The 72,089-nt window shown below is 38.0% G+C and overlaps 1 long non-coding RNA gene across 2 annotated transcripts; it reads right to left on the bottom strand.

Moving 5' to 3' along the window:
- Positions 1-26,620: 26,620 nt before the first annotated feature.
- LOC116574385 lies at positions 26,621-71,298 on the bottom strand. 2 transcript variants are annotated; one of them, XR_004279255.1, is made up of 4 exons: positions 71,113-71,298; positions 50,706-50,806; positions 49,868-49,940; positions 26,621-27,528 (listed from the first exon to the last, which is right to left on the bottom strand). It is a non-coding gene; the product is annotated as an uncharacterized LOC116574385 (long non-coding RNA). The 2 variants fall into 2 exon arrangements; XR_004279256.1 differs by lacking the exon at positions 71,113-71,298 and adding an exon at positions 59,150-59,306.
- Between the last annotated feature and the right edge of the window lie 791 nt (positions 71,299-72,089).

Raw genomic sequence — 72,089 nt, 5'->3', positions numbered from 1 at the left:
GTCCAGATTAAAGTACTTTCTTCATCACTCGGATGAATTTCTAGAGTCAGCTGGTGTGAAATGATTAAAGTTGTAACCAGAAGCAGACTCCAGGCCATTTCTTACTTGCCTGGGAAACCGTTTTAATGTAACAACTACAGATCACTCTGTCCCTTGAGGCATCTCTCCTGCACCTATTAACCTATAAAGAACACCTTCAATAGGAATATCTACCTAAAAGACACCTGGAAAATAGAGGAAATTTTATAAAAAGCCAGCCTCTGTCATGTGGGTCAAATAATCTAGTGTCTATCTTTAAAAAAAAAAAAAAAAAAGTCAAGCCTCTCCCTTCTTAATATATATTATTTATTCATCTATATTCATTTTTTGTTTTACAGTCAAATAGTGAGAACCTACCATGTGCCTACCACATTCTAGCAGTGGGGATGGATCACATCAACTAGACAGGAGGCCCACTCTTGAGGAGCAGACCTTTTCATGGCTATTTGATTTGACTAGTTCTTTTATTCTTTATCTTCTTTTATGACCACATTAGGAGAAGCTATGAAACCAATTTGTACTTGTAGCTGCTCATCCCTTTATTCATTTATTTATCATATCATATTTATGATATCTCAACATATCAAAACTCCTAGGCTCAACTTTCTTGTTTTTACTTTTAATATGCTTTTCCAAAACAAATTGCTCACTTCGAGGCAGTTTTAGCATCATAAAAGATACTTCAGTAACCCTCCTTAAAGCTGTCCTTAAGTGCCCAGCTAGCCAAAGATAGCGTGTTGATATTGAACCACATCTACAAGTCTGATGTAAACCGGCGATATAATGCAGTTTCAAATAGGTGGTAAGGTCCTCTTCCATTGGAGGGCTTTAGCTTGCCTTTACGCCAAATCAAACCAAACCAAACTAAATACCACCACAACAAAAACATTTTATGAACAGAAAATATAGTAACGCTTGTGCCATTCTTCAGATTATCTGATCAAATCTCTCATATAAACAACCTTCCTCAGCATTTGAGCCTGCTTAACTTTCCCTACTCTTACCTTCTCCCAACCTCAGTCAGTGTGAGCTACAGACATACTCTCATTTTAGTACAGGCCTGGACAGTCTAACAAAGGTAAGGATTCTGAAAAATGCAGACAATGAATTTTCAAATCAAATATGAGATTTTTTTTAAATTGCTTGCTCTAAGGATTCTCTGTGATGCATTTCTGTCTCCAACACAAAATATTTTACAAAAATTAAAATTTAAAAAAGAGAAGATGGGATTCGTGTTTATTGAGAGCTTTATAGGTTCCCTGCAGTATGTACTTCCAAGTTTACCATGGTTGTCTTATTTATTTTCATGTAACCCTAGTAAGTAGGTATTATTAACCTCTTCATGTAGATGAGGAGACTGAGAGTTTAAAAAAATCAGAGTAGAATAAAATTAGTCTTACAATGGACCTTAATTAGTAACATTTTCTTCTCCTCTTTCCCTTCTCTATAGTCACTATGCCCCCCTTCACATATGTACACAAACACATATGCCACAACATACCATGTTAGTTCAAAGAGCTTATGATATCCACATGCCTACTAAAAAATTAAATTACTATATAAGGAAATCACTTTGTTGTGTCAAAACTGGCTGAACCAAAGACAAACTTGGAAAGCTTAGAAATCATTATATTCTGAACTAACTTGAAAATCTTTCTCTAGACTCCAAATCAGATTTCAGGCTGATTTTTAGCGAGGAACTTCACATATGCACTGCTTGGGTGAATTACAGGGAATAAAATACCAATACATAGTTCTCCTCTGTTTCAAATAGGTCAAAGCAAAGCTTACCCTGCCTCATAATTCCCATGAAATTGGAATTCACCCCTCTCAGACTTAATATCTTTCTTTTTTCCACAGTGAAGACATGCTACCAGTCAGAAGACCCATGCAGAGGCTCAAGGCCTTGGTACTTTGTGCCTCAGGCTTTCCACTAAGAAAACTGAGCATAAGAACTTTATCTCCAATAGTTTCTGCCTATTGTGACATCTCTCCTGGGTCTCTTCACCCCCAAATTCTTCATTTCTTTACAGAATTTAACAGAAAAGCACTTTTCCCTGCCTGTTTATCTCAATGTCTGTCTCTCACTGCTAGTATTTATTGCCTATCACCATAATTCTTTATTGAATGTAATCTGTTTGGGGATATAGTTGGCATGAAAGATGCTCTAGCAAATGAAGTTGTAAAGTATTATACATAAATACTTAATTCCTAGATTTATTTATTATCATCATTACTTATTTACCACTATAGGCACACAGGACACCTTTGAAAGAAATAAATCTGGTCAGTTGCTCTCCCAAATTTTATCAGTTTATTCCTTTATCAGAGTATCTCCACTTTGTATCAAAATATCTTATAGGTTATAAATTAATGTCAGTATATATTAGTTAATATTCTTCACATGATTAACATATATAATAGTTTAAAAAACTTGTACATCTATAATATCTCATTTACTCTTTTTAATTATTTAATCTTCCCAGCTATCCAAGGCTAAAACAGTTTTGATTGCTACATGACAGTCCAGGAAAGTGAGACTCTGAAAGTTTGGGAGATAAAGCAAAAGTCACATAAATATGAGTTTCAGAGCTGCACTCAAACCTAGGTCTCCCATTCCAAGTATTAAGCATTTCTCTCTCCCATGGCTGCCTATAGGATCAGCAGGATGAAAGGAAATCAAGCAAGGTGGGGGGAGAAACAAAACGGGCCTATCCCTTCCTTTGTGAGGCTTTCATAAGAGTATATGGTTTGCTGTAGATTTATGTTTCATATTCAGCTACATTAACTCAAATTTGTATTTAATTCAGGGTCATTGGATTCTAAGTGTAAATTTGGGTATCTCTGCACTGACTTTTTATTTGCCACACTAGGCATGCTAGGAAGAGTGCAATTAGCCTTAATGAGTAAACTAATTACTGTAACTAGTGAGTTCGTTTCTCTGTGTGCCCAAGAAATGCTGGAGATACGTGGGATACAATTATGTCATTAAGTAAAATGAGCTGATATCATTAAGTGGAAATAGGACTGGGGACGTTTATCAAAGAGGGGTGTGCCAAGCAAAGGGGGATATAAGTCCATGTGGAATACAGAAATGATGGTACTGGTTTGTATAAGTAAATATATATACTTGGAAGTTTAAGGGACTTCGGACTTACAGTCAATTCCATTCATTTTATCCCATATGTCCTCACTCCATGGTAGATACAGAGAAATAGAGGCAAAAATTCTATGCAGTCATATCCATTTTAGAGGATTCATGGAAGCATCCTGTTGGAATGGTAAACCCATAGCCTCCTGCAACTTCTTATGTTTGTCTGTTTGTGTATATCTCTTCTTATACAGGAGAGTCTTTAACATGGCAAACTACTGTTCCATTCCTCTCCAGGAATTCCTACACTAAATCCAGGGTCCCATCCTCATTCATTGTCTAAAGAGAATAGGAGCATGACTTCTAAATTTCCATAGTAAGTCTACTGAACAAACCAGAAGAGAGAATTCAGAATAATCCTTGCTTTTGTCACGGTGAGCTATGCAGACAATCTTTGTTTACATAATACTTTTCAATGCAATGATTTACAATGAAACTCCTGCTCTAGAAACTATCTTACCTCAAAAAGTCATCCCATATTGGGGCACCTGGGTGGCTCAGTCAGCTGAGCGGCTGCCTTTTGGATTTGGCTCAGGTCACAATCTCATGGGTCATGAGATGGAGCCCACTGTTGGGCTCCACACTCAACAGGGAGTCTGCTTGAAGATTCTCTTCCTCTGCCCCTCCCTCCCAACACTCTCTCTCTCTCTCTATCTCTATCTCAAATAAATACATAAATCTTAAAAAGAAAATCATCCCATATTACCTCCTCCTAAAGGAGTGTTTCTGTGCAAACCCCAAAGGCTATGAACATGCTACTTCACTAAAGAAATAAATTAACTATTGAATCTTACACTGGCAGTCAATGGAGCACATTAAATCCCTGAAAAAATACATTTCCTGGGAAATATGATTCAGTTCATAATAAAATAAATTAAATTGTCAACTTGAACTGAAAAATAATTATACTTGAACTAAGTATAACAGACCAGATACATCCATTTGGGACAAAAAAAAACAAAATAAAAGTGGCAAGTAGAAAGCGTAATTTCTCAGTTCACATAGAAGCTATCAGAAAGAAAAATAAAGGGAAAATATGAATATAATAAATCATTTATATGGACAAACAATGTAAATGTTTTTCATGTTTTCTATTCATGTCAATGGTTTTAGTTCTGCAATCAAAAAGAACTTAGAAAATATCCAGGTTCAAATTTGGGTACCAAAATAATTAACTGATTCTTTATGGATAAAAATTAAGCTATTATGTGAGACCATGTGATATATCAATCTACAAGTCATTAATAGAATTAGTAGTTTACCAAATTTACCTATATCCCCAAAACAATAACTCTAGATATTATTTCTTTACATTTGTAAGTGTTTGATAGTTGAAAAATTAGTTAGAAATTATTTCCTTCTATTTCAAGATTCTAGATCAATAGCTTTTTAAAGAAAAATATTTTATAAAATATAATTTTCAAAATCAAAAGGAATCCTCATTTAGCTATGATATCTCTCTGCAGTTTTTGCCTTGAGATTTTTTTATTGTCAATAACAGATACATTTTTCAAAATTTGATTCTACATAGCCAGAATGGTTTGACCATTATAACCCTATAAATTGTCTAACATCTAATGTCTACAGCTAGTGTTCATTAAATTAATGTGGCCTAATAACTGATCTGATTTTTGCTTATTATAAACTGAACTGAAAAATAACTGTATGAATTCAACTAATTTGGATATATTTTAGGTTTAATCAAATAGTCAGCATAATCAATAGTCAAATCTAGCTTAAAGTATACCCTGAAAGAAAGGCCAATAGATAGCTGTGGTGGAATCAGTTTTGGTGCCCTACCTAGATCCTCTTTACTGAGGCAATACATCTATCTCTCTCAAGATACCAACCAGCAACTTAATGGCAAATTGCTTTAAACTTCTCCAACTTGGAAAGGGGAGAGTTAAAGGATTAATACACACAATAGAGATTTGCCTTTCTTGCCACAGGTTCTTATCCCGTACTACTATCCAAGAGTTCACAGAGTGTCTGATCTAGAGTCATAGAATTCTGCATATGATCATGCATATTATCATTCCTGATTGAGAGACCCACTTTATGGCCAAAAAGGTAAGACATGAGCATGTCTGTATGGGATACACAGTCCTACCACTTTCTATACTATCAAGAAGCTACTGTCCAAATAGAGTGATAAAACCACCTCTTAAAGATGCAACTGAGACATCAAGTCAAAGATGATACTGTGAGGATAGATGCTATCTTGCAAGATATAGTAAATTCCTTATTCAGGGCATCACATAGTGTTGTGGCCCAGTAAATAAAATATGTAGGTTCACATATTAAATAGCAGAAATATAGGAGTAGCCTCACTCACCATCACTTCTAGTGACTCCTTGCAAGAATTTATGCTTCCCAGCCCTATATGTTATGGTCTCTGAGTCTAGAGGTCCATGGTGCAGGATTAAGAGCACTCCTATCCATAGCAGGAAGAACCAAGAACACAAGAACACAGTAAATCTTCAACTGAACTCAAAGCTGCCACTAATCACACTGGGCTCCTTATGTCAGTAGTCTAGCAGGTACAATAAGGAGCTAACAGGAAAATCAACCCTGATCATCATGAGAAGAAATACTACCTAATCATGAGGATATGTAATAATTATGTCTGACACATCTGCTGGGGTATCTCTTGGCACATCCATGCCCATTTGTGACTGCAAATGAGCAAGGAGAGCAACCCTAGCTTCAAAAAGGCATGGTAACCAGAGACCTAGGCTCCTCAGAGATGAAATCTACATCAACCCAGAAGTCAAGTCACTCAGACCAGCCCGAAAGTGCTAGCTAAGGGTGAGGGGAATCAGAAATGTGTGGCAGAGGAAGGAGATGATGAGTATCAAATGGGACACTGATACAACTACGGTAGTCAGGGCTGTCATTTATCTCATCAACCCTTCTCTTTTGTTTCTTCAGGGTTAGTGACCACAGGATCTGTAGGGTTGGAGTAAATTTAATGTGAGAAGCAAGTGGATCTAAGCAGTGCAAGAGGTAGGTTATGGTGAATGCTGTTTTGATGCCCTACCCAGATCCTCTTAACCAGAGCAGGGCACTCATCTCCCAGCTCCTGTGAGTGTTGGCTGCCAAGGGTTTCGTTCAGTGCTATGCATCCTCTTCTCCAAAAAGTACCCTCTTCTAACAAGAATTGCTTCATCGGGGAAGGTCTGAACTCTACCTATCTTCCACCTACATACATTCAACAACCTATGACAGGATGAAGGCAGGGTACTAAATAATGCCACCCTTGCCTCAGAGGGAGAGAGCTCACTAGCCCACCCCCTGTGGATCAAACTAAGTTGAGGTTTTGACTTGAGACCACACCACGGCTGGTCTTTCTTCTTCCCCCATCTTGCTTTACTCTTAGCCACGTGGATTTTTTTGTAAAACACTTTCTCAATAAATCATGTGCCCTGACTATCAAAGCCTCTGCTCCTAAGGAATCAGAACTAACAAAAAAACTCAAACTTCATCACTTATAAGAGTCAATAGGAGAGTTTGTTTTAAATGCACATTCTTCAGCCCTACTTCTAAAAACGTAAATTAAATAGGTGTATGGTGAGCCCACTGACCACACTGAGATGCACCGGACTAGACCATCAGCATATACTATCCACCAAGAAATGCCAGAACCACCAGTGACACCACAATATTCTCAAACAATGCACCTGAGAACAAGTTTCTCTATAGTTACTCTCAAGGCTTTGATTTTCCAACATAACAAACCTCTAACCTCAACTTTGTGATACGGCTTTTACTCCACTCATGTTTACAACTTCAAAATGTTAATAAAACATGATAAGAGCAAAAGTCAAAGTAAAGTAGAAGAGGTGGCATGTAAGTAATGGACTGCACATTCTTAATTTAAATCATATATATTTATTCTCTCACTTGGTAACTGAATACTAACCAAATGAATTTGTAATATATTCCAGTCTAGTTTTATTAGGATTTGTGCTGTATGTGTAATGTAAAAACAAAGAAAATATATTGCTACATCAACTTATATTATTCATGCATATAAAGTTCTGTGTATCTGCCCATATGGTTGAGAAGATGCATTAGGAAGTCGATTACAATAACAAGAAAAGGTTATTTGAGTCAAATCAAAACAATAAATGGGGCAGAGAAAAATTGTAAAATATTTGTTTTACTCTTTCCTCCAGTGACACATAAAACATTATCTCCTTCTCTAAGCGATTATGAACACTTCTATTCTGTCATATGGCATAAAGTGGAGATTTGTTTAAAATCATTTATGTTGCGGAAGTTACACAAGCCTCCTTGTACTTCAGAGAAAGTATATTTTTGATCACCTCAATTGTTAAAAACTCACAGTCCTTATTTATAGGAAGAGTCAGATGGTAATAATAAAAACTGCTTCAACCAACTTCTAATTAACTAATTTGTCACATATCCACAATTTCCATTTTCTCTGTAAAATACACAGCAGTTACCAACAGGATGCAGAACACTCTTGAATGTTAGGTTACTGTCTACTGTGCCCACTTGTTTTCTCTCCTCCAAGTGGACAGTAGAATCCATCAAGAGTCAGTTGTGTTTATTCATAAACTTGCCCATGATCCCACTTATTATAGTATTTAATTGTGCTAAAGATTTCATAAATCTATGAAATATAAGTTCTAAAACAAGTAAACATTTCTTTAAAAACCAAGATGAATACTTTGTAGAGACTCGATAATGTAGTCATACTTTATAAATTGCTCTCAGAACACCTGGGTGGCTCCGTTGGTTAAGGGTCTGCCTTCAGCTCAGGTCATGATCCCGAGGTTCTGGGATCAAGCCCCGCATCAGGCTCCCTACTCAATAGGGAGTCTGGTTCTCCCTTTTCCTCTGCCACTCCCCTTTCTTCTGCACTCTCTCTCTCTGTCAAACAAAAAAATAAAATCTTTTTTAAAAATTGCTCTCAAATTATAGAGAACTATAAAATAAAGAGAAAAGTAGTAAAATTAAGAGAATATTGTATTCTCTCAAATTATTTTACAGGAATCTTGATCTTTTTTGCTCCACGTTAAAGAGTCCTGAGAGATGCATGGGTGGCACAGTTGGTTAAGCATCTGCCTTTGGCTCAGGTCATGATCCTAGGGTCCTGAGATAGAGTTCCAGTTGGGCTCCTTGTTCAGCGGGGAGCCTGCTTCTCTCTCTGCCTCCCATTCCCCCTGCTTGTGCACGCTCTCTCGCTTTCTCTCTCTCTCTGACAAATAAATAAAACCTTTTTTTAAAAAAGTTTTTAAAAATAAAGAATAAAGGGAAATACAAATCAAAACCACAATGAGATATCATCTCACACCAGTCAGAATGGCTAAAATCAACAAGTCAGGAAATGACAGATGCTGGCGAGGATGCGGAGAAAGGGGAACCCTCCTATACTGTTGGTGGGAATGCAAGCTGGTGCAGCCACTCTGGAAAACAGCATGGAGGTTCCTCAAAATGTTGAAAATAGAACTGCCCTATGACCCAGCAATTGCACTATTGGGCATTTACCCTAAAGATACAAATGTAGTGATCCAAAGGGGCATGTGCACCCAAATGTTTATAGCAGCAATGTCCACAATAGCCAAACTATGGAAAGAACCTAGATGTCCATCAACAGATGAATGGATCAAGAAGATGTGGTATATATACACAATGGAGTACTATGCAGCCATCAAAAGAAATGAAATCTTGCCATTTGCGACAACATGGATGGAATTAGAGCGTATCATGCTTAGCGAAATAAATCAAGCAGAGAAAGACAACTATCATATGATCTCCCTGATATGAGGAAGTGGTGATGCAACATGGGGGCTTAAGTGGGTAGGAGAAGAATAAATGAAACAAAATGGGATTGGGAGGGAGACAAACCATAAGTGACTCTTAATCTCACAAAACAAACTGAGGGTTGCTGGGGGGAGGGGGTTTGGGACAAGGGGGTGGGATTATGGACATTGGGGAGGGTATGTGCTTTGGTGAGTGCTGTGAAGTGTGTAAACCTGGTGATTCACAGACCTGTACCCCTGGGGATAAAAATATATGTTTATAAAAAATAAAAAATTTAAAAAAAAATAAAATAAAGAATAATATAAAAAAAGGAAATAAAGAGTCCCTAACTGGAAATCATCAAAGATCTAAAATGAGTATGGTGTACACAAGAAATGCCAGGACTTCCGATCAGATCCATACACCAAACATGGCCTTTGGCCTTTGTTGCAATGGCTAAAAAAGTCACATGTATACAATTCTATGGATGGAGACTTCGTCAATTTTTAATAATGTTTACTTTAAGTGATTTTAATTAATTGACAAATGACCAGTGCCATCCCCATCAAAAATTTCTACCATATCAGGTGATAGGAACAGATGAAATGAGAAGTCACAGAATTTTTTAAATCTTTCTATTAAAAAAGAAAAGAGTCAAAATAAAGAAATATATTCATGGTATATATATAGATATATATATATTTTTTTTTTTGGAGATTTTATTTAGTTGAGAAAGAGCAGGCATGTGCAGAAGCAGGCTCCATTCTGAGCAAGGAGCCCAACACGGAACTCGATCCCAAGACACCAAGATTATAACCAAAGCAAAAAGCAGACACTTAACCCACTGAGCCACCCAGGTGCCCCATGGCATTTCCTTTAAGGTAAGCTATTGAACTACATAGAGGACAAAGGAAAAACTGAACCTTGGTAGAAATTAATCCGGTCAAAAAGTTAACCTTGCTTGTAAGATGTATTAAGGCACACGATTAAAAGATCATTTCCTTTTAAAACACAAGCAACCTGTTTAGGAGCCAAAGTTTGCGAGGAAAAGCAAACACACCTCCTCAGAACAAAGGCAAGTACATCATTCAGACCCATAGTCTAGGTCTATAGGTCCAAACCAAGTCTGTAATTTTCTTGTATTTGCCTCAGATCCTTTTAATTCTCTACAAATAAACATTACAGAGTTGAAACCCCCTTCTCTCTAGAGGTAACTACTTTCTTAAAGTTGAAATATATCACCTCCATTATTTTATATTATATATAGAATGTTATTTTATATTATCTAACAGCATTATAGATAGTACTATTGTGTGTTTTAAACTGCACACATGATATCATGACGTACTTATCACTTTGTGATTTTTTTATTCAATTTGATATTCTCAAGATTTATCCATGTTAATATATAGATGTATTAATACATATTACTTATTTCAAAAGCACTCTATTACATCATATTTATCCATATATCTGTTAGTAGATATTTAAGTAATTTTCAATTTAGCTGTTAAAAACAATGCTGAAACAAACAGCCTTGCACACACATTCAAACATTTATTTAAAGCAGAATCCCAAGCTTCATCTTAGCCTTTCTCAATCACAATCTCCAGGGAGAAGATTGGGAAGATGTATGTTTAATAAGTTCCCTCACCCACCCACTCTGAGTGATACTTATCCTCAGGGAAGTTTGGGGGAAAACACTCTAGACTAATAGCATACATGTAGAAGTAAAAATACTGAGGTATAGTAATGCTCATCTTCCATTTTACACAATATTGTAAAATTACACTCCAAAGTAAAAGTTGTAATTTACAAGTCCACAAACAGGATATGATTCTAATTTCCTCACAACCTTGACAATATTTGACATTGTCACAGTTTAGGTCTTTACTACTCTGGTGGATGTAAAATAGGATTCTGCTGTTGTTTTAATTTGCAGCTTGCTTTCCGGTTACCTGTAAAATTGAGAAGACTTTTACCTATAAATAACTTCCTCCTTGTGGATTGTTTGCCCGTTGTAGTGAGTTGTTTTTCTTTATCTGTAAGAATATATACATTCTGGATACAAAAGTTGAATATTACAAAGTTTAATGAAACAAAATTTAAAATCTTCTGCCCACCCATCCAACTCATGAATTTTTCTCCTGAGAATCAATCATCTTATATCCTTTTAGTAGTTTTTCCAAATATACCCATTTTTTCTAAATAATATGATCATATATTTTTTGATTTATTAGTTCTAGATACTATTTTTATTGACTTCCTACATGGAAGGTGAAGGTTAAGCTTTCTAACATCATTTCTCCATCCTCCCAATAAGTTGCAACTCAGTTTTTTATTAAAATATTATAACTTAGAATGTTATGACTATATAAATATTGGTCATTGATGAGATAATCACTATTGTTATATTTCCTTTCTTGCTTACTTTTGTTTTTCCTGGAGTAAGTTATTACCTTACTTCTTTATATGCTTCCCTTTCATTAATTCTCTCCAACCTCTCTCAATCTTATTTTCTACATAAATATGTCATGTTATCTTCCTTTTCTTCTAAAACCTTCTGTCCACCTGCTCCAATTTGGACTGGATATTCTCTGAACTGGATGTTTAGCTCTTGGCCTGGGACCTTTTATTTTTATCCTGGGAAATTGCCTTCACCTCTTCCCTGTGTGAGATCCCATTTCTTAGATTTCATCTTCTTCTTTCTTGGTTTATTCCTTTATTTTGCAGAATACATCCTCCCATAACTTCTTGAGACATTTTTTGACAGCTTATAGTCTTAAAATGTGCTTATTCTATCTCTATGCTTTAGTTTTATTTCTTGGGATTTTTAAAAAATATTATTTTACAAATATTTAAATATATATTATATATATTTCCAACTTTCTGGGAAGATGGCATAATGGGAGGATCCTAAACTCAACACACCCCATGGATATACCTAGATCATGCCCACATCAGTGAAAATAACACAGAAAATGACCCAAAGACTCATAACAGACTCTCCACGGCTATTTAAAGAAGAGGTCAAACGGAAGAGGGTAGAAAAAGCAGAGACATGGTTAGCAGCCAAAGGGACATGTGGACTGTCCATTGGAGGGAGGGATGGACACTATGGGTGTGGAGAGGGGAAATAAACAGATCCTTATACCAGGCAACCCAGGCAGGGGAACCACATGAGGAAGACAAATCCCCATAACATGTGGCTTTGAAAACTGGAGAGGCCTAACAATCAGTGATGCTTAATACCCAGAACTTAAAAAGAAGCAGGGGGCTGGCTCAGGGAAAGCCAAGAGGGTGCAGTCACTGTCCTTAAAAAAGATAGCACAACCAACAGACCCACTGAGATATAACATAGAAGAATCAGTTTGAAAAATGCCAGGGGTATATGGGAAGGAGATTTATTTGCTAATCTCAAAGCATGTGCTAGAGGGGCAAAGAACATTGGGAGACTTCTCCAAAAACAAAAGAGTTGTCAGGTGCCATTTCCTTTTCCTGCCCCCCATCATGGATACATGGACATCTGTGAGAACCAGTGTAGTATAAACACTCTCCACGTAGTTTTCTAGAAGCCATACCCCAGATTCTCCTGTGGACATACCTCCTCCACCTGACCAGCTATGGGTCACTTCCCACAGGGGGACCAGTGCAGACCTTGCAGAAAGCTTGCAACCTGTCCTTGCATTCTTCTGTGGACCTGCCCCTCCAACATGCCCTTGGTGAAGACCACCTAAAGCCCAACCACAAACTTCACAGGGACAAATATCATGAGAGGGGCCAGAACCTCTCCAAAGTGACTCCAGCCTCAGAGAGAGGGAAAGATGACCACACACTTCTGCCCAACTGTGGCCCCAGCAGTGGGCTGAGGTCAGACATCTCCTCTGACCACAGACCCAGCCCCCAAGGAAAGGGGATATTCCAGAGGATAACACAGGAAAAGCACCCTACAGTTCAGTGCTACTGCAGCTATGCCAAACACTTGGTTCGACTCAACTCAAACTAAAGGTAGCCTCAGACTAGCCCACTAACAACACAGCCCCACCCACAACAGGAAAAGAGAAGAGAGCCATTGCAGATGACTGGACTGAAAGCAAGCATGGCTCATCCATGACAGTAGGAAGCACACAACACACACAGAAAACATCCCTCAACAGTCAGGTTCTGGTGAATAGAGGACATTGCACATCAGGGCACTTCAGGACCTCTTCTTCATGAGTCCACTACTTTCAAAAACAGGAGGTGTAGCTGACTTTCCTAATACATAGGAAAGACACAGAGAGTTAGAAAAAATGAGGAGACTGAGGAATATGACCCAAAGTAAAGAAGAGGACAAAATTGCAGCAACAGAATTAAAAGAGACGGAGATGAGAAATATACCTGAGAGAGAATTTAAAGTAATGGTTATAATGATACTCACTGGATTTGAGAAAAGAATGAACCTTCAATAAAGAGATAGAAAACATAAAAAAAAAAAAGAACCAATCAAAGATGAAGAACTCAGTAACTGAAATTAAAAACACACTAGATGGAATAAATAGTAGACTAGAGGAAGCAGAAGACCAGATCAGGGACCTGGAGGACAGATTAATGGAAAGCAATCACAGTGAATGGGAGTAAAAAAAATTAGAAAATATGAAAAATGACTGAGGGAACATAGCAACACCATCGAGTGCAACAATATTTGCATTATAGGGATCCCAGAAGAAGAAGAAGAAGAAGAAGAAGAAGAAGAAGAAGAAGAAGAAGAAGAAGAAGAGAGAAAAGGGGCAGAAGATTCATTTGAAGAAACAAAAGCTGAAAACTTCCCAAATTTGGGAAAGAAAACAGAAATGCAGATCAAGAAGGCATAGAGAGCCCTCAACAAAATCAACCCAAGGAAGTTCCCACCAAGACACAATAATTAAAATGACAAAAGATAGTGATACAGAGAGATTTTTAAAGCAGCAAGAGAAAAAAAAGTTACATACAAAGAAAACCCCATAAGACTATAAACTGATTTTTGATAGCAAAGCAGCAAAATTAAGTATATCTCTAAAAATCAGTCAAGGGATTCACAAAATAGAAGAATGTAAAATATGACACCATATACATAAAATGTGTGGGGTAGAGGAATGAAGGATGGGCTCAAATTTGGCGACCATCAACTTGCCATAGACTGCTATATGTACAAGATGTTATATACAAAACTAATGGTGACCACAAATCAAGAACCAGCAATAGATACATAAAAACTTAGGAGAACAGAATCCAAGTATGACTAAGGAAAGGCAGCAAACCATGAAAGAAGACAGCAAAAGAAAAAAGGAACAGAGAACTATAAAAACAACCATAAAACAAGCAACAATCTCAGTAAGTACAGATCTATCAATAATTTACTCTGGGAGTGCCTGGATGCTTAACCAACTTGATCTCAGCTCAGGTCTTGATCACAGGCTTATGAGTTTGGGCCTCACATCCTGTGTGGAACCTACATTGACAATAATATAGTAATAATAATAATTAATTTGAATGCAAATGGACTAAATACTCCAATCAAAAGACATATATGGTGATGGAATGGATAAAAAAGCAAGACCTACTCATATGCCTAAAAGAGACCTATTTCAGACCTAAAGACATAGCAGATTGAAAGTCAAGGGGTGGAAAATTATTTATCTTGCAAATGGAAATGAAAACTCAGGTAGTGATATTTGTAACAGAAAAAAATAGATTTTAAAACAAAGACTTTAACAAGAGAAAAAGGACACTATATAATCATAAAGAGAACAATAAAACAAGAAGATACAACAATTGTAAATATATCCAATGTGTGAGCACCCAAATACATAAGGGAATAAATAAGAACAAACATAAAGGAAGTAACTGCTAGTAATATTACAATAGTAGGAAACTTTAACATCCCACATACATCAATGGATAGATCAACCAAACAGAAAATCAATAAAGAAAGAGTGACTTTGAATAATACATTAGACCAAATGGATTTAACGGATGTATTCAGGACACTTGCTCCTACAACTACAGAATACAAATTCTTTTCAAGTACACATTTTCCAGAAGATATCACATATTAGGTCACAAAACAAGTCTCAACAAATTCAAAAAAATTTAAGTCATACCATGCACCTTTATGACCCCAATGCCATGAAACAGGAAAGCGATAACAAAACAAAATAAAACAAAAAATCTGGAAAGAACACAAATATGTGCAGGTTCAATAACATGCTCCTAAACAATGAATGGGTCAACCAAGAAATCAAAAGAAATTAAAAAATACATGGAAACAAATGAAAATGAAAACACAACCCAAAATCTTCAGGATGCAGCAAAAGCTGTTTTAAAAGGGAAGTTTGTAGCCAGCCCGGTCTACTTAGAAGCAAGAAAAATCTAAAATAAACAACCTAACCTATATTTAAAGGAGCTAGAAAAAGAAGAACAAAGCCCAAAACTATCAGAAGAAAAGAAATAATAAAGATTAGAGTAGAAATAAATGATATAGAAACTAAAACAAACAATAGAACAAAACAATGAAACCAGGAGCTGGTTCTTTGAAAATATCAACAAAATTGATAAACCTTTAACCAGACTCATTTAAACACACACACACACACACACACACACACACGAATCAGAGATATTCAAAGGATTATAAAAGAATATTATGAAAACTTATATTCCAATAAATTTGACAACTTAGAAGAAATGGATAAATTCCTAGAAACAGACAACCTCCAAAACTAAACCATGAAAAAATAGAAAATATGAACAAGATGATTACCACCAATGAAACTGAATCAGACAAAAACAAAAAACCTCCCTACAAACAAAAGTCCAGGACCAGACAGCTTCACAGATGAATTCTACCAAATATTTAAACAAGAGTTAATACCTATTCTTCTCAAACAATTCCAAAAAAGAGAAGAGGAAGGAAAACTTCCAAATTCATTTTATGAGGCCAGCATTACTCTGATAGCAAAACCAGATAAAGGCACTACAAAAAACAAACAAACAAATAAACAAACAAAAAAACCCTAAAGGTCAATATCTGTGATGAACATAGAAGCAAAAAATCCTCAACAAAATATTAACAAAACAAATCAAATAATACACATTTTTAAAAACGCAAGCATGGTTTAATATTTTCAAATCAATCAATTTGATAGAACACATCAACAAGAAAAAGGATAAAAACCATATGATCATTTCAATAGATGCAGAAAAAGCATTTGACAAAGTACAACATCCATTCATGACAAAAACCCTCAAGAAAGTAAGTTTAGGGCGCCTGGGTGGCTCAGTGGGTTAAGCCGCTGCCTTCGGCTCAGGTCATGATCTCGGGGTCCTGGGATCGAGTCCCACATCGGTCTCTCTGCTCGGCAGGGAGCCTGCCTCCTCCTCTCTCTCTCTCTCTCTCTGCCTGCCTCTCTGCCTACTTGTGATTTCTCTCTGTCAAATAAATAAATAAAAAATCTTAAAAAAAAAAAAAAAAAGATTTAAAAAAAAAAAAAAAAAGAAAGTAAGTTTAAGGGAAAACACCACAACATAATAAAAACTATATATAGAAACCCCACAGCTAACATCATACTCAATGGTGAAAAACTGAGAGCCTTTCTCCTAAGGTCAGGAATAAGACAAGAAAGTCCATTCTCACCACTTTTATTCAACATAGCATTAGAAGTCCTAGCTACAGCAATCAGAAAAGAAAAAAAATAAATAAAAGGCATTAAAATTGGTAAGGAAGAAGTAAAATTTTACTACTTGCAGATGACATGATACTATGTATAGAAAACCCTAAAGACCCCACCAAAAAACTACTAGAACTGATAAATGAATTCAGTAAGGTTGGAGAATACAAAATCAATATATAGAAATCTAGTGCATTTCTATACGCTAATGATGAAGTAGCAGAAAGAGAAATTAAGAAGACAATCCCATTTACAATTACACCAAAAGTAATAAAATACCTAGTAATAAACCGAAGAGGTAAAAGATCTGTACTCCGAAAACTCTAAAACATTGATCAACGAAATTGAAAATGACACAAACAAATGGAAAGATATTCCATGCTCATGGATTGGGAAAACAAATACTGTTAAAATATCCATACTACCCAAAGCAATCTACAGATTTAAGGCAATCCCGATGAAAACACTAACCGCCTTTTTCACAGAACCAGAACAAACCATCCTAAAATTTGTATGGATCCACAAAAGACTTCAGATAGCCAAAGCAATCTTGAAAAAAGAGGAACAAAGTTGGAGGTATCATAATCCCAGATTTGAAGTTATACTACAAAGCTGTGGTAATCAGAACATTATGGTATTGGCAGATCAACAGAATAGAATAGAGAGCTGAGAAACCTATGATTATATGGTCAATTAATCCTTAGTTATTTGACAAAGGAGGCAAGAAACACAATGGGAAAAAAATTCTCTTCAACAAACGGTGTTGGAAAACTGGACTGCTACATGCAAAAGAATGAAACTGGACCACTTTTTTACACCAAACACAAAAATAAACTCAAAATGGATAAAAGACTTAAATGTGAGACCTGAAACCATAAAAATCCTGGAAGAGCACACAGGCAATAATTTCTCTGATATTGGCCAAAGGAATATTTTTCTAGCTATATCTCCTGAGGGAAGGGAAACAAAAGCAAAAATAAACTACTGGGACTATACCAAAATAAAAAGCTTCTGCATAGCAAAGGAAACAATCAACAAACTAAAAGACAACCTAATGAATGGAAGAAGATATTTGCAAACAATATATCCAATAAAGGGTTAGTAACCAGAACACATAAAGAACTTCCATAACTCAACCCCAAACAAACAAATAATCCAATTTAAAAATGGGTAGAATCTTCTACCCATTTCTCCAAGAAACATACAGATGCATGAAAAGATGATAAATATCACTAATCATCAGGGAAACGCAAATCAGAACTACAATTAGATATCACCTCACCCCTGTAAAAATGGCTGAAATCAAAAACATATGAAACAAGTGTTGGCAAGGATATAAGAAAAAGGAACCTTGTATATTGTTGATGGGAATGCAAACCAGTACAGCCACTGCGGAAGAGTATGGAGGTTCATCAATAAATTAAATATGAACCAGTAATTCCACTACTGGATATTTACCCAAAAATATGAAGTATGGATATTTACCCAAAGACTATGAAAATATTAATTTGAAAAGACATATGCGCCCCTACATTTATTGTAGCATTATTTGCAACAGCCAAATTATGGAAGCAACCCAAGCGTTGCTGATGAATAGATAAAAAAGAACAGGTGTGTGTGTGTGTGTGTGTGTGTGTGTGTGTGTGTGCATATATATTTGTATATATAGTATACATATTTCATATACACATACATATATGTATACATCAGCATTGCTGATGAATGGATAAAAAAGAACAGGGGTGTGTATGTGTGCACGTGTGCATATATATTTGTATATTATGTATACATATTTCTCAGTAGATATATTACTCAGCTATAAAAAAAAAATGAAACCTTGCCATTTTGAACAACATGGATGAGGGACCTACAGGGTATAATGCTAAGTGAAATAAGTCAGTCAGAGAAAGGCAAATACCATACAATTTCACTCATACGTGGAATTTAAGAAAGGAAACAAAGGAACAAAGAAATGAGACAAACAAAACAAAAACAAAATAAAACAGACTCTTAACTATAGAGAACAAACTAAAGTTTACCAGAGGAGAAGAGGTGGGGAGATGCATAAACAGGTGAAGGGGATTAAAAGTACACGTATTATGATGAGCACTGAGTAATATATAGAACTGTTGAATCACTATATTGTTCACCTGAAACAAATATAACATTATATATTAACTATAATGGAATTAAAATAAAAAATACAGTAAAATAAAATTTCCAAGAGCTCTTTCTTGTTCCTTTTCCTTTTGTAGCCTTCTCTTCATGTTTCAAGATGAAACATCTTTCTGAGGAGTGAATGCTTTCTTACGCATCCTGCATTACATCTCTAAGTTACTGTGTTTTCATTATGTTTCATTGTTTATGTCTATCTCCTGAATGTTAGAAGCTTTCCTCAAGTGTGTGATGCGGATTGATTGTATATTCATATTTAAGAGTGAATTACTTTCTAATAATTGAGTAACTTTGAAATTAATTTTTAGCTCATTGGAAGCTTTGTGTATATGGACAAGAGTCATTGATTATAAGTTTACATTATAGAATAATTTTATTTAGGAGAACAACATACATTAATGTCTGTAAATGTTTTCTTTGTTATTGTTTAGTTTGTCCAGAGGTATAAAAGACTGGCTTCCAATGGGGTGGATACAGACCAGGAAGGTTGGGTTGGAATATCTCTCAATTTAGCTAGTAGAATTTAATTTAACTGCCCAGCTTTCAAGAAGAAGCCTCAACATGACCCTTTGTTGTATCAGAGACTGAATCCAGCCTGGAACAATTTCTCTGGAGAATAAATCTTATATCTCTTCCAGGTCTCAGGAGTGGATGTCAGGCAATGTGCAATGAGACTGGGAACCAGGGTATATAGACTCCATGTATAGACTCCGAACCAAGTCTTGAGTTCTCAGCACCATTCCCTCTCAGCCCCAAGTGCTCTCTTTCCTGAGTCCTTCTGCGGTTCTGTGAAGGGAATCATCCTCTTTCTCTGTGTCAGCCTCCTCTCCAGGCCCTTGGCACTCAGTTTTCTTCACTTTCCTAAATCATCTACCTCTCATTCACTGGTTTTCCATTTGCTAAAAAGACGAAATTATCTCTTGTCCTCAACCACTACCTTGCCTTGTCCCTATGAATCTTGGAAGTACAGACAAACACTTCAAGTTACATTTGTCACCTTTAAGTGGAGATCCATGGCAAATACCTTCTCCCTGTCTGTAACTTGTTTTTAATCCTAATCTTCTTCTCCTACAAAGTAACCATAATACTAACAATAACAACAACAACAACAAGAAAAATACCCATTCTTTAGAGTGTTCTTGGGAGCCTTCAAAAGTAGTAATGTATGAAATAGCACTTTATAAATTGTAATATGCCATATGAATTCTAGTTAATTAAAAATGCTAATGTTTTTATCCCTCACAGCAAGAAACAGACCACATGAACATTTGCAGAAATGTTTTAGGCTTACATATAACAACGAGAGAACACCTTTTTTTTTTTTTTTAAGATTTTATTTATTTATTTGAGAGAGAGAAAAAGAGAGTGAGAGAGAGCATGAGAGGGGAGAAGGTCAAAGGGAGAAGCAGACTCCCCGCGGAGCTGGGAGCCCAAGGCGGTACTTGATTCTGGGACTCTGGGATCGTGATGGAGCAGAAGGCAGTGGCTTAACCAACTGAGCCACCCAGGTGCCAGAGAACACCTTCTTTTGGTGAAAATATTCTACAGAATGGTTCTTAAACTTTTACAGTCATCATTGACCTTAATGATCAGAGAGTAATATCAAATACTACATTAGAGGTAGAACGTTAGTAATTATACATCCACAAAAATAATTTCAAGGTTTTAGTGCTAAATGTTATAGTTCTGACTTTTAAATAGAGGCAATCTACCCGTGTTTTAGGTTACATCAATTCAAATTTGTCCTTGAATCTAAATATACTAATTTAATACAAGTTCTTATTAAATATAAAAAATAGAAAACAGGAGGGGCACCTGGGTGGCTCAGTCAGTTAAGCGGCTGCCTTCAGCTCAGGTCAGGAACCCAGGGTCCTGGGACCAAGCCCTGAATTGGGCTCCATGCTCAGTGAGGAGCCTGTTTCTCGCTCTCCCTCTGCCCCTCCCACCTGCTTATGCTCTCTCTCTCTATAATAAATAAATTATGTAAAAAAAATTTTTTAAGAAAAATTTTAATATTCTTGTAGTGCTCACTATATTTGGGATCATTCTCTCTTCCTTTTACATATCAAACATTTATTTATACATGGCTCACATATTATGTACAGTTTTGTAGTCCAAAAGATTAAAACATTCAAATTAATTTCAAGTGAAAAGTGCCAAAGAAAATCACTAAGCCATTCCAGTCTCTAAATTATCTGTCTACTCAGCCAGCTCACAAAGGTGTATGCCTCAAGGGATTTAGGTTGGTGAATACATTTATGTAACATAAAGAATAAGCTAATTAATAAAAAGAAAAAGACTGGTCGTCCAGATAAACATTAAATTGATAATATGGGATTCGATCTTCCCTACAAAGAGTTGGGATAATTGCCTTTCCTTCAGAAAATCTTTTTTTCTTTTTCTTATTTTTTTTCAAGATTTTATTTATTTATTTGACAGACAGAGATCACAAGTAGGCAAAGAAGTAGGCACAGAGAGAGGGGGAGGCAGGCACCCTGCCGAGCAGAGAGCCCAATGCAGGGCTTGATTCCAGTACCCTGAGATCATGACCTGAGCCGAAGGCAGAGGCTTTAACCCACTGAGCCACCCAGGCGCCCCACTTCAGAAAATCTTCTCCTTTTTTCCCAGCATTTTCATATAGAGAACTTTACTTAATCTTTACCCTAGTTCTTTAAAGTACCCAGATTCAAACCCATTCTGCAAATAAGGAACAGAGAGGTCAAAAATCTAAGCTATTTATCAAGGTTAGAGTCAGCATTTGAACCCAAGTCTCCGAATTCCAAGGAAAATATCTCATGGGCCACTCCACTCCAGCAACAATTTACCCACTCTCTTTCACGACCTGCTAAAAATGCACTGAGCCCCCACAGGATGAAGGATAAAAGTGTGGACCATTCATAGCCTACAGGATTGTCAGCAGATGTCCCATGGCATATGCCGGCACATTCTGTCAGCCCCTTGGGGGCACGGGAGCATCCGACGCCCAAAATGACAGGTTGTAGAAAGATCCAGACTCATTACAAATGGCCCTCCTTTTCCTTTTGTTTCGTTTGTTCTGAGCAGCTGGCATCGTTCAGCAAATTGTCGGTATTATATTTAAGACATAGTACATCATTAAAATAAAGCTCGGGGCTAATAATTATGTCTTGTTCAGGTGTTTTATGACTAAAGATTCTGACTTTCCCCCAAGGTTTCCAACTCACTCTTTTCCAAATTGCTTCTCTAAGGGCATTTGTTACATTGTGGACGTGTCCCCAACAATTAAATAGCAGTTTAATCCTCCCTCTCCAGATCTTTCTTTTTGAGGTAGTGTCCTGGAGCCTAAGCTACTTCCACTTTCAAGATGGTATTTATGGAGTCCTCAATACTGTGTGAGTGTGACTGCACACAGAGGTTAATCAAAGTGGAAAGCCCAGTTCCCAGGCTTCACGCTGTTCACACGAAGTAATACTCCTACCCCTCCCTGCTCTGCCTCCATCCCTGTCTTTGTTCAATAGTTGCTAAGACTCAAATCACCAAATTCAACTATCAGGTGAGGAAAAGAGCACAGAACCTGGATTAGACAAGTATTTAAATTCTAAGCCTTATTTTATCTGTAAAATGGGACTGATGGTAGTCCACACCATTGAGAATTATTGTGAAGACCAAAGAGTTCAAGTACATGAAATCCCTTTGTTTCTTGTAAAGAAGCTAATACTTTAGAATTGGCAAAAAGCATTCTCATGGAAGTTGCCTCTTCAGGGCCTGGTAAATCCAGGTACTTTGTGGGGCTGTGGAGGTTGCAGAGGAAGGCAGGGAGGTAGCTCTTTGCTAGTTTACATTTAAAGCGGAAAAGCCTCTTGGACCATTTCTTTCCTTAGGTTGGTGTCTAATTTCATTGTGGCAGGTGGCAAAGCAAATATAACAAGGGGACATCTCCTCTATGCAAGGCAGCAAGAGCACTAGATTTACTTTAATGATCCTCAGGCTCCCCACCCCCCCATTTCTTACATCCTTGAAAAAGAGGAACTCAGTTTTGACCATTCACAAATTATTAATTTACATGTTAAAGCATGTTAAAGCTAATGCTTCTTCGTTTTCTTACTGCATGGGATTCAAAGAAAGCATTTTGACCCAAACATTTAAGTTATACACTTAACCAAGATTCTGTTAGGTTATTTCTACTTAGCTCAGTCAAGTTGGCTATCCAGTTGCAAACAGCTGAACTATTTAGATTTTAGAATTTTTAATCAGAGATATCCTTAGATATGGATACCCAAATCTTAGACATACACATAATTTTTCTCTCTAATATAAGTGATATATTTGATAAATGTTTAATATAATTTAGAACTATCAAAGAACTTTAACCCTTGGTTATTCATTAATTCTTTTAATAAATATTTTTGGCCTCTTTTCAGGACAGGTGCTTTTCTATGGACAGAGGATTCAGAAATGAATAAAAACTGAGTTAACCCAGCTCTCCGAGGATTTATAGTCTAGTAGAATTACATATCTTTTCTGCCCAAAGCCATTCCTCTCCACTAACTTGACTTGCTTGAGCTTCAGGTTATACTCAGGTGGGTAAGTTCAACTATCTATAAACTAATTGTTATAAAATATTTCAATGTAAGCAGAATAGATTGAAGAACCCATTTATTCATGTAACTTCACTTTGACAGTTTGATTCTGTTCAAATAGACAAAATAAACAAATTTCCAAACTTCCGCAAACATTTTGACCTCATTCTCAAACTTGAAAAACAGCAACAATTATTAGATTTGCATAAATCATATTACCTAACATTTATTAATCACTAACAAGGTGGCATGTTCTTAACATGGATTATTTTTCCTAAGCCCCATAATAACTATTAACATGATGAAAGATTACCTCCAATTTCCAGGTGGCAAATGTAGTGGGAATTAGAACCAAGAATCTCTTGCCAAGTCTAGCCCTTGACACAGTAGTAAAATAAATGAAATAGTTTCTCACTTTTATATATGTTTTATTTATTTTATTTTATTTTTTAAAGATTTTATTTATTCATGAGAGAGAGAGCATGTGCACAAGAGGAGGAGGCAGCGGGAGAGGGATGAGCAGACTCCACACTGAGCACCGAACCCAATGCAGGACTCAAACCCAGGACCCTGAGACTATGACCTAAACTGAAACCAGGAGTCAGAGGCTCAACTGACTGAGCCACCCAGATGCCCCTTATATACATTTTAATTTAACATTTTTGAGAACTTACTATGTGTAAATTATAGTGCTAAATTCTGGAGAAGGGGTTCCTACCCTCAAAAGCGATTTATAATTGAATAGAGCACACAGACATACGCAGAAATAATATAAGGTATGAAATTAAGTTGGCAGAGGTAGTGGTAGGAGTCCTGGATATGGACCAAGAAAGCAAGTTCCACATGAGAACATCACTACTGTGGTAAAGTGGATGCTTGGGCACTGTTCCTCCCTTCCCAGTAACAGGATTAACAATGTATAGCTCACCACACAGAGACTTGGACAAACAAACAAACAAACAAAAAACCAGAGCCTGTCTTGAATCTCTCCCAGCAAGATGGCTAATAGAGGAGCATCCTTCCTCTGCAGATATCCTGGGTCAGCCTTCAGCTCCCTCCCCTTCATCCCTCATCTGCCAGGTTCTTCCTATCGTGGCCCCATTTATTCAGACCACCTACACTGAGCTTCTCTCCCACTAACCACCCACAGGAACAGACTCTTTCCTGTGGAACCTGTGGAATGCCCCCACGTAACCTCTTTAGTCTGTTTAGGCTGCTCTAGCAGAATATCATGGTCCGGATGGCTCATGAGCAAAGGACATTTATTTCTCACAGTCCTGGTCACTGGGAAGTCCAAGATGAAGGAGCAGCACATTTGGCGTCTGGTGAGACCCACTTCCTCGTTCATAGACCACCATCTTTTTGCTGTGTCCTCACAAGGTGGAAGATATGAAGTAGCCCTCTGAGACCTCTCCTATAAAGGGGCTAATCCTATTCACCAGGGCTCTACCTTCATGAACTAACTGCTTCCCAAATGCCTTACCTCCAAATATCATCACATTAGGGGTTAGGTTCAACATACAAATTTTGGGTGGACAGAGACAATCGGTCTTTTTTTTTTTTTTTAAATGGCTCTTTCACTTATTATAAATAAGATGCACTTATTTTTAAAATTCAAACCATTCAAAAGGATAGGAAGAAGAATACAGACTATGTTGTTTCCCATCTTCAAGCTACTGGGACTAACAGGCCCCTGGGCACCTCTCCCTTGAGCTTATTCTCTTATATACAAGGACACCCACACCCACACACAACTTCACACATATACTCACATACCACACACATCTACATAGCACATTCACTTCAGACAACATATGGGATACTCAATGTCCTGTGCCACCAGAAATGAAGCAGGGATAGTCATGGAGACCTCAAAAAATGACATCTAAGCCTAGCCATGGGGATAGTTAGAAAAAGACTAATCTTGTATCCAAGGGCAGTACCTCACTCAGAGCAAAGCATTCACAGTTTGGGCACCAAAACTTGTGGTAACAGAAGAAGAGTCCTCTGTTGAGAACTCTTCCTCAGTGGACAGCATTATGAGGACACAGAAGGTATTTTATGCCCAGGCCTCCCCCAGTGGGCACCAGTCTCAGAGATGGCATTGCTGGGAGCAGTAAGGGCAGAGTAGGCGTGTATAATTTCCCAGGAAATGGGCATATTATTGAACCAAGTCAGATCAAGAGAGGAAGAAAATGCTGGACACTGTGAGTAAAAATACATAACATGAAACTCTCCCTAAGGACTCCCAGAATTGCTGGAAAGAAATCTTCCATGAGTCTTAGGTCCCTCAGAATTCATGGGACAGATTTGGGGCGGGGGAGACTGCTTTGTAGCTGTTATTCTGACCCTTAGGATTATGGTGTGAGAAATGTGTGAGACACAGCAATACAAATAAAGTACAGAGCAGATAAGAACTGAAATCTGAGCTTGCCAAGACCCTGACATCAGCCGGCCACAGAGAAAATACCTCCCCGCTGCCCACTGCAACAGACACCAGATACCCGACACCATAAAGAGACAGCCAGCCCCAAAGAGTGCAAAACAAGAGCTGCAATCAAACAATCTGGGGGATACAGATATTTTCCTTAAGGCAAGTCACAAGATACTCTAACGGAATACAGCTGCTTAAATAAACCACCCTCACTGCAAAATCTCCACTGGCAGCATTCTAGTATGTGAACCAGGCAAGTTTTAAAAAAAATCCATGCAAAGAAAAAAAGAATATTTTTTCCTGTCTTGTTTTTTTAAAACAACAACAAAGGATAGAAATGCAAATTGTATTAAATACTGACTGATGACACAAAGGGTGACCCCAGCTAAAGAAAATGAGTGCAGTTAGGAAAGAGGGGAGAAACTAGAACTTCTCAGGATATAGAATCACAAAATGAGGCATCATCCTATTCTACAATATATGATTTAACCAGGAGATAAAACATAATGTGCTGGAAAATGTTTGTAAATGTTTACATTTTTTATACTCTGATATTTGTTTTAAAATGATATCCATTTTCTATTATTGCTTCTGGTAGATTTTTAAGTTTAGTTCTGTAAAACAATAGCTTGCTTCCTTTTCTAAGTAATTCAGTTCAAGGTTTCTATCTTAAGGTTTGCTGAGATGCTCAAGACAATCACATTCAATGTCGCATCTAAATAAAAAAAATAAAACTTACTTTCAGTTTAAAAAAAAAAATCTTACAACGAACAGAGGTTCAAAGTGATAAGGGCATATCTGGGCAGGGGAAACAATCCCTTTAGGTAGAGAAGTTCAGCATAAGTAAAAAAAATTAGTGGGCATCTCCTTTGGTCTTCTGTTTTTTTATGTCCCCGAGGGATGCCAGACTCACCTTGGTATGACTTGACCTCACAGAGCCTCTTTTGACATGAACTGATGCTCTCTGGTTTCAAATAAATGCTGTTTTCTGGAGATTTTTACTCCTTTTCTGGCCACCATCCCGGAAGTATTGATCAGTTTAGCGTTCCTGCCCTATTCTGCCTCAGAATGGCGCCAGAGTGATCTCTTAAAACCCAAATTTCATCAATGCCTCTACTACTTAAACCTCTGTGGCCACTCCCTCTCATCTCCCCATAAAAACGCTCAATGTCCTTAAAAGCACCAGAAGGATCTTCAAAATCTAGATGCTGCCTGGCTTCCAGCTTCCAATGAACAAATTGGGACCCAGTTCACATAAGGTCCCCACTAACCACTGATGGATCCATTTCCAAAAGGACCCCCTCACATGGAACCGGGCTGGGTTTGTGATGTGAATTCCCCCCCACCCCAGATCTTCTGCATTACCCCCAGTGAAAACTGAAAGTTAGCCTTTTTTGTTTCATTTAGAAAAAGAGGAATCACTCACTATTCTATTGCAGGAGTATTTCCTTATCTATGGCGATATGATCTAAGACCCCGCCCCCCAATTACACCGTAATAAAAGTTACGTGAGTGTGGTTTCTCTCTCTCTCTCAAAATTATCGTAGGGTGCTCACCCTTCTTCTTGTGACAACATGAGATGATAAAATGCCTCCGTGATGAGATGAAGTGAAGAAAATGACGTAGTCACTGCGTGCAAGCGTTAGGCTATGATTTGCTGGAAGACGGAGCATCAGCCTTGGACCCTGCTCCATGCCTCCGGGGATGAAACTGCGGAAGGCAAAACTACAGATGAGTAGGGGCCGCTGTAATTATTTGAAACCTTTGGTGCGAGTTGAAGCTAGCTCCCTGATGACCGTGCTCAGAAAGCTCTTCCAACTCATTTGAAAAATGTTTTAAACTACTTTCTCCGGCGCCTGGATGGCTCAGTGGGTTAAGCGATTGCCTTGGGCTCAGGTCATGATCCTGGGGTCCTGGGATGGAGTCCCTCTCCCTCTCCCTCCGCCCCTCTCCCTGCTTATACTCTCCCTCTTGCTCCCTCTCTGTCAAATAAATAAATAAAATCTTTAAATTAAAAACCAGTAGAACTGAAAATAATGGCCTTTTTTAAAAAAAATAAAATTTAAAAATAAGCTTTCTCTGTTTTGCTTTCTTCATCTGATATACTTTAATATATTATAATGTTTGTTTAATCCCAGCATAGGTGGTCTTTTTTTGTTTTCTATGAGGTGTCATTTCTTAGGTCATGATTATCATGCTGACTCCGGTATTTCACTACTTTTAAGCCCCCACCCCCACCCCGGAAGAGTCTAGGTTGTGCTTTTCACCTTCTGAGGTTATTAGGCCTCAGCAGTAAAAGAACTCTGCCTTTTTCTCCCATTATTCTAGGAGTTCCCTATCCAAATTGTGGCTTCTAGCTCTGATCATTCCTACAAAGATATCAAAAGACCCAAAGCCCAACCATCTCTAGCCTGTGCTCAGTGAGCTCAGTGCTGACCATAGATTAAAAGTGGATTCACTGGCCCTTTGCCTTTACAATGCTGTAAACTCGCACTGCAGGTGGCAGTTGTCCCACTGGCAATTGCAGCTGCCAACTGTGTGACCTGGTGTCCCTTGCTGTGACCAGGACCTGGAAACCATCAGCAAATGATTCAGCCCTGGCATGGAGACCCTTAATGCTCTGCAGCCCTCACCCCAGAGTACCCAATCTGCACTGGAGACCTTTCTGGAAATGTGGATCTAACATTCTTCCAGGCTCAGCTCACCAATAGGGGCTATTTGTTTCCATTTTCACCTGCTTGTGGATATATATATTATTTTAATTTTTAGTCAACAGAATCTTACTTTGGAATAATTTTAATAGAACTATTTGATCATGACATCAAAATAATAAAACCAATGTATCATTCCCTGAAACATATTTCAAAATATTGTATATTTCAATTATTTTAGCACCCCTTTTTAGTGTCACAAGTGATCCAGTGTGTAATGGTTACCAGAAGGGAGGTGGGTGGGGGATGGGTTAAAACAGGTGACAGGGATTAAGGAGGGCACTTGTTGGGATGAGCGCCAGGTGGTGTATGAAAGTGCTGAATCACTACACGGTACACATGAAACTAATATTATGCAGTATGTTAACTAACTCAAATTTAAATGAAAACTTTTTTAAATTTTAAGTTTTTTAGAAAGGTGCCCTAATTTGGACATTAAATTACATGGCTGCCCTACTTGATGGTGTGTGATGAGAAGAGCAGAAGCTCAAATCTGTATCAAGAGTGCTGTCCATCTTTCTCCCTGTGTCACCCAGGGCATTGCACACTGAACCGATAGTCCTTAATCACACCACACTAGAACAACACTCAGCCACAGCAAACAGCCTGCAGGGAGCACAGGCTGAAGGTGGCGCTTTTTTGGCTGCTCTTGGGTCCCAGGGCTGTGGATGGGGCCCAGAATGCCCCCAAATATCTCCAACTAGCTGTGTGTCTGGCTGGGAGCTGCTTGAGGTCTTAGATGGGGTCAGGACATGCATGGAGAGCTTTCAGGTCTTGGCCAAAGAAGAGAGACCTGGCCACACAGAGAGCAACCTGGATTGTCAGTGGGACAACAGCTACCTGTAAGACAAGGGACCCTGCCCACAGGACAGAGCAGCTAAGGGGTAGGCCAAGGACTTTGCAAGAAATTCCAAAGGCTCCTCACACATGTCAGAAGACATTCTAAGTTCCCAGAACAGATAGTTACCATCTTGGGGTAGAGGAGGAGAGAGAACAAGCATAAAGAAATGAGCTAATTAAACTACATCCAACAGGACTAAAGTTAGTTTTGACCTTTAGTTACTTTCTACCTTCTAGATCAGACTCCTTATTTTTCTGGGTACATCTGGGTATAATGCTTGCAAATTTGCAACCCTACTATGCAAGCAGCCTTTTGCAAATCTATATAACTCTGAGGCTGCTGCTTCCAAATGAGATTAATCAGCTAGCTCTTCTGGGCGATACCAGGTTTAGATCAGAGAATTTCTTCCAGTTGTTGCTCAGGAAAGTTCGATTTCTCAGGGTCTGTGAAAAGCAAGATAGAGGGTAGAAGAGGGAGGGAAGGACTCCCAGGAGATTAAATATGGGAGAAAAACATGAAAAGGAGAGGTAAGAGAAACTGCATCTACGTTTCCTCCGTGTTAGTCCTGTTGAATATTAACAAAGGCTTTCATTTCAATTACAACATGGTACAAATGGGAAACTGGGCATTGAGGAAACAATATGAAATGTTCCCAAATGCTCAACCATAAGAGCTTTCAGAGTCAAAGTCTATGGGCCCAGATACCTTTAGGGATTACTCCATGGGCTGTGTTGATTTTGCGCTGGAACACAAAAGATACCTTGCACCCAAGAGTCTTGAGGAGTTTAGAAACTTCAGATCCTATATATCCCCGTCTCAAGTGTAAAATTATCATGCCCTCTGCCTGATCTCTCCCTGGCACTCTCGCTCTGATGACACGTGGGAAATACGAGAGACACGTGATAATCTGTTTGGGGAATAAGGGAAAGGTGTTGGAAAAACAGAGAACGTATTCCCTGGGAAACTATTTGAGTCCACTAAGCAGAAAAATGTACAAACTTACTCCTAATTCACTCTGAAGTGGTGTGTTTCAATTCCCTTGTAAAATACAGAAACACAAAATCGGAACGTGTGTCCCAGCAAGAGCTCTCTTTTGAGAGTTTAGGCCAAAGAGAGCAAAATTTTACCCAACCACCATGTGCCATAAATCATAGTCTACAAAACACACAGTTCCTGCCTGCCCATTTTTTCCCTTAAAAGAACGAGTATTATTGTGTTTTCTCCACAAAACTAAAATACCATGAAAAATTTTTAAAAAGAAACAAAAAAATATCATCTCACCAAACTGCCCTTTGGTTCCACATCTCACTTAATTCATTTCTATCTTCACCATCCTCCCTCTCATCTAAGCGGGAAATCTCAACATTGTCCTTTGCTCTTTATGTCTCCTGGACCTTCCCCATCTGACTCTTCTTCCTCACAGTCTTTTTTCTGTTCCTATTGTCACTTCTCGAGTGGGTCTCTTTGGCATCTCACCCAGCTGTCTGTCTCTCTGGAGCTGCCCTTGTTTTCACAACGTAGCCTGTCCCCAAGTAAAGCTTTCCACTCATCCTTTCTGTAAACCACCCCTGGGACAACCTTCCTCACACACAGCTCAGTTAAGTCTCTCCTCAGCTCCAGTTCTTGTCATCTTCCTGAGCCTGAACACCCCAGAAGCATTTATAATAGCCTCCACGACCTGCCCCCCCAATTCCCTGTGCTATTTGCTCCTTGTCCTCTACCTTTTCAATCACCTTCTGTCACAGTGATATCAAATTAAAAGTATTTATTCAAATACCTTCCTACTTTCAAATGTCTGCACTGCATTCTTCTTTCTGGACTGTTCTTTGTCCCGTCTCTCTCCAGCCCCAAACAAACTTCTTGAAGTCTTAACCATGTGGCAAAACTCAGCTCCACGAAACCTCCTTCATGATCCTTTCCTGATTTCTGTGATTAAAATTAGTGTTCCCCTTTCCCACGCCTTCATATGTCTGGACCATCCCATCAAGACTTACCACTTTCTACCCTATACTGCAGATAATTGGGTTCACTTGTCTTTCCCATTAGATTGTAAGCTGCTCAAGAGCAGAACAATGTTTGTGGGGCAGAATCTATCGGGACTTGTGCTGGTCAAAGTCAACTTTACCATTGTTATCGAGTAAGTAAAATGAACTGTTCTTTATCAATAGGCTAATGTCTATTAACCTGTTGAGAGATGTACAAATTACATTTTCTAGAGGTATCATATCTTTAGTGAATTTATTGGTATCTATAATTAATAACATGTTTAAACACTTTAACTTTTAAAATTATGATATAATTTTAAATTATGATATTATTGTATATATATCTGCATTGGCAATAAAGATTTAAAGTTAATTCAGAATTACCACATGTTATCCTTTATTATAGGAAATTACAAGAAGAAACTATTGTGTCCTAGTAAGACAAGGCACTTGAAGTCAAAAGATTCGCCTGCTCCTTATGAAATGCCTGGTCTTAGGCAAGGTCTCAAACTTGAACCTCAGTTTTCTAGTATGTAAAATAAGGAAGAAAATGCCTGCCTACCTCTTATTAGATAGGGAGTCAAATAATACATGCAACAGTATTTTCAGAACTGCAAGTTTCTTTACAAAGAATGTATCTTAGTGTTATCCTGTATAAAAGACTAACCCAAAGAACATACTTCAAATAGCAGTCTTCATGCTTTGGAAAAAACTAATGAATTAGGATATTACTACTGTTTTAAGAGGCTGGCTGGTAACACTTACATAGATGGTGGTCTTGTCTAGATGACTTGCACTCTGCACTTTTATTCCATGCTGGTTGATAACTCTTAACATAGGAATTTACACAGAGCCAATGGAATTTCATATCACAATTTACAGACATAAATTGATTGATCTGCCTCTCCCAACTTTTCCAAAGTCACAGAGGCTATCCCAAGAATACCTAATATGTGACTTATTATTGCATCTACAAGTCTAGTTTGCTACCTTTTCCAAAACGCAGGAGGACACATAAGCCTCTTGCTTAAAAATTCTATAAGCGTTATAGTCACGCTATTATACTGAAGGAAAGAAATTAGGAAGAGATAATAGTAGTAAATACCACTAAGCAACACTTTAGTTTGGGTAGTATGTGTAATGTAAGGCTACATGAGCTAACAGGCCTCCAGTTTAACCCTTTGGGTGCCAAAGATTTCAAATAATTTTTAATAGTTTAAATGGTTTCCCAACTTCCTCACCTTGGACTACATGAGGCTTCTTTTTTTTTTAAGATTTTATTTATTTATTTATTTGACAGAGAGAGATCACAAGTAGGCAGAGAGAGAGAGAGAGGGAATCAGGCTCCCCGCCAAGCAGAGAGCCCGATGTGGGACTCGATCCCAGGACCCCTGAGATCATGGCCTGAGCCAAAGGCAGAGGCTTAACCTACTGAGCCACCCAGGTGCCCCTACATGAGGCTTCTTATTGGTCTTCCAATCCACCATACTTTCTTTTTTTTTTTTTTTTCAATTTTATTTATTTATTTGAGAGAGAGAGAGAGATCACAAGCCTTGGGAGGGACAGAAAGAGGGAGAAGCCAACTCCATGCTGAGCACAGAGCCTGAGATGGAGCTCAATCTCAGGACCCTGAGATCACAACCTGAGCCAAAGTGAGACACTTAACTGACAGACCCACCCAACTGACCCTCCACCACACTTTCAAAAGCCTTCCCCTCTTTGCCACGACTGAAATGAAATGACCCACCTTCTCCAATTGCCAAACTTCTATTCCTCCCTGTCACCTCAAGTCTTCAGGGAAATCATCTCTGATACCCTCAGGTAAAGTTATTTACTCCCTCCTCTGCGTTTCAAGTCAGCTTCTCCTATCACTACTTTAGTACTTCTCTGGGATGTCTTTCTGTACACATATGCCTCCAAATTTCACAATGGTCGGGTTTAAAGGCCTTTTTAAAATCTCTTTGCACATAATAATGTCAGAGATGCATACATTATGTGTACACAGTAAATATTTAGAAATATTTGTTAAATAAGGGCACCTCGGTGGCTCAGTTGGTTAAGCCACTGCTTCCAGCTTAGGTCATGATCCCAGGGTGCTGGGATCAAGTCCCACATCGGGCTCCTTACTTGGCAGGGAGTCTGCTTCTCTCTGCCTCTGTCTGCCACTCTGCCTGCTTGTACTCTCTCTCTCTATCTCTCTGACAAATAAATAAATAAAATCTTTTAAAAAAAGAAATATTTGTTAAATGAATGAATCTATTATCAACAGTGAAAACTGATTATTATACCATTATATTTAAGTGATGTCATGGAGATTTTGATCCTACTTGCTTCTCTGTCAGTTTATACAGAATGGCATGTGTTCTATGAAGTGTCTTTTTTTTTAACTCATCCTCTGTGAATATCTTTTTTCCCCTCTGTAATTTGGGTTCTTTCTCATTGGGTATGATCATGGTCCTTGTTCCCACTTTTAATTTCTACTGTTTCTATTCTCTGCTACTTCCTTCCTGCTCCCCATTTTGATTAATAGTTCCCATATCCTCTCTCTCTCTCTCATTCTTATGAATCTTTGAAATGTCTTGATTTAATGTATTTCTTGACATGGCATAATTCTTTATTTGGTTTTCATACCTATCATGCGCCAAGGGAAACGCATCTTTATACTAGGCAGGATTCTGACATGTCCAATCATAATCAAAAGATCCCAGAAGTCTCTCCCTCCCTTTTCTATCTGCATTGCATCCACCTTTGTTCTGGTCCCACCTTCTCACACCTGAGATCTAACTGCAACAGCCTCCTAACATCTCGGTCTGCATCCAGTACTCCCCATTCTAATCATAACACGTATCACGACCAGGTTATTCTTCCTAAAACACTGGTTTCATTTTATTAATCCTAGGCACCAAGGCTTTTACCTTCCCTTTGACAACGCCCAGCATTCAAGATTCTCACAGTCTGGTACATCCTGTCTTTCTCATTTTATTCTTCATTTCTCCACTCAAAACATTTAGTAGATTATTTTGGTAATTGGTTCAAAAGACATTTACTCAAACCACACTGATATTCATCCCTTTATGTCTCCTCTTTTGCCTCTGGGCTGGCCCCATGATGCTTTTTATCACTGGACTATGGCAGAAGTGAGGCTGTGGGACTTTTGAGAGGAAGTCTTGAGAAACCTCGCACTAACTTAAGCCTCCCTCCTCAGAAAGTCTGCTTCTTTGCCTAGAATCACACTGAGTTTCTCTTAGCCCAAACCACAACCTTCCTTTTAGGTCCCATGAACGCTCAGAGGGGAAAAAAAGATCCTTTTAATTTTGTCTTTCCAAATGTAGTGCCAGAGCTCTAGGAGAATGCAACCCAACCCACCATCTAATTTCCTGGAGAACAATAACTGTTTGATATACAAATCACAGTGACAAAATCACTTCACCGAGCCTCCATTTCCTCAGCTACTTGGATGAATCTTTGTGAACCTCGTTTCAGATTGCTGATCCATTAACTTACCTCTTCTACCCTGACCTTCTCCAGCTTCACATCCTAAGTAGTTCAAGTCTCATTCCCCACTTCAGACTTCTGCTTCTGGGCAAGATGGAATAACAGAGACCAGACTTACCCCCCTGTCTGAAACAACCGAAAAATGGACAAAATATATAAAACAAAGGTGTCTAAGACAATCAACAACAGGCAACTAAAAATAGTAATCTCTGAGAAATGTAGAACAAATGAAGGGGCCCAAAGATTGCCCAGCTTATTGCATTGAGGAGCATTTCTAGCAGACAAAGGAGGAACTCAGGCATAGCTCGATGAACAACTTGAGTTAAGGATACAGAGCTGAGAATTCAGGGACACCGTGGAGGTTATCAGTAGAGGGACAAAGTTAAAGAGAGGGAGAACAGTGCAAAGAAAGAACCTTCAGAGATTTGCAGAGGGCTCCCCCTTAGGTATTTGCGTATACTGATGAACATATGCATGTACGGGAACTAAAATTAAGTCAGATGTTTACTTCATACTACACACAAAAATCAATTTCAAGTAAATTAAGCAAAATAAATGCAAGAAGCAAAACTTCTAGAAGAAAATAAAGAGGATCTCTATCACATCAAGGTAGGGAGTTTTGGGGCGCCTGGGTGGCTCAGTGGGTTAAGTCTCTGCCTTCGGTTTGTGTCATGGTCTCAGGGTCCTGGGATAGAGCCCCGCATCGGGCTCCCTGCTCAGCAGGGAGCCTGCTTCCCTTCCTCTCTCTCTGTTGCTGCTCTGCCTACTTGTGATCTCTGTCTGTCAAATAAATAAATAAAAATTTAAAAAAAAAAAAAGTAGGGAGTTTTTCTTACATAAGGCACCAAAAAAGCATTGGCCATAATTAAAAAGATTAATAAACTGTGTATACTCAAATTAAAATTACTGTAGCACAAAGGGCCATTTATTAAAGTAACACTGACACAAGTCAGACACAAAGAAAAGATACTTACAATCCATAAAACCAATAAGAATCTTCTGCTCAGAATATACAATAAAATCCCACATACCCATGTTTTTTAAGACAACAAGCTAGTAGTAACAGCAAAAAACAAATAAATAAAAATTAAAAACTGGGTAAATGACATAAAAGGCAATTTTTTAGAAAAGGAGCAATAAATGAGATATATAAAAAATTTCTCAGGAAAATAAAATCATAATAAAATACCATTTCACACCCAGCTCACGGATGTGCAACCATTCATTCATTCATCATTGATTCTTTGGAACCCTATTGGGTACAATGCTCTATTAGGCACATAGAAACATGAAAAGGTGAATAAATAAATGACAATTATTTCATTTACTTTCTCTACTAGGATAGGACCCCATTCTTGTTCTTCGTTGTATCTTCAGCATTTAGGACAATCTCTGGCATTAGGCAGAACAGTATTCAATGGCAGAAAACTGATGCAAATCCTACTCTGAGAATCTCACAGTGTGCGAAGAGGGAGACAAGAAAGCAGCCAACCCTAATACCTCACAGGGATACCTGAGAGTGTCCACAGAGGAGCTAGATTTGGGAGGATGTGCAGTTCTCCAACACTCTGGTCAGACACTACAAGGAGTCAAGATTTGCAACAAGCCTTGGGAAGAAGTTTTGCCTGGCACAGCTTTCTTTTTAAGTCAGCACAGAATATGCACACACACACACACACACACACACACACACTCCTCAAATAACTAATTCCCTGATAGTAAATAACTTCATCTTCAAAATTCCAGAATAAGGAGGAAGGTGAGGAGGATGAGGAGGAAGAAGAGTCTGAGCCATCTATAGCCACACAATTTGCCATGATGTTAGTGTGGCTTTACTACTGGCCATCTTCACAAACATAAGTTTATTATTTCGTTGCCTTCTTTGATGTTACTTTACTGCTTCAGAAAACTTGCCCAGGAAGGAAAAATGTTGCAAATAACTTTATAGTTAGTTCCAGGAACTTCCTAAAAATCTCACTTAAGCAAATACCAAAATGCTCAACTTTTCAATGCAATGACTGTTCTCTAAGACCCTTCAGAACTCTTGACTCCACCAATCCTAAATTATCACATCATAATCTTTACTCAATCCCAGTGAACACCCTCTATCCACAACCCCGTACTGCTGTCTGCCAGCTCCTCCAACCTCCACTACCCTCCAAACTTCAAAGATCTGCTTTAAACCAGACTTCCATTCATTATTAGAACTCTGGAGAGGTAGTTCCCTCCCCAGCACCACCCCTGACTTGACTGTAGTATAAATAAATTCAGCTTCGTCATATCAACAGGTTGTCTGGTGGTATTCTCAGAGACCTAACATTCTATAATCCTTCTCCTCTTCTTTGTCCTTATCATCATCATCATCACCATCATCACTAACATGGACCAAACCCTAATTACATGCCAGGCACTTGCTAATTAGTTTAGATACCTAATAATCACATCCCTTACACAAATAGAGTATTTCTAAGCAAGTAACTAATTAAATTATAGGATATGTATTCAAATGAGATGTCAAAATTCTTCCAAAAGAGAAGTTTGTATTTTTCACTGTCCTTCTCCATGAAGATTATGGGAGCCACAGAGGTGCAAGTCTGAAAGACACTCTGGAGCAGATTTCCTTGGTAAGCACCACTGGAAGCCATCTGTGAGTGTAGTAGCACTAGCCTTCATGGCTCAGCTAAGTTGAGTTCTACTACAAGTTCTATTTTAAGAGAAATAAATGTTCTTCTCCTCTCAATATTAAAAGGAAGTGACCTTCTCACAGAAAATATTAGCTGATAAAATGAATAACGAAGGTGCTAAAAACACGAACAACATAAAGGTAGGGAGACTTTAAGGAGGAGAAATGTCTGTGCTTCGCCTTTCACCTCCAAATAAAGAATAATAGGTGTTCCGTTGGCAAACTGTGAGAGTGAAATGGGGTGACTGAGCTTTGCAACTAAAATAATATCAACTGTATATTGTAATTTCACTTTTGCAACACCACACTTTTGCCTTTGTGGCACTGCCAGTAAAAATTCATTTTCAAGCAGCACAGCTCAACAGCCTGGGCCTTGGCCTTAATTCACTTTTCCTGCTAAGAGCCAAGGAGAGAGGTAGCCTTGTATAAGGAGGATGGACGGCAGAGCACTCCATCGGAAGAGGCCACATGCTAAATTAATCATGTTCCAGCCAGAATTTGCAATTCTTGGAGAGATGCTCAAGACGGTATGAAAAATTTAGAGGTAACAGGGAGAGAGGGAGAGTTTGTGAAGCAGAAAACTTCAGAGGGCCCTTTAAATGTGCGGGATGCATTAGAGCTTCTCACACGTGAACAAGATAGTGGCCTTACCCAGAACATAGTAACTAAGGACTGCATTCTCATAGGTGCACCTTGAGAAGGGAACAATCATCCTGGTACATAGAAATTTCTGATTTGATGGCCAGTTTAAGGGATTAGTATATTCATGAAAATCACCCGTCTTAAAATTTAACATCGACTTATCAAAGCCAGCAGGCAAGGATAGTGTCAGTCCAAGATAACAAGCCCTATTTAAGAGCAGAGCTTGATTGCTTAGATGAGTTTGGGGCTTTCTTAGTTATTATCATTATTTTCATGGATACTTTCCCTCTGTTTCTTCTTTTACCTAACTAGTTTTATTTCTGAGTTCTTAGGATCTCCATTTTCTGTTAAGGACTTCACCACTGGTTCACTACAGGTAGTCAAATATGGCCTATTCTATAGTTTCTTCATCTCAAAAATTAAAAAAAAAGAAATTTGTGATGCATCATCAATGAAAACCATAAGAGGTTTTTTTTGTGTGTTTTTCTAAGAACAGTTTGTCTATAGGGACTCTTGATTTTTAGTATTTTTTAATTTATTTTATTTTAATTTTTTGTGTTCTAAAATTCATTGTTTATGCACCACACCCAGTGCTCCATGCAATACGTGCCCTCCTTAAAACCCACCACCAGGCTCACCCAACCCCCCCCGCCCCCCTCCAAAACCCTGTTTGTTTAAGAATTTAAAAATAAATAAATAAATGCCCTAACTACAATGACAAGAAACTTAACATGAATGCAATGCAGTTTAGTTATATTCCATGACAGTTGCTAGAAAAATGCTGTCCTTTTTCCCTTGGGGACCCTCAAGTGATACCTGGAAGAACTATTCTGTCCCACCTCACTCCCGATCCCAGCATCTCTTCCTACCGATAATGCAATTTCCTTTCCTGTGGTAGAAAATGGCTTCCGCGTGGCCAGAGAAGAAGAGACTATGGCAAACTTTGGATTCAGGAAATTACGAGGCCTCTGCTCACAGTTGCAATTGGACGGGTGAATTGTCGAGCTGAGTGGTCTTGGGGAGTCACAAGATGAATGAGTGCTGGAGCTAAAACCCACTTGTCCTCCAGAGCCTCTGGCTGCCCAGGTCTTCTAACATTTTCTCCCTCTCTGACTCTGTGATTTAGTCCCATCTCCTCCACCTTCTCTAAAGGGACTTCCCTGCCCCAAATCCCATGTTCTTAATCCTAGCCTTCAACCAGCAGCTAAAAATTCATTCCTAGTGGGCTGTTAATAATGACTGACAAGAAGCCTGAAATACAATCCTTGTCTGCTCTCAGGAGCTCAGTTATTCCTTGGTTGTGGAGAGACATTTTCCCCTTATCATCAATTAATATTTCATGAGTTGCTGTTTCTTTTTATTAACTCCATCCCAAACAATTTAGTTTTTGAACTCTCTTTCCCCTCCCCCACCCTCTGCTTCCCAGGGGACCCCCCCTCCTCCCAGTGAGATGTGAATTACAGGTAGTGAGTTGCTCCTAATGCAGTTCACCTCTTCTAGTCACTTAAGAAAGCCACTTGTGGCCACTAAAAGCAGCCCTCAAAACTCAGGACTGGAATGAGAAAGAGGAACTGAGTCTTATATAGCTTTGAGCTTTTCTTTAGTTCCTCCAATCCACCACACTCAACTCAGCCTTTACACAGCTGTGTCCCATCTGCCTGGGACACTCTCCATTCCCTACCACCCCAAGTTCTAACTTGGTCTCATGCTTCTGAGTTCAAGGTACATTTTATGACTTCGGGTAGATGTTGGGTAACTCTTGTACATAAAAGTTGGAATCCTGAATTATATGCTCCCATAGCACCTGGTACCTCTACTTATCCTGCTTCTGAAATATCCATCATTACTTATTGTCTTCCACACCAGATTGAAAAGATCAGTAGGGCTGGTTCCTTATTGCTTGACCAGTGAATAACAAGTGTTTATCAAATGAACAAATAAAGGCAAAACTCGTGTTTGATTCTTTCTTCTATCTGCCATAACATCTAGCAGGGTAACTGAGACATAATAATTCATAATAATTAGCACTCAATAAAATGCTTATGGATTAAATGCAGGAATAAGAACCCTGAGGATGTCAGCTGAATTCAGCATTCCCCAAATCAACTGGGAAAATCCTTCCTACAATGGCTGTTGCCTGATCTCTCGGTGGGCCCCTTGCCTTGCTACTTGGCTTAGATAAAAGCTAGAAAGAACAGCACTACAGGAAAAAAAAAAAAAAAAAAAAGTAATGTGCAACGGAAACACTCAGAAGTGATATTCCTTTTCTTTTAACTCCTACTGTTGAACATTTTCCCCCAAACTCCCAAAAGGGAAAGATCACTGAAAGCACACCCATTTAAAAAAAAAAAAAGTCACCCCTGATATGTTTTTTTTTTTTTCTTACAAGATGTGTGATATTTAAATTCTCACCCATGAATATGTAGCTAATATTGACTAATGGGAAATGTAAAAGGAAGAAAGCTAAGGTTTTTTAAAGCACATCCATTGAAATTAGGGTCATATGTAAGAAATTTGTTTAAAAAATTTTTTCTGAGCCACATCCAAAACTCCAGAGGGCACATAAAATAATGGAAGTGTAAACTACTGGGATTTGGTGCTGGTTAGTATGTTGGCACAATACATGGCTTCCTATGTGGTTTAAAAAATTAAGGAATTTTTCCTTCTTCCTTTATCTAGTAGCCTCCAAAATTAAAACAGTTTTCTTTTCTTTGTGGAATAATACAAGCTAACCAAATTATACTCTAATATTTTCATTCAATGACTTGGAAAGTCATGAAAATGTTTGTATGGGGAGTTGCCTATACAGAAAAAGAAAGAAAGGACCATATCAGGAGGATTTTTAAAAAGAAGATAAAACAAAGAATTCCAAGGATTGTCACAATCTGATCTGCATAAATAAAAGATAATAGCTTCCCTGAGCTGGCCAACCTTTGTGTGGAGTGATCGGTCTGTGGAGAGTCATGTCTGAGAGGCTGCAGGTCATTATGGCAGGATAAAGCCTATTTCTCATTTATATTAAAGAATCTTGCCTGTTAAGGGCTTGATTTGGATCTCAGACATAAATGCGCCCAGGGCTGCTCACCTAGTTAAGTCAATTGCTACATATGCATTCTCTCCCTAATACACACACAGAGTTTATCATTCACAACTCAACCATTACGCCTAATGTTCTTTTCTTGATTTAGAAAGAATAACAGATCAGAAGGACTCAAATTGAGGGAATTAGAACATAAAATATAAACCTAAGATAGATTTTTTTTTCTAATTTTCTATATAAGATGTGAATTTTCTCCCCTGTTAGACAGAACTTGTTACACCAAGAGAAGACAATAAAACTGTGTCTGTTTTTGTGTTACTGTTTGATTTACATTATTATCTGGTTCCAGGCAAGATGGATTATTCCAAGACAGTATCTGGAGATCCATGCAATGGAAACTTTTACATGATTAAAAAAAAAAGAAGAAGGAAGAAATGAAAAGTCCAAACAAGTCCAAACAACACAATAAACAAAGCCTGACTACAAGAATGGATAAATGTGTATTAAGAAACCAAAGGAAGCTATGGTCTGTGGGGTCCTAAGAGAAACTATGGGTATAGTTGAAAGACTTCCTTGAGTTGGGCTTCATAAGGTCCATATAGTTTTTGTGGGGTCCCCACCTTATAGGTCTGTGGGTTTAGAAATTCACTGTATAACTTCAGCCAGGCACAATCACAATCAGGCCCTACTGAATTGAGTTGCATCAACATTAATTTTTAAAAAAAGATTAACTGTACAGATATTTCCAATTAAAAAGCCAATGGATTAATTTATGAGGCATTAATAATATGACATAATAGGAAAGTTCTGGTCAGAAGATTGGAGCTATGGTCTTAGATCTAGGTAATTTCCACGTCTGAGACCCTTTGTGAGACAGGGCTTCTCTGGTTCTCAATTTTCCTAATCATAACTGAGAGGCATTAAGAGTTAATTCAAATCCATGAGAAAACAGTTCAATAGACAAAGGAGGAAAAGACAGGAATAGACGGGCAGTATAGTAGGTTGTCTTAGGTTGTTTTGAGAAGGTTAGGTTGTTCTCGAAACAACCTAAGACAACCTTGAAGTCCCCAAATGTATCAGTACTGAGGACACTTATACCAAGAAGCTCCAAGCATAGATGTCAGGATGGTTTGAAAGTAAATGAACAAAGGGCTCATTCTGCAGAGTATTGTTGAACCTGTGACCTGCAGACCCAGGAAGGATCATAAACTAATTTTATTGGAAGGTATTGCCTAAAACAATTGTTTTCAATAGGAACGGTAGTGCCTCCCCAGGAGAGGTTTGGAAACAAGGGAGGGTTTTTGTTGTCACAAGGATTAGAGCCCAACCAGCATTTTAGTTAGCAGAAGGCAGAGATGTTACGTGTCTTGGAATGCACAAGACAGCTCTGCACAAAGAACTGTTCACATAGAATTTTGTAGAACATCATATTCATGAATGTATTTTTATAATTATCTAATTTTGGTATACATATAAATAGTATTATTTGCCCAGTTTTAATATATGCTGAATTTGCAGGATGGTATCCAAAGTAAATCAAGGAACAATTACAGTTTATTATGATATTTTTATTAATAAAGTTCACAGTTTTGAACAATCTTACCATTCATGACATTTGAGTCAATAGTAAGACAGTCTGCATTGACAGCTGTGGGATTCATGGTGATGGTATATACAGATACAAACATCTTTTTAGAAAAAATTACTTTTCCTTTCACTCTTCCTTCATCATAAAGTTAGGTCAAGAGATATTACAAAATGTTTGTTACATAAAAGGGGAGCATTGGGTATGACAGCATTGAAAACACTGATCTAGGGCAAAGATCATCTGTATGGTAAAAAATAAAAAATTAAGGGGGGAGGGTGGTTCAACTGACTTAAATGGGACAAACTGCCCTTTCTTGGAACAAGCGAAATTGTGTTCCATTTCTGGGGACAAAAATTTGAAGGGAGAAAGTAGTAGGAGAGGTATGACTGAACCCAGAGCACCTAGTGAATATGTAGCCATCCCAGAACAATGGAAGGGTAAGCTAAGGACAAGGGTCTCTGGGCCTATTTCCCACTTGGAATCCTGGGAAGATGTCACTTTGCACTATACCCCTACCCAGAACGTGGTAATTACAGCAGAATAAAAAGGCAGTGGAGCACACATAGGCAGCAGACCAGAAAAGGTGGCCCTGAGATTACAGTGGCTCCATGTGGTGGGTGTGGAAGGAATCCTGTCATTCACAGGTGCTTTCAGTGAGGGGGTCAGCTCGCAGCCGAGAATAGCAAGGTTAGTCACGCAAGTTGCCCTCCTGTGGGTAAGCTAACCCTAAAGGAGGTTCTGTGATGTGGAGTGGGTGGTCAAAGCCAGGACTGAATGGAGACCATGGCTGAGATCAGCAGACCACAGGATCTGCAGAACTGGAAAAGGAGCCCTGACTATGCCGAGCTGATAGATCAAAGCAGCAGAGCCGTCAGGACCAAGCAACCAGGTGAACAGGGAACATCCAAAACACCCAAACCCAAGACCCTTTCCCTTCCAAAAACTCCTATCCTCCCTGGACCTGACATTAACCAGCTAAGTAAAAAATTAAAAGGAGACAATTTTTCGGACACATCTCTGTTTTCCAAGGACTGCATTTTTATCTTCCTCTTTAGTATGTGCCTCTCCTTTCTATGTACATCAGAAGTTGCTCATCCTGAACTTGAACGGTGGGAACCAGAACTGAATGTGAGTCCAGCCCACAGCATTACATTTATCATGAATCTAAGACGACTAAAATAAAAACAAGAATAAGAATGCCATCTACTGGCACGGAAAGCAGCAAGGGCTCTAGCAAATCTGCATTTAGTTTAAATGGGGAACACAGGGAAGGAAAACAATTTTTTTATTTTTTTATTTATTTTTTATTTATTTTATTTATATATTATTTTATTTATTATTATTTATTTATTATTTTTTTAAATTTTGTTATGAAATGGTGATTGCCAGAGAATGGAGAGTCACACCTAAATAGGATTAAGGGGATCGATCACAAATAAATAAATTCTTTCTTAACTAGTTAATCTCTTATCGTCATCTCTCAATTTTGTATTTGCTACAAGAGGCTCCATTTGGGCACAAAAGAGGTATATACAATGACAAAAAAGTTTTGCTTTATTGACTTAGAAAACTGTTTAAAAACAACCTAGTCTTGTTCTTTCTTCAACATTTTAAAATATGTATTTATAAGTTGGTTTGCCTCTGTAGACAGAATGATAGAGCATATGACTCTGTCAGCTGTTTCCATTTTCTATATATTAGGAGTTACGTTGGATTTCGTTTTCACAATTTTATAGATGGCAAGCAAGAGACTGATAAATTGTATTTGTCAATATTGATTACCATTTATATGATAATTTGGTGAATTTTCCTCTGTTAGCAAGTGATAATTCAAATTTTTAAACTCTTTCCATAATGAATCATTTCTTTCTAATCATTTATTTGTTACTTTAAAACCCCATTCAAGGGACACCTGGGTGGCTCAGTGGGTTAAAGCCTCTGCCTTCGGCTCAGATCATGATCTCAGAGTCCTAGGATGGAGCCCCACGTTGGGCTCTCTGCTCAGCAGGGAGCCTGCTTCCTCCTCTCTCTGCCTACCTCTCTGCCTGCTTGTGATCTCTGTCTGTCAAATAAATAAATAAAATCTTGTAAAAAAATAAATAAAATAAAACCCCATTCAAAATCTAGGATTTCAATAGGTTCTTGGTGACTTGGTAAAATGTCCAAAAATTCAAGGTTTATTTCATTGCCTACAAATATCCAATTGTTTCAGAACTGTTTGTGAAAAAGATTATCTTTTCTCCTGTCTTGGCACACATGTTGAAAACCAACTGACCATACACGTGTGGGTTTATGTCTGGATTCTATATGCTGTTCCATTAATCTGTTTGTTTGTTACACACTAATTCCATATTCTTTCAATTACCTAGCTTTATAGTAAATTTTGATATCAGGTAGTGTAAGTCATCCAAATTTGTTCTTTTTCAGGTTGTTTTGGCTACTTTAGGTCCTTTCCATATAAATTTTAAAATCAAATTTTTAAATGTTTACAAAATTTTAATGTCAATTTTTACAAAAAAGGGCTGCTGAGATTCTCACTGCGATGGGCTGAATTTATAGATCAATTTGAGGAGAACGGACAACAATATTGAATCTCCTGCTCCATGAATATATCTTTGCATTTATTTAGGTCTTTTTAAAATTTTGCTAACCAATGATTTGCAGTATAAAATTTAAGTAAAAATTAATCATATACCTAAATGTTATGGTTAAAATTATAAAAATTTTAGAAGAATAGAGAAAAATTCTTAGTGACCCTACATTTAGCAAAGATTTCTTTAATAGGACACAAAAAATCACAAACTATAAGATAAACTGGATGTCATCAAAATTAAAATTTTTCTCTTCTAAAGATACTACTACAAAAATGAAGTGTAAGCCTCAGACTGGGGAAACCATTGCAAAGCCCATCTATGAAAAAGAATGCGTCTAGAATGTTTGAAGAACTCTCACAGTTCCATTAGAAGAGAATTCGCTTTTTTAAATCGATAAAAGATTTGAACAGGTATATGATCAAAGGAGATATATAGATGACAAATAAGGACATCAAAGATGCCCAATATTAGTCATTAGGGAAATGCAAATTAAAACTAAAATGAGATCTCAGTACATTGCCAGTTGACTGGCTTTTTTAAATTAAAATGATTTTCTATGCCAAATGTTGGTGAGGATGTGGAGCTATTAGAACTTTCATATACTGAGGGAAGGAATAATAAATTGTACAATCACTTTGGAAAATAGTTTGACAGTTTTAAGTTAAAAAGACACCTACCATATAACTCCGTAATTCCATGCCTAGGCATTAAGTTAAGAGAAATAAAAACAGGGGTGCCTGGGTTGCACAATGGTTGAGCATCTGACTCCTGGTTTCTGTTTAGGTTGTGATCTCAGGGTCCTAAGATCAAGCCCTGCATGGGGCTCTGCACTCAGCACAGTCTGTCTGTGAATCCCTCTCCCTTTCCCTCTGGCACACCTGCTCATGCTCTCTCTCTCTCTCTCTCTCTTTCTCTCTCTCTTTCAAATAAATAAATCAATCTTCTAAAAAAAGAAACAGCAAGAGAGAAAAGCATGTATTTCTACAAAGGCTGGTAAAGGAACATTCGCAGCAGCTTCATCTGTATTAGCCAAAACTGGAAAAAACCCAAATGTCCATCAGCATATGAATGGATAAATAAGTTGTGTTATATCCATAGAGTAGATTACTACTCAGCAATAAAAAGAAATTAAATTACTCAGAAATAAAAAAAGAATACATTACTGCTACACACATGAAATAACACAGATTAACTCAAAATAGTTAAGCTGAATAAAAGAAACCAAACAAATAAAAAGGGCATATGCTCTTATTCCATTTACATAACACTCTGTAAAATGCAAACTTAACTTTAGTGACCCAAAACAAGTTAGTAGTTTCCCAGGACTGGAAGGAGGTTGGGGAAGGAAGGAAGATAGAGATTATAAAGAGGCACAAAGAAACTTTTTTTTTTTTTTTTTACATTGTAAATGACAAGATGATTGAGGGTTATTAAATACCTACATATACATTCAGAATCGTTCTATCTGACTTTGTAATAAAAAAATACATGAATTAAAAAAAAAATCATCATTCTACTTCACTGTCATGATGCTTATTGCCTTACCCTTCTTGGATAGGTGCAAATAAGCATAATTAATCCTTTAGGTCAAAAACGTAACCAAATAAAATCCCTGATTTGAATTTTCGTAAAAAAAAAAAAAGAAAAGAAACTTTTTGGAATATAGAAATGTTCATTGATCTTGACTGTGGCGATGGTTTTACTGGTATATACATATGTCAGAACTCACCAAAGTCTACATTTTAAATATATGCAGTTTACTTTATTTCAACTATACTTCAATAAAGCTTTAAAAATAATGTCATTCAATTGTGGCAAAAATCTGAGTAAATAAAATATTAATTTTTAAATTTTTTGTTCTTTGACAGATATACTTTTGGTGTTTCTGGTGCTTTAATCGTCAGTGACATTTTCGGCACAGTATTAATATAATAGACCTTGTATTCTGGTACTTGTGCCCAGAGTAGAGGGACAGAGTAATATGATTGCATCTACAAGCTGGACTCACCTACACCCCAAAATTTATCACTGGGATATTCCTATATTTTCTATCAACCAAGTAGGATTCCACGGATTATGTCTGCAACTGAGCTTGACCATTCAATCATTAGACCCATCTATACTGATAGATTTGAAAATATAGCATTCAGCATATCCCATGCTTCTGAATGATCAAGCTGATTGTGCACATTAAAATACAACCAACCACAAAACTGCAGCTTACCCTCAAAAGATGGCCAATTAAGTTAGTGTGAAAATAAAGCCACTTGCCCTTTACCTAGAGTTGGCCATTTTAACAGAGTCAAAGAAAAGCTTTCAAATCTTTCTCCAGTTTGCTTCCTTTCCAGTGGCAACTGGGCTTGCTTCACTTCACTGAAAATGAAATTAGTGACAGGAAGTAGGCCATTTTCCTTTAGTTATGTGGACATGCAAGGTAAAAAGAGAAGTTTCCTCTCTTGGGCCTTAAGAGTTTAGAAATGGCCCAAAACAACATTGCAAACAACACTGTAACTGTTAAATCCCTAATAAGATGTAAGAGCTCATTTGGTCCATTTCCCTGTATCTCAACAAAAATGCTTTAAAGAGTCCCAAAAGATTGTAATCATTTACAAGAGTCTTCAAATCCTCAGAAAAAATACTCTTAATCTCTTTTAGAAACTTCCTTTCCGCCAAGGAGCCCATGGCTGAAGTTTCAACTAACTCTGAGGGACACTCTTTAAGAATCAATGAGCTTGTTTTCCAGAATTGCTGCACCCGTTTGCACTCTAGCCAACAGAGCAAGAGGGTTCCCCTTTGTCTACATCCTTGCCAATACCTGTTGCTTTCTGTGTTGTTAATTTTAGCCATTCTGATAAAACGTAGTATATGTACACAATGGAATACTATGCAGCCATCAAAAAACCCGATATCTTGCCATTTGCAATGATGCGGTTGGAACTAGAGGGTATTATGCTAAGCAAAATAAGTCAGTAAGAGAAGACAATTATCATATGATCTCCCTGATATGAGGAATTTGAGAGGGAGTGTGGGGGTCGTGGGGAGAAGGGAGGGAAAGAAAAACAAAACAACATGGGACCGGGGATGGAGACAAACCATAAGAGACCCTTAATCTCAGGAAACGAACTGAGGGTTGTTGGGGGGGTGGGGAGGGATAGGATGGCTGGGTTATGGACATTGGGGAGGGTATGTGCTATGGTGAGTGCTGTGAATTGTGTAAGACTGAGAATTCACAGACCTGTACCCCTGAAGCAAATAATGCATTATATGTTAATAAAATAAAAACAATTTTTAAAAATTTTAGCTTTATCAACAAAAGCCAAATTATGGAAAGAGCACAAATGTCCATCAACTGATCAATGGATGAAGAACATGTGGTGTGTGTACATATATATTTGGGGTGTGTGTGTGTGTGTGTAATGGAATATTACTCAATCATAAAGAAGAATGAAATCTTGCCATTTGTAATGGCAAATGGAGCTAGAGATTATTATGCTAAATGAAGTCAGTCAGAGGAAGACAATTCCACGTGATTTCACTCATATGTACAATTTAAGAAACCAAACAGATGAACATGGGGGGGAAGAGATAGAGAGAGGAGCAAAGTAGAAAATGGATTCTTAACCATATAGGTTAAGGTTGCTGGAGGGAGGTGGGCAGGAAGATGGGTTAAACGAGGGATGGGTATTAAGGAGGGCGGTTGTGATGAGCACTGAGCATGGTATGTTAAGTGACGAATCCACTAAATTCTATACCTGAAACTAATATTACACAGTATGTTAACTATCTGGAATTTAAGTAAAAACTTGAGGGAAAACAAAGAATCAATGAGCTCATTACTTTCGGTCTTTTCTCACAGTTTTCTCTCGGATCAGAGTCCATTGTCAGAGTTTTCCAAGTCCTTCCCATGAACACCGTCCTGGCTCTTCACAGTCTGGCTGCATGAGTGACTCTTCACCAGAAGTCCCAACTAGATGAGGATTCTTTTAAGAGGGTTCCAAAATGCCCACCTCCCTGTTTAGCCAGGGCCTAAGTGTTCAATAAACTTCTATTGAGTCAATGTATAACTAAATACCTCTCAAATATAAACAAACTGGACTGAAAACTTTACATTTAGAATCCAAAATGGTGGGGCACCTGGGTGGCTCAAGTTGGTTAAGCAGCTGCCTTCAGCTCAGGCCATGATCCCAGGGACCTGGGATGGAGCCCCATGCTGGGCTCCCTGCTTCGCAAGGAACGTCTGGAACTACCCCTCCTCTCCAAGCCATTACCTCTCCCCTGCCTTATTGTCATGGCTTCCAACTGGGCTCCCTGGTCTGCCTTTGACTCCTTTAGCTTCTTCTCAAGCCATCACTCAGAATGCATCTTTTTCCCCCAACATTTATTATGAACATTTTCAAATAAACAGCCCCCAAAAATGTATACAGTGAACTCATATATCTACAACCTTAGTTCTATAATGATTATACTTACTTTATTATGTTGTCTCTCCCTCTTGATCCTCTTAAAATATAATTCACAAGAACCTCCAATAGCTTCCTGTCTCCTTCAAAGGAAAAACCAAATCCTGGTCACGACCAGCAAGGACCCAAGTGATCTGCACCATCCCATCTTCTCTGCCTTTATATCCTACTGCTTCTTGCCTGCTCCCCTCTGACACACATTCCCAGCTCATTCCTCCCCAGCCGGGCTTGTGACCCTGTTTAAGACATACCAGTCTTTGCACTGGCCATTCCATCAGCCTGGAATTCTCTTCCTAGAGATTTCTATGTGACTCATTCCCTCACTGCTTCCCACATCATAATCTGGTAAGGCCTTCGCTGCCTGCTCTATTTAAAATTGCAAACCACCCTTTCCTTTACCTTCCTTCTTTCCCTAGTTTTTATTTCCTCAGTAGCCTTTACTATCATGGCACTCCACATTTTAGCTTTTTGTTTTCTCTGTCTCTCCCCATTATAATTTATTATTGTATGCAACACACAAATCATTGCATTAGGCATTTTACATATGTTGACCTCAGTTGATTGCACAATGCCTCTCTGAAATAGAGATTCTTACCCTCTTGTAATAATAAGGAAACAGACTCAAGGAGCTGAATAACTTGCCCAAGAGCACCAAAATATGCTGGGGCAAGAATTACAACCCGGGTCTGACATAGCTGAGGTCCCTTCTTTTTCACATGATAGGGACACTTTTGGTGAGACAGGCGGAGCCCCCAGGTAGCGCCCTAGCCAGAGGCTATAGTCACATCTATTCCTCCTTTTGTATATAAATGGTTCTTTCTTCAGGATGTACCAACTAAAATTCTAACCTTGCAAGAGGAGAAATCTCACATCAGGAGTCGTCAATACTTCTTTGGGGGTAGATTAGATGACAAAAAGAGAACCTCTGCCATGAGGAAGTTCAAGGGGCCTGGAGTGTATATAATAGAAAAATCAAGGATTACAGAAACCCCCAGAGCACTGAGGGGCACATATAGATGTATGACATACTTATCATTTTTCCCAGAAACAAACTAGAATTCAAGGAAAACTATGCATACATCCCTGCTTCATTCCTGTATTATAGGATTTATCACAAGACATAATAATACATCTGTTGATACATTGCTATTTCTTTCGCTAGACTGTGAACATCTTAAATCCCAGGAATGCAATTTATTCATCTTTGAACAACCCCGTGCCTAGCACAGTTTTTGGCACATAATGGAATCTTAATAGATTTTTGTCAAATTAGTTAATCAAGTGAGTGAATGAACGCATGAATGAATGATGAGAAAAGACCTGGGAGCAAATTGCAAAGGAAACTCTACTAAGTAGGAATGCACATTCTTTAAAAACCCTTTTGTCTTTTCTCCTGGCTCCAAATAAAAAAGTACCACCTTAAGTAACACTATTGCAATTGCAGTGGGATTTGAAAGTGATTATTACATATCACAATAATATTCTAATTTAGGGTAATCTTTCAACACTGAAACAAGTGCATGAAATCCAGTAATTGGTTAAATATTGGTTTAATCTAAATCTGAACTTTAGTCCATCACAACAATTCTCCTCCCCCACGCAACCCCTTTCCAGTCCTCTCTACTGCGTGACAGTATTTGTATCTGTGTCTGGGTACCATATTTTACCATAAATCCTTAAGATCAGAGACCATGCCTTATTCCTACAGCCAGAAGAGCAATGCTCTGAAGACAGTGGGCATGCACACAATATGATTAAAAATTATAGTCATATTTACTGTCTTTCCACCTTCTCCCAAATAAAATGAGAGTAGGTTTTTACTACAAGTCAATTGTGATTACTAGGTCAACACGTATCAGGGCAGACAGGCTACCAGTCACATAGCTTCAGAAAGATCACATTAGACATACCACAAGACAATCTAATGGGCCATGTACAAGAAAACAATTATCACTATTAATTGTAATAACATTAATTAGTATTGACATTTGCTAGATTTTTTTAGAACTTGTACAAAAGTATTTATATACTTCAGCTCACTTAGTTCCTACAACACAAAATTCATTATGTACAACTATTACCCCTCGTGTTCTGAGTGAGCAAATTAAGCTATGGAGACATTGAGCAAACTTCCTGGGGTCATCCTAGGTGTGAAAGCAGAGAATGAGCAGGTTTGTATGGGCTCAAGGGTTCTACAGATCTATAATTTTAGCATTATTTTGATTGCTTTATTTGGAGTTGGGCTTTTGAGGAGGGTTGGTTTTTTTTTTTTTTTTTTTTGGTATCATTTTCATTTGATTTATTATTTATTTCATCCGGGTGTTCTTTAGACTTACAGAGATTGTCTTCAAGTACAGGATCTGTATCATGTTCAGAAAGCCTATCGACCTTCGTAGGAGTTGAGAGAGTTGATTTCTTGATTACCCTGCACTGTTCTATCACTTACAGTAATAATTACAGAAGTAAAAGTGTAATAAAATGGGAGGTTTTAACCCATATTTTATGAGTCACAAATGGGCTCTTAAAAGCTGCCATTTTATTATTTCCTTTAGAGATACTTAATAGGTAATGTCAGTAGTAAAGTTTAGTGCCCAACCAGCACTTAATATTCCATGCCTCCAGAATTATCAACTCTCCTTAAAGGAAGAATAATCAAAAGAGGTTTGTTGTGTGCATGTGTGCGTGTGTGTGTGTGTGTGTGTGTGTGTGTGTGTGTGTATCTAGTTTCACATCATCTAGGTTAATAACTCAAATGTAAAGGAGCAGGAATCAAAGGGCTACCATCAACTATATAGATTAGGCAATGAAAAAAAATAGGAAAAGAGCCAAAATGAGAATATTATCCAGAAAATTAAAATTGTATGTGGCTATACATATAGCACATACCACCTGGAAGAAATAGCCTTAAATTGTAGACACAGCATGAAACAGCCATTGTAGAGTAGGTTAGTTTCACATTAACTCATATAATCTGACCTCTTCTGACATAGTTCAACACCTGAAAATTTTTCATTCCTCTCTAATAAACTAAACATCTCTTCACCTTGGTTCAGCTAGATTTCCAATAACTACCCTAGCTAGAAGCTGCTGATTAACTGGCCTCTTTTCAGCTCTTGCCTAACTGTTGGCTTCTTTGCATTTTCTGCAAAACAAGTGCACATCTTTATATTTAGGCATCATTGGAAGTAGTTCGTCACCTCATAATTTAACTTGCAGCAAAGCCTAATCATCCCCTTTCCCAACACCACCAACCCAAAGTTGTAGGTATATCTGGTCACTACCATAGTCTCTTCACATGGCGTTAACCCACAGAGTTGTTGTTGTTCAAGAGTTTACTAGGAGGAGCCAGCATTTCTGAAGACCTGGGAGATGTAGGCTATAGATCAGTATTTATAATACTGATTCTTTGAAATTTGTGGAGACTTGCTTTTTAATCCAGTTAGTGATCATTTTTTGCTAAATGTTCCATGTGTGCTCAAGAAGAATGTATATTCTTTAAGCATTTGGTACAGACTTTTATTAGATCAAACTATTTACTGTTGTTCAGATTTCTGTATATTTATTAAATATCTGTTGAATATGATAATTGAGACAGTATAATAAATTTTTTACTATTATTAGAAGTCTGTCTTCCTCTGGTTCTATCAATTTTTACTTTATAGGTTTAAAATATTTTGTTAGAAGCATATGAGTTTAGAGTTGCTAGTCTTCTGGTAATGTTAGTATTTTACCATTATTTAGTGACTCTCTATATAATAATTCCTTACTTAAAGCCTATTTTGTCTGATAATGTATCTGTGTCAGTTTTGTTTTGGTTAACATTTGCTTGGTGTATTTTTTTCCATCCATTAAGCCATTCTACGCTTTTATACTTTAGATGTAAACTAGAATATTTTTAATTTAATCTGATCCTCCCAGTTTGTAACTAGTATGTTTAATCTATTTTTCTTTATAATATTATTGATATACTTGGACTTGCTATCTTTTATTTCTATTGTTCCCATTTTTAGTATTTCTTGACTCTGGGGTAGATTTATTTAATCTGTTCATTTTTGTTTATTTATTTGTTACTTTGTGTTGAACATATCTTGTGGATTGCTTCAGAGCCTTCTGCACTATCTCAGCTCCTGCTGCAGTGACCATTTCTATATGGACTCCAAGAGCTTCACATAGGAGCAACTCAAAAAGCACCTTGCCTCGGCCCTGTGCCATATGCTTCACACTTCCTGCCCTTTAGTTTCTGGGGGTGCCACATACGCAGGTCTAGCCTAGACATTTTAAGGAGAACAGATAGAAGCACCAATGGATAAATTCTTTCCACTGTTTGTTTGCATCAAATGCACTTCTTACAACCTCCAGCTGTATACCTAATGTGAGATTAAGCAACCATTGACTACCAGTGAAAAAGAAAAGGAGAGGAGGAAGAAATTGAAATTAGAAGATCCTGCCTGACTTCTTACAATTCAAAAACTACTGGTAGTGGACAGATGTTGGCAAGTCATGACCCTCCACAGCTTTATTAAGTAGGGACAGTAATGTTTCTTTCTCAAGATACCTTGAATTAAATGTGTAATACAGATAAACCTCTATTTTTGAAGGGTACCTCTAATTTTAATGTGCTATTTCATTATGAAAGAGTGTTATTTAGTACTGGCAGAATAATTGGGGGTGATAAATTATCTCTATGATTTCTAAAGATGATTTTAATGCTGAGGAAAAAGCAAATTATTTCTTCCATGCTAACAACAGCAGACTTTCCACTGGAATTATTCCATTTATTTATGAATTTATTTCTACCTATGCTATGATCGTGGACAGACTACTTAACATCTCTCAGCCTCAGTTTTCTTTTCTCTTCTTTCAAATGGTACCGCCACTGCCACCTACCTTGTATAATTATTGGACAGATGAAGACTAGCTGTTTTTACTACTACTACTACTGTTACTACATAAAATGTGCTGCATGACAACAAAGACTATTGAATCAAGGCATGTTCAGATCAGTCTTGAGTGCTTCCTTAAAGAAGGTCTTAGAAAACACTTAAATCATAACCAGGGAGGGCTTTGGGTTTGGACTGGCCTGTCCCCCTTGCTACCTCTTATACCCCGTTTTGGTAAAAAGGCTGTAAACAAGAGTAAGCGCTGCTGAAAGAAATTTACTATTGAATTCCCCCTGAATCATCTCCCAGCAACAAGGTACAGACTCAGAAATCCCCATAGTTGGGCTACAAGGGACAACACACATGTGAGTAATTGCCAAGACTTAAGTACTGAACCACTCTGGGAAAGTATTATTTATAATTAGTGCCAGTAGGACTAGACACCTATCTGTCTGCTCCAGAGGCATGAGATGCACACGATTTACCTCCCATCCCAGCATTTCATCAAGAAAGAGCAGCAGACACCTCTGTGCTTGAAAAGCACCGCAGAACAACTCCCGGTTGACCCCTGTCCAAGTTTTGAGTTGATGCAAAATTTCCATTTTTCTAGTTTTATCTGTTTTTTTTTTTTTTTTTATGACTGGGATATGTTATCTAGATCTTTGTACTGCTCATATTAATGTGGTCTCTAAACACAAGTCAAAATTCATTCTCTGATCCCAAAAGAGTCTATAACTACTTTAAAGAATTTCTCTCCACCACTTCTTTTTTCAAGGGAATCGAGCTGACAGGCCTGAGTTATTTCAGATAGTTTAGATACAAAATTTTATGCACACATTTGTTTTTATATATACTCACAGGTGTTCACACATATCTTTCATCTCCTTCAAAATTTAGAAGGAATAAAAACACGAGCCTTGAGTAAATCATACAAGATCTACTATCTGTCTGGCACACCCTTTGTTCAGACATGTCTCCTTCCCATGTTTCTCTCCTTGCCTAGTCTATTTTATTCCATTTGAAGAGGCCAGTGTAAGTCTCTTTAGGTTCTGCTCACTAAGGACATTGTACTTTTGTATAACCTGGGAAAGTGATCTGAAAACCAGCATTCTTTCAGGACCTCAGAAGTCCCAGACCATAATAAACTCCACAGAGGAAAGCAACTAGAATGAGGAAACAGACCAATATTTTACTCCCATTTCTATGAGGAAAACTGCCAAGGAAACTTGTTTACACATAAGTCAGTATATCCAGATATGCTTTATGTTTTCTAGGTAGGCTTAATATGGGATTACAAGATGAAAGAAAGCATTGCGGCAGTCAAATTATTTACCAATAAAACAGCACTCAGCCTGAACGTGAATGTACAATTCCAGTGGTGCTATATAGTCTCTTTGGCAACTACATTGCACAGTATCAATCACATTCCTTTATAAATTTAATTTTTAAATGGGGCAATAAATTTACATGGTATAAAAATATCACCATGTTTAACGTTTCCTATTTGTCCTGACATTTTTATTATTCCAAACATAAAGCAGTTTATATGTAAATTGCCATATGCTCTTAAGTTAAACTGATAGGATCTTGTCTGTGAAGGACTCGTCATTTTGTTGTAAATATGTGCAAAAACCCATCATTGCATAAGCAGTTCCAAGAAAAAGAAAAAAGTGTCACATAAAAGTAGCAAACAAACTTTGGGCCCAGCTCAACTGGGTCATGAACAATATTTTGTTTTAGTCTTTGATTATGTTCTAACAATGACTATGTTCCCTGTCATAATTAAATGAAAGCCATTAGTTAATAAAACGTTACTCTTTATCCTAATATTTAGAGATTAAATGTGCAGAATAGGTTGAGCAGAGACTATGTCTTCCACCATGCAACTGTCCCAGCTTCTAAAAATATGCACTCACACATGCACTCACACACATTCACTCACAGTTAAGGCACAAAATAGACAACTAAGGTGTAAAGAATATTTTCTGTATGATAAAATAATTTAACTCAAATTTACTCCTCCCCATCACTGTCATAATAGAGTTTTGTTCATAAAGACTATTTTGTAGAAAAATCCACAATAGCCATATTTTAAGTCACTTAATCATCTATTTATCATATGCTTTATTCCATTATCCAGCACTCTAAACTAATATTTAAATAAATTGCATAGGGTAATAGAACAAATTGCATAACATTAAATTTTTATATATTTAAGGGATCCATGGGAGAGTAGCTATTTAGGATGAGGCAGGAGGATGAAGTAAGCAATGGTATTTAAAAAAACAATTACTGTATCCCAGGAGTGGGCTGCTTCCAAGATCATTTATTCATTCATTCATTAAATGCTTTACTAGCACCTCCTAAGTACCTGGCACTCTTCTAGACACTGGCAATATGGAAGTTGCTATAGACTGTATATTTGGGCCCCTTCAAAATTCATATATTACAATCTAATCACCAGTATGATGGCATTAGGAGACAGGGCCTTTGAGAAGTGGTTAGGTCGCTAGGGCAAAGCCCCCATGAGTGGGATTAGTGTGCTCATAAAAAAGGACCTCAGAAATCCCCCTAGCCCCTTCCACTATGTGAGGACACAGCAAGAAAATGGCCGTCTATGACAGGAAGTGAAACCTCACTGGACAATCTGCTAGCATCTTGGTTTTGGACTTCCCAGCCTCCAGAACTGTGAGAAATAAATGTCTCTTGTTTAAAGACACCCAGTTTGTGGTATTTTTGTTTAAGCAGCTCGAAGGGACTAAGATAGGAGTCAACAAGACCAACAACATTCCTTACATTCTGGCATTAAAGTTTCTTTTTGGCAGCAAAGAAAGTAAATAATCCAGTCATCAGATAGTTATATAATGTCCTGTAGTGGTGAGTGCTGTGAAGAAAACAGAACAGAAGGACAGGATATTCTTAAACAAAATACACCATTACCTCATTTATACTATTAAAATATTATCCTGGCTACCATATAAAGAATAACCTGCACTAAGACAACTATGGAAGCAGGGTGACTGGTTAGGATACTCTCATCTTAGACAAGGCAAGAAATTAGGACAACCTGAATTAGAATGCTTGTGATGAACACAGTAAGAAGGGATCATATGTGGAATCTATTTTGAAGGTAGAGTCAGTGGGATTTGCTAATGGATTGGATGTGGAGTGTGAGAAAAAGAGATGCACCAGGGATGATTTTGAGATTTGGAGACTGAGAAATATTGAGTGCAAGAGGAACCACTGACAGAAATGAGAAACACAAAATTAAAAATTAAATTTTAAAAAACAAAAAAATTTTTAAAATGAGGGACACTGATGGAAGAATGGATGTGAAGGAGAAAAGTCAAGAGTTTTATTGGCCCTGTTAAATTTCAGAAGTCTGTGAGGCAACAGTCAGTCGATCTGTTGAGCAGATAGTTGAAAATGCAAGTCTGAGGTTGAGAGAAAAGTTCAAGATGGAGAAACACATGTTAGCAAGATTAGTGTAGAGATGATATGAAGGCCTCAGAAATGGATGTATCATCTAGGAAATGAAAAGTAGTGTCAGTGGAGTGCTAAGTGCAAGAGCAGAAAATGATGTAAAAAGAAAAGGGAAGAAAACAAATATAGGCAACTCAAAGAACTTTTCTCTGAGAGGGGGACAGAGACGGAAGGATAACTAGATGAGAGGTCAAGGCAGGATTTTTTTTAACGGAGAGTATTATGCCATGATATATGTTTATATAACTGACCCAATAAGGAAGGAAAAAATGATAATGCAAGAGTCCTCAGGTAGGCTAAAAGGGAAGGGATCCAGTGCCTCAAGGTGGAGTTGGCCTAAATTAGGAGAAAGGACATTTATTTCAGTCAATGCAACAAGAGAGAATATAAGGTGCTTCATTTTCATACAGGTTAGTAGATTTGATAGAAGGAAGATGTGAGTTCTTTCTTGATAGCTTCCATTAAAAAAAAGGAAGAAAGGAAAAGAAAAACAAAGTCATTGGTTGAGCACAAGTAGGGAAAAGAAAGAGTTAAATCTGAAGGAGCACAGAGTGTAAAAAGTAGGAGCCAGGAACCAGAGTCACACTTGGGTACAGAGGTGATCAAGACTGGGAACAACACAGAGACTCTGATTCACCTAAGGGAGAGCCCCATAGAGGAGGTGAGTGAGGTACGGAGCACAAGAACCAGAAGCAAGCAGGGATGTCCTAGTGCTCAGAGCCATCAGGAGGTTGTTCAAGGATAAAGGCTTAGCTCTGCTTCCTGTAAGCAAAATTGTGAAAACACTGGAACAGTGTTGGGCCCTACTGATACGCTAAAGACTTAACATAATATCTTTCCCATGAGAAAGAGGCACTATAGCACCACAGAGAATGATGAGGCTTGGGAGTCAGATTTCACCAGGCTCAAACCCAGTCTCAGCAACTCACCCATCAGATGAAGTTGAACTAATTACTTATTTCTTCCGAAAATTAGATTCCTCATTTACAAAGTAAAGATGCTAATATCTCCTTTTGAAGCTTGCTGTGATGATAGATCCTACAGAGTACAAGTAGAACTACTCTTAAGTTAAATGTCTGGATTTCTTTTTAAGCATATCAGTTTAAAAAAATAAATAAATAAACATGTCAGTTTAAACATATGTCTTTTATATCCACTTCCTCCAAAGACCACACTAAAAACAAAAAAGAATAAAAAGAAAATCATAAACCTACAAGGAAAAAGAGAGCAGAAAATGAAAAGACTTTAGGTACCCTGACTTTTAGGAGCTGAAATCTGCACATCTTCCAACAAGAAGCAAGCTGCACCAGTCACAGACCCCCAGAAAGTCTCAGCAATTAGAGACATCAGGTACACACCAACTGGAGGATAGACATGGGGATGAAAAAAAGGTGCAGTGGATGAAATGTCCAAATAACCCATCTCTATTATGTGATGCCAAGTGACCATCCTTCCCCAGCCCCTCAAGGGAGTTTATTAGGGAATCTGAGATCTGGAGAAATAGAATCAGAGAGGCTACAGGCACCAAGGATGTCAGGTTGAAAACAGACAACAGCTCTTCAGCAAGTCCTTAAACCCTTGGTTTCAGATTTCTGGTAATCAAGTTTGTACTCCACCTTTTTGCCCAACAAAAAAAGAAACTCAAGAATGTTTTCCTGAGAAAATCAATCTCCCCAGAGAAAAGACCTACAGATGCTGATATTTTAAAAATACCACTCCTAAAAAATGTATAGGCTAGCCATGAAGTCACTCTTGAAAAACCTTACTCCTTGATAAATCCCAATCATACTCAGAACTTTTAATGGGTCAATTAATTGAACTCAAATAAAAACACAGAGCAAAAGATCATAATCTGAGAAAGCCCTCCAAAATTAAACCTAGAATACCAAAAAAAGAAAGGGGGAAAAAAATGAAATGGAAGGAAAGTTGGAGGAACAAAGACCTTACTGGGTATGGAAGAATACTGAAGAAGGGAAGGGAGGGAAAGAGAGAAGACGACGAATATCCTTAGAGGAATGAAAAGAGAAATTGCACCTATAAAACAAAACCCAAAAGAAAGATGCCGTTTTTATAAAGATCAGGAGAAGGCACTCAGAGACCATGAAATCACCCTAGTAAGTAAAAACTGAGAGTATCTACAGAGAACAAACTGATGGTGGCCAGCGGGGAAAGAGTTAGGAGATGAGCAAATGGGTGAAGGGGAGTGGCAAGTACAGTGCCCCAGTTATGGAATGAACAAGTCAGGGCGATGAAAGGTACAGCACAGGGGCTATAGTCAGTGGGAATATTTAATGTAATTGTGATGTAGTGGAATGGTGGATGGTAGCTGCACTTACAGTGAGCATAGCATAACGTATAGAGTTGTACAGTCACTATGTTGTACACTTAAAACCAATATGACATGTGTCAACTATACTCAGTAAAATACAAATAACATTTGTAGTAGTAGTAGTAGTAATAATAATAATAATAACTGTGAGTATCTAAAGAGATATCAATAGAAGAACTAGAAGACAAGTTTGAAGTCACATTCAAAAACCTAAGACAAAAATCAAGGTGATGGATAATGAGACAGAAGGAATAAATTTTTTAAAAAATTGAGAGATTAGGCTAGGAGGTCCCATAACCAAATAATGAAGTTCTGAAGATGGAAAACAAAGACAATAAAGAAGGGAAATTATCAAAGAAATAATTAAAGGACATTTGTCAGAATTGAAGAAACAGGAACCTTCAGATGGGAAGGGTCAACAAGAATCTAGCACAATAAATGAAAAAGTCCCTCACATCATAAAATTTCAGAACACCTAAGAAATCAGTAGATTTCACAAGTTCCCAGAAAGAAGACCATTTATATATGAATAAACAAACATCAAAATGCATTAGGTTTCTCAACAGCAAAATTAGAAACTAAGAAACAGAGGAATCGCTCTAAAATTCTAAGGCATGATTATTTCAAACCCCATATGTTAATAATACCCACTCAAATTATCAAGCAAGAGTGAGAGTAGGATAAAAATATTTTCAACCATACAACTTCCCAAATCATTTATTTCCCATGTACACTTTCCCACAAATTACGGATATACCCTCCACTAACATGAGAGAGAGTACATCAGGAAAGAAGAATGGGGTCCAGGAATTAGAGGATCAATCATAAGAGAATAAAAGATAATCTCAGGCAGACAACAAAGACAGGACCCAAGGAATGATGATATTATACCAGGCAAGAGAATTCCCAGGCTGAAGTCAGTAGATGAAGGGCTGCAGGAGGGATGTCAGAGGGGAAGCCAGGGGAAGAAGGACTTGCTAGATCATCGGATACATGTGATCACTCTAAAGAGTAGATTAGGAAAAATTCATGAAAATAACAGAAAAATTAGCAAGAGAAAAACTGACAATTATTAGTACTAGGAAAATAATTTTAATTGGAAAAGAAAACTTACCATAGTACACTATGTTGTCCAGCAGTAAAAAACAAAAACTTGCATTGTCAGAACAATGTAAACACTAAAGTTTTTAAATGAAAAATTATGACATAATTATACTGAAGGAGAGTAATATAACTCTATTGGTATGGACAGAGGGGAGAGTAAAGAGAAATATATCTTCATCTACCACAGTAGCAAGTCAATTGATGTTTCTAAAATTGATAAATCAATTTAAAGTTGACTAAACCGATTTGGGTAAATAGCAATATAAGCATATTATCTAGAAATACAGAGGTAAAAACCATAAAAAACAATTAAAAGACTTCAAGGTAGCTGTCTCTGGGGAGCATGACTGAGGGGTAAGAAAGAATACAGTAGAGGGCTGTCATATTTGCTGTTAAGCCTTCATTAAAAGCCCTGACATTTTAAATTGTGTGTATTCTTTTGATAAAAATAGAAAATAATTTTTTGAGATTAATATTCCTTTCCAACCATTCCATTCCTTTCTCTTTTCTTTTTCTTAAGTTCTAAATGCCCATAAACACTACCTTTATAATGAACAACACAGGGCAAGGGGGCAGTCATCGTAATGGTGATCTCGATAGGTGTACACCAAATGTTTGTTGAGCTGGAATGGGAATTATCTGCTCTTTTAAGATTGATGTCATATGTAAGATACTTAAATTCATCTCTTTATTTTCAAAAGACAGAATTAGGTAGACATGAAAATTTCTACATTCCAAGTTAAGTTTTTCACATAATCAGGTTCTGAAATATAATTACAACCTCAATTCTAAAACTGGGTCTATATGACACTTAACCACTCAGTTAAAAAATAAGAAAACAGAAAAACAAAAATCCTGAACATTTTCACAAAAGCAATAATACCATAAGGACAAAACTCACTAATACCTATTTATAGAATTCCATAGAAGGTTATTTTTATGAATCAATACAACCAAAAAGAGAGATCTTTTTTTCTCTTCAAAGGGGGCAGGGCAGGGAGAGCTCAACAACATCATGAAATAAAATAAAGAATAAAGCAATAAGTCCAGGGTCCGAAATGTTATTTCCTTAAATTTGAAAATATAAAATGCCTTTTGTGTCTTACAATTAATCAGAATAACCTACACTCAGATGCTAGAAAATACCTGTCCATTCTTCCCACAAAGAAAAAAAGTCCATCTTTACCCAACATCCTCCCTAGATGGGGTTTTCGCATTGTTTTGCTTTTTGTTTAGGATGCTAAATAGCACTGAAAATTGATAATAAATCAAGCCAGTCTAATATACAGTCTCAAAGTTAACTGACGTTACATTAAACAGATGATCAACCATCAAAATTACTACAGCAGTGTTTATTTTCCAGATCATATTTTGTAGTCTTTGAAATGTCAAGTATGCATTCCCACTGAGAGGCAAATGTGCATATACATATGCAAGGATGTCATCAACATGGAGAAGATTGAAAGCAAATTTACAAGGATTCATTACAGAACTAATCCTTCCTAAAATTCTGATTAAACAAGGGACTGACAGGTTGCTTGATTCTGGGGGATTCGAGTGATTGATTACTGACATTGGAACTAGAGCTCCTTATTGTCTGACTGAAGAGAATTTCAGATGTGAAAGTCTGTGGCCTCCAAATAAAGAACGTTCATTTACATTGTGCTTTGTGGAAATCAACATTATATAGTCTCTGACGACCTATCAACAGACTGAGAGCTGTCACCTGAAGAGCTATATTCCTTTTTATCACATGAAAGAGCAAAGGGCCACAAACGTGTTCATTAATGAGTCTAAAAGTTCTCAAAAAATATAAACCTTTCAGAGTAGTGATGGGAAATATTATACTAGACTTCCATGCCAAACACTCATCCCAAGCATTTAAACTTGCCTTTGCTTTCTGGCTGAGCCAACCTCCCACCCAACCTACCCCAAACACACACACTTTAAAAAGTATCTATGACCCTGCAATTGCACTACGGGGTATTTACCCCAAAGATACAGATGTAGTGAAAAAAAGGGCCAGCTATCCCCCAATGTTCATAGCAGCAATGGCCACAGCTGCCAAACTGTGGAATGAACCAAGATGTCCTTCAACAGACGAATGGATAAAGAAGATATTATCCATATATACAATGGAGTATTATGCCTCCATCAGAAAGGATGGGACTGAAGGAAATTATACTGAGTGAAATAAGTCAAGCAGAGAGGGTCAATTACCATATGGTTTCACTTACTAGTGGAGCATAAGGAATAACACGGAAGACATTGGGAGATGGAGAGGAGAAGGGAGTTGGGGGAAATCAGAGGGGGAGACAAACCATGAGAGACTGTAGACTCTGAAAAACAAACTGAAGGTTTGGGAGGGGGTTGGGTGAGCCTGGTGGTGGGTAGTATGGAGGGCACATATTTTAAGGAGCACCGGGTGTGGTGCATAAACAATGAATCTTGGAACACTGAAAAAAAAAAAAAAAAACTAAAAAATTTTTTAAAAGTATCTGTAAATGTGTTTAGTCATGACGCTCAAGTGACTGACTTCTGGCAGTGGCCCTCTTGTCACAAAAATACCAAGGCACTAAGTGGGAACAATGTCTTTCCTTCGGACTCTTTGTGCCTTTGTCTTACACTATGTCTGGGGACAATAGCACAGGTTTCCCTCTTTAAAGGGGTCACAGTTTATGCACAGAAACAATAGCCAAAGGGACAACTGCAGATAACGGTTGAGTGAGAGAAGAAAGCATGAAGGAGGGAGCCGGGGGAAGGAAGGTGCTCACTGCTCACTGCATCCATTTGAGGCAACAGGTAAGCTTGGCCTTGAAGGTTAGAGGAGGAACAGCATCAGCAGAAGCTAAGAGCAACATTCCAGTCCAAGAGACAGCATCTGAATACAAAGGCACTGCCTGCAAGCACAGGGTTTTCAGGAATTATAAGTGGGTTCCCTATAGCTGAGACCAGAATGCACTGTAGCAAAGGTAAGGGATGGGGCTGAAAAGACAAGTTTCAGGAATAAATTAGAAAGGGTCTAGAATGCTGAGCTAAGAGCCTTGGCTTTTTCTCTTGTAGGCAATAAAGAACCATTCAGAATTTCTAAGTAAGAGAATATAGTCCTATAAGTTTCAAAATTAATCTGCTCCTTCATGTTTTACCAAAAATTCACCTAAGAAGACCCTGAAAAGGCTCTTATCTCCATTTTAGAGTTGAAAGGAGGATTCACTCACCAGCATAGATTCCCATAGGGCCTCAGATCAAGTGCCTATAAAAGGAGAGAAAACATCTCCTCTGTATTTTATGCCCCCTCTAATTCTGCCCTAAGCAAGGGGGCCTTCAGTGCATGCTAAATCTATCCCGAGAATTTCCTAAAGTAATCTGCAACCTCAAGTCTCCTACAAATAATATTCACCGAAAGAAACTTTCAGAAGCCTCTCTTCATTCTATATATTGCTTCATTTTTTAGGACTGATGTCTCCTCTTTAAAAAAATTCAATGTATTTGGATTTTTTGCCCTTTCACCAAACCCGGTGTGTGGTTTTATGTCCTGACAAAACCTCCCTCCCTTTGCACTGCACCACAGAAGCCGAACACTTGACTCGGGTCACCTCTTCAAGTTAAGACCATTTTCTTGCATTCCTTTGAAAGGGGAGCCTTTTTAAAAGCATAGTAAGTGCTCGATAAATGGTGACTCTTGGACTGATAAATACCAACTGCTAATTTCTAAGCAGACTGGAAGAGCAGCAGATCTCCAGACAAGACCACATTCCCAGGACTGATCTAACCAGAGAACACAAAACCAATCAGCACTAGAATTAGCCTTAGCTGAACTGCTGGTTAGAGATGGTTCCTTGAAGAACTAAGCTGCACAGTGCCAGATGGACAGATGTAGTTTATTCAGAAATTTCTCCAAAGAGCCGCAGGCTCAAAGTTGCTACTGGGGCTCAGGAGAGGCAGTCCAGACCTGCAGGCCACTGGCCTGAGGCCAATGCACACCACAGTTATAGCCTGGGCTACTTACATTGCAAATAAGTAGTGGGAGCAGAGGTCTACCTCCTGCCCTGCACCAGAATCCCCCACGCAGCCCTTCTGAATCAGCTGACACCTGTTAACACTGACCCTAGGCACCATGTTGATGGAGGTGCTCTATGGGTACCTTCAACACCTACAGATATGGCCATGCCATCAATCAAAACATTATTTTTTCAAAAATTTTGCCTTTACAATTTATTTTTAAGATTATTTTTCAGCTGTGTTATTCAGAATTAAACTACTTTCTAAAGCACCGTTATATTTACCCCATACATAGCTCTTATGTTAAATATTGTCCCCATTCTAGAGATGAGGAAAATGTATCTCTGAGAAGCTGAGTGCCTTGCCCATCACACAGCTTTTAAGCCGTGCAGCCAGAGCCACCTTCCAGATTTTTCTGTTCCCTTTGGCGAATGCTCTTTCCCCCATGCCACACTAACTCATGAGGCTTGCTGAGACAAGTGCAATCAGTGAGCAATTCAGGGAAGATTGAGGATTATCTCCTGGAGATTCAGGTGTGTAACCAAGTCCTGGTAGAGAGGAGGGGCGGAGAGGGTGAGAGACAGAGAGGAGAAGGAGGAAGACAGAGGAAGAGAAGAGCAGTGGAGGAAGGGGCCACTTCCACCCGCCAAGCAGACCTGTAGACAGACTGACACAATATTTACAACAGGTTTCATAAGTAGACCTATGTCCAGCTTATACAAATGTGTGGAGCATTCATCTTTTGGTTTTAGAGAGGCTTTTGTCAAACTGCTCTGGGTATGGAGTCCCTCTCTCTGCTGCCGAACATTGCTGCCCTATGTGCCCGGATGGTCATCTCTGACACAGAGGCAGCAAATTCCGGAGGCATTAGAACACTCCAGGCCAGGAGGCCGCTTAAAGCCTTGAGTGTTGTGCCCTGGTAAGGGGGTTTAAGACGGCAAAGAGAGGCATTAAATTTACCTTGACTATCAACTTCCTTCGCTATAGAATCTCGTTTTGCTTTCTTAAATTCTTGATTATGATTTAGCCACTATTTTTCCTGCCTTTCCTTAGAACCCATGTCTTCTTTGAATGTTGTACCCAGAATTTTTTTTTTTTTCAAGGACAGCCTGACTGCGGAAATATTTTATTGAAATACAATAAGAAAGACAATCCCTAATTGCCCCTCACATAATAGAGCTTCTGGGGACCAACCTTAAAAACATCAAATTGCAAATTGTAGGCCTTTTGATTACTGAAGTATAATAATTAAATTATAGAAATTTCCTTAACTGTAGGGTTGAAAGGAACAAAATAACTGGCAATTGGTCTCACCAGAGTAAATAATGTCCTTCTTTTTATTTACATTTGGCTTTCCTATAAACTGCCTACTGGGTTGTGTGGAACTAAGAGGCCAGCAAAAAACTGAATCCCCATCCATCAGTATTAATCTCACACTTTACTGTGGCTCCATCCATTTATCTTTCCGACACAAATTAGAAATTCAAGAGTTTTAACAAATGAGCCTGCAAATGTAAACTTATTAGGCCATATATTTTTACTACACACTGTGCAGTGCCCTCCACAAAGCTGTCCCTTCAGAGAGCATTTTCCTATTTTGTGTTATTGATGGCAGCTAACTAATCACATTTTTAATGTTGTCTTTGGGGAGGGCTGTTTGAGTGAATGTGCAAGCTAAACTACCCAGAATAAATCTACCTTATTAAATGCTTGAAATTATGTGTCTTTTACGATAAAGAAACTCCCGAGCATTGTTACATTTGCTAACCTTCTTTCTGCAGGAATCAAAAGACTGGGATTAATTAAAATAATACATCAAAACTGGGGTGTTGTACAGAATGTGTCTATGTGTGAGGAAAGGCCAAGAAAAATTGGTTAATTGGTCTCTTCATCCCTATTCACTCCCCTCCATCTAAATAGCTTTAAGTGTTGCTTTCTAAACTGGAACTACAATCACATGAGCTGAGGCTCAGACAATGGCTGGTCCCCATCCCTAGCTCCACCCCAGGAAATTCCTTCTGGTTTACATAGAGCCTTTCTGATTAACAAAGAACTCCAAAAGATTCGTCCCTAGAACTAGGTGCTCTTAAACCTAGTGTACACAAAGTATAAATTGTGGCCCCAATGTTGTAATTCATCTAAACAAAGATGTCCTGATTTAAATGCCCCTGAACAGAGTCATTTATTAGAAGTATCAAAAGAAAACGTCTGCATGTCAACACTTCTCTCAAAGCCCAGGACCTCCTTTCCTTTGGGTATGGTAAGCAATCTAATGATGGGGTTCCCTCCATACTGTGTACAATCATTTCATTATTCTGAGGTGGTTTAATTACTGGCCAGTCCCTTATTACTGAGCTCAAGTGCTAACCTGAGCCCTGAGTGCATCTGATTTTCACTTCTTTGCATTGAAAGTTTTGCACTCTCAGAAGCAAATGCATACATGGCCATGATTCTGGCTTGTCACATAAATTTCAGGGATAATAAATGATGCTTAAGCTTGAATAAAAGGAATGGAGATCATCTAGGAACTAGAGCTCTTCAACAGTATGAGTGATAGAGACTTTGCAGGCTGTCATCAATGCATGCACTTCAGGATATAAAGAGACAGAATAGAAATTTACCTAAAGGGGAAAAAAATGCATGCAAAGTGGGAGGTGATAAAGCAAGAACTCAATTTTTTGCAGATTATTTTCCAATTACTTGATTGTGCCACTTGAGATGTATGGTTTTGTGAAACTGACATTTAAACACAATAAGCATATGCTCTTTGTAGAAATTAAAGTCACAAGCATTTCAAGGCTGTGTAATAGATGGCTTTAGTGTCCCCCTGCAATCAGAGTTCTCTATTACTTAGCTTGGAGGGGAAACATAAACTTGATTAGTGCTTAACTAGAGTGTAATGGCTGATAAATTGGTCTTAATGTTTCAAAACTAGACAACTATGCTAAGGTTGCCTAGAATTTATTTCTTGACTACACAGATACACTCATTTTTCTCACTCAGTCACAGGAATCAACAATTTAAGGATGCACCAGCTCTCTTGAAGTGTACTTCTTACTTGTCTTGGATTACTTAAAGATTTAGCTGCTCTCTCTAGCAAAGGTGCAATCCCAAAAGAGGTAAGTTCTGATGAATTAAAAAGAAAGTCCTGGTTGGCAAAGGTGAAACATGCTGGGAAAGCATTCCACATCAGAACCGGGTTTGAAAAATGCAAGGTGCTTATTTAGTCACTCAGCAAACACTTTCTGAGCACCTACTAAGAGCTAGGACCTGTTCAGGTGCTGGAGAGACAAAATTAAGGACTCCTGCCATCAAGGAGCTGGTGGAGAAGATAGCCATGTAAGCCAGGTAACTAAACATGGTAAGGGCTATTACAGAAACATACACCAAGAGTTTGGCAGCTCAAATAATCACCAAAGAAATGTCTCTGCCTATCAAATTTATATTTGATACAATGCCTAGAATCTAAATTACACTTGCTTCCATTGCATTCACATGGGGGAAAGAAAATCCATTCTGCTGTTAATGTTAATGGCAACAACATTCACATTTTAAAGCTACACTGTTACCTTCATTGTGGAACAGGTGGAAGTCCCCACTACAGAAGAGCTTCTAAAAAGTTGAGTTTACACAGTAAATAAATATTCATTTCAATATTTCAAACAGTACATACTAAGGGATATTTACACTTAAAGAGCAACCTGCAATTAATCCTTTATTTAAGCAAAGAACACTTTTGCAATTTGAACAGTCCCTGTGTTTATTTGCAGTATAAGCCTGGATTTTCATATATTAGGTTTGAATCACAAAAATCTTAGTGATGGGTCTTGAGGCAACATTCTGTATTATCTTCTTAGACCATGACACTCTCTTGCTTGCAATGAACAGAACAAAAAGCATTAAAAGCACTAATCCCTCTTGCCCTCAGGATAAGATCCAAACTCTTTAACCTTTCATGGATCTGGTTCCCCTTAATCCTCCAGTCTCCAGTAGAGTGACATAAAATAGTGGGATCTCTGTCACTCTAGTTTCCTGAGTGACTGTATGGGACAGAAACACCTCTCACCCCACCACTGTCACTTCCAATCATATTAGATATATAATGTGAGCTATAAATAAATGAAACATTTTTCTCAAACTCTTGGATTTAAGAGTTGTTTCTTACAACAGCGTGGCCTAGTCTCAGCCCTCAGCCTTTTGGCAGCTATGGGTTCAGTGTGACCTAGAAGACTGCTTTCCACACCTAAGCCCTTGACTGCCACAATTTTTGCATACCTGAATACTATTTTTATTTAAATCAATTTAAGGGTGCCTGGGTGGCTCAGTAGGTTAAGCCTCTGCCTTCCACTCAGGTCATGATCTCAAGGTCCTGGAATCGAGCCCCGCATTGGGCTCTCTACTCAGCAGGGAGCCTGCTTCCCCTTCTCTCTCTGCCTGCCTCTCTGCCTACTTGTGATCTCTCTCTCTCTCTGTCAAGTAAATAAATAAAATCTTAAAAATAAAATAAAGTAAAACTACATATTACTGGTGTAAGTGGGAAGTAGAAACTATACAAACCATAACTCTTAAAACAAGATATTTATGCACTGCATTAAAATTGGTAATGTACCACTACTGAAGATCTAACACACTTTTAGAAATACTAGTAAGAAAGGCATAGGCCTTGATGTGTAACAAAATTGGGCATCATCCACCACCTACAGTGTTTCAGGTGATTTAACTGACCTCTCCGAAGCTGATATTTTATCTATTTTAAAACATGGAAAACAATTACATAAGATTAATTTGAACATTAAGTGGGAAATGTATGTGAAATTCCAAGAACATATTTTTTAAGTGCACAATTTCTGTTTTTTAGTACACTAGCTCATTTTTAAATTGCCAGAGATATTAGAGGTTATCGCTATTATAATCGGTTTCATGTAGTCACTAGATCATGAGCTCCTTAAGGTACGATGCTTATTCTTCTCTGAATCCTCAAACCTAGTATTGTCCTTTTGGGGGGAGGGGTCAATATACATAGTATTTGTTTTTTGTTTTCCATCCCCTGATTCCATATAGAATCAAGTGATCAATTAAATAGCTTTTCAAGTTTCCGCTGTACACCACTCTGACAAAGCAGTGCCTGATTCCCGCCTATAGGCTATTCAAGAGTTCTCATGTTCACAAACTTCTCTGTTCTCCAGAATGATCTGGATCTTGTCTTTCAGTTCAATGATTTGCTAATCAGTATAATCCATAGCAGAAAGGATCTCAAGTTTGAAAATCTGATGCACATAATTATAATAGAAGAGAAAGCCAGGTTTTACACTGAGAAACGACAGGACCCATGACACTCAGATATTCAGAGCATAAATTACGGCTCACCTTTCCTGGAGACAGCCAGGTTCCATTTCGCAGCAGCTAAGCACACAGAATCTAAAATTAGAGAGACTTGGGTTTCAACCTTGAACCCACCTTGGGCAAGTTAAAAATCCTCTCTATCCTTAGTTTCCTCATCTGTAAATGGCCTTATTAATAGCAGTCTCCTCTTAGGGTTGTCAAAAGGGCTAAAGAGAGATGCACAGAGCTTACACGGGTTCAGAACAGGCAGTGGCACACAGCAAAACTTACTATTCTTTTTCAAAAGATGTTACTTATTTAAGAGAGAGAGAAAGCAAGAGACAGAGCATGCATGAGGGGGTGGTGCGAGAGGGGCGGGAGGAGAAGCAGGCTCCCGGCTGAGCAGGGACCCGGACAGACAGCGGGGCTCAATCCCACCAGGACCCTCAGATCATGACCTGAGCCAAAGGAAAATGCTTAACCGACTGAGCCATTCAGGTGCCCCAGCAAAAGTTCATTAAATGTCAGCTGTTATTACTATCTTTTGTACACATGATTATTACGATTGCAAAACTATATAACTGACAAAGTATAAGGACTCATGCATTGAACCACTGTAAAATTTTTAGGTAACTGAAGAGAGACCTTTTAGGCATCCTACAACTGCTTTTTTGTTAATATTTTTTTCAACTCATTATGCTGTGGTTAAAAAAAAAAAAATAAAGTCCAACAAAGGTTTCTCTCTTACTCTCCCAGACAACAGATGACGGACAACACTCCAGGGTAGCTCATTTCCATGGGCTGCCTTCATTCTCACCTGCTTTAGCCATAAGGCATCTCCACACCAACACGCATGTCCATGGCTGATGGCAGTGAACGGGATGAGCTTGGCCACAGCAACCTGCATAGCATACCTGTCCTCAGGGCAGCAGGTGGAGAAAAGCCACCCACCCATCTGCTGGAAGGTAAAGGAGAACCAGACAGTGGAGAGGAGGAGTGCTAATGCCCACCACAGCTGTGGATGAGTATAATAATCATTTGTGCAGTGACTGGGTCTTGGCTGTTACAATTTTCAAAACTCTTAATGAAAAGCTACCATTACATTAAGAAAT

This window comes from Mustela erminea, chromosome 15 (assembly GCF_009829155.1).
Source record: "Mustela erminea isolate mMusErm1 chromosome 15, mMusErm1.Pri, whole genome shotgun sequence".
NCBI lineage: Eukaryota > Metazoa > Chordata > Mammalia > Carnivora > Mustelidae > Mustela > Mustela erminea.
The sequence above is the reverse complement of the archived record's forward strand: the minus strand, read 5'-3'. Positions and strand labels throughout refer to the sequence as shown.